General features: G+C 38.9%; 2 protein-coding genes and 1 non-coding gene across 3 annotated transcripts; all 3 read left to right on the forward strand.

Annotated features, from left to right (window-relative positions):
- Positions 1-10,076: 10,076 nt before the first annotated feature.
- OR11L1 (olfactory receptor family 11 subfamily L member 1) lies at positions 10,077-11,048 on the forward strand. The gene has a single exon (XM_075543287.1). The coding sequence runs from the start codon at positions 10,077-10,079 to the stop codon at positions 11,046-11,048; it is 972 nt and encodes a 323-aa protein (XP_075399402.1).
- Positions 11,049-14,530: 3,482 nt separating this feature from the next.
- On the forward strand, positions 14,531-14,691 carry LOC142441704 (U1 spliceosomal RNA). The gene has a single exon (XR_012783057.1). It is a non-coding gene; the product is annotated as a U1 spliceosomal RNA (small nuclear RNA).
- Positions 14,692-35,160: 20,469 nt separating this feature from the next.
- On the forward strand, positions 35,161-36,114 carry LOC142440413 (olfactory receptor 2A12-like). The gene has a single exon (XM_075542861.1). The coding sequence runs from the start codon at positions 35,161-35,163 to the stop codon at positions 36,112-36,114; it is 954 nt and encodes a 317-aa protein (XP_075398976.1).
- Positions 36,115-72,089: the final 35,975 nt, after the last annotated feature.

Here is a 72,089-nt window from a genome sequence, read left to right on the forward strand (position 1 = left end):
ACTGTTGTGGTGACAAAGGACTCTGATGTAGCTTCCTTTTACATTATTTTCTTGCTAAAGTTTTGGCTAATCATCTCAAAACACTGTCATAATAATTTTGTTATTGTTCTTTGGCCAGAAAGTCAACAAACAAAAGGTCTTGAGCATCCCCAAACCTTGTGTTATAACCTTTGCATTGAGAAACTCACTTCTGCCTTGACTGAACCATATCATCTTGTCCCTTACTAAAAGGGTTTTCATTTTTGAACTGCTGGTTTCTATAGTGCATCCTCCCCATAGCACAAACATAGCACAAATATTTCATTTTTCCTCCCAAACTTCACTATAAATTCTTCTTGCTTCAATTTTAGCAGACTTCATGTTGCTATTATAGTGTTCTTTTTAAAGTGATGTCTGCTGATTCTTCCTAGTGACTAAAACTAGATCTTGTTCAGACACACTGTAACAACTTCATTTGGGTGCAAAAAGTCTGAAATGCTTGCATATTTTTTCCATTACCTATTTCCTTTACATGAGCATTTTCAGGCCTATTTTATGTCATATGATCATTTATTTATCATATTTTGTTGCAGCTGTTTTCAGTGACTGTTCTGTCATTCTAAGTAATGATGACTCTAGATGTGCAGACTAGAACTAACTTCATTGAGTTTTGTTCATCTTTAAATAATCCAAATCCTCATTGTATCTGCTCCATATCACATCTCAGTGCTAGTGAGTTGATACCGCCCCACAGGGACCCACTGGACAGGGTTGAACTGGCGCTTTGGGTTTCTGAGTCTGTAACACTGTAGGGGAGAAGAAAGGCTCTCCCTTTTCCAGAGGAGTGGCTGGTGGTTTCAATCCTGCTCAGCACACAGTGTGAATTAACATGGTAAAAGAATACAACTCTGACACCTTTCCTAATTGAGATCTCTCAGTATTCCCTTGCTCTTTAAAAATTCCTCCTTCCTGATGCGTGTACAGGTTCTACATGAACATAATGAAGTGTCTGGAATTCCGATTCTTCTCAATGAATCATCGTTTCCTATGGTTCACACAGTTGAACTCCTTTGCACAGGCAATAGATCAGTCAGGTAGAGTCACAAGAGAGCCGCAGATGTCCCTAAAGTATTTGCATGACCCCTTTTCACCTCTCTAGTCCTTTTCTAGAATGTTGGAAACTGAAAACCTGGGTGAAAGTGTAAACAGCCTAATATCTATGGTGCTCTCTAGTGAACATCTTTTCACAAACACTAGAAGGGAAGCATTGGCATATTTACATGGATAGAATTCTTACATGATTGGAATGAAAAGAGATATATGCTACCTATAGCCTTCCTAAAACATATTGCCTTCTCTTCCAAGGGCTCTGCTTTCAAAGGATTGTCCTTAGGACAGTGTAGCTTAACAGAGACTGTTGAGAGACTTCAAAATCCACCATAAACACTGCTATAAGGAAAGTGGAGGTATTTATGGTATTTATTATATTTACAGAAAATAAACAAGATATATGTGAATGTATTACAGGCTGGATCAGTATTGAACTGCTTGGCCACAAACTTAGAAATACAAAGAAAGGGCATTTTTAAAAATCATTTTATTAGGGGCGCATACAACTCTTTTTACAATCCGTACATACATCATTTGTTTCCAGCACATTCGTACATATGTTGTCATCATCATTCTCAAAACACCTGCTTTCTACTTGAGCCTTTGGTAGCAGCTCCTATTTTTCCTCTGCTTACCCGCTCCCCCCTCCACTGAACCCTTGATAATTTATAAATCATTATTATGTTATCATATCTTACATCATCTGACGTCTTCCTCACCCAGTTCTCTGCTGTCCGTTCTCCAGGGAGGAGGCTACATGTAGACCTGGCCCTATGTTTCTTCGTTCTTGGTAAAGCAGAAGGCCAGTAGAAAGGAGAAAGACACTCAATGAGATGGATTCACACAGTGGCCGCAGCAGTTGGCTTAAACATAATATGGTGCAGTGAAATTTCCAAATATGGCCTTTCTTTGTACTTTTCACCAAATAATGGCGTGAAACTGTGCAATTAGGGCACGAGTTACATTAATCAAGGGCGTTGGTCAGTTTTTGTTATCACACTCCTGGCTATAATGGTAACCCATCCCTGTAACGGCAGTGGCTGAAACCAGAGGCACTGGAGACTATAGCATGGAGATTCTATGACATAGCAAGATGCGAATCATTGAGACTGCGGGTTGTGAAATAGGTGGACTTCCCAACCACGAAGGAGAGGCCAAAGAATTGTGTGGCTGAAAGGCTGAGGATAGGAGAGAGACTTGGTTAAAGGCAGAGATCTGTTGCCTACATCAACGATTGTGTCCTTACCGTTTACTGATGTTGACTTTTGGTAACCGAGCACGGTCTCTAATGTTGTCAGGTGCCAGTGAGTCTGTTTCAACCCATAGTGTCTAGGCAAATGTTAGGTTCTGGATTGGGATTCTTCCATTCTTCACAACGTTGAAAGAACTCACAGGGCAGACGCATTGTTGTAATACAAGCAGTGACTTTTACGAGGGAAAGGCAAGTTTCAGGTATTATAGGCTCAAAAGGTATACGCTAGTTCTGGACCGCATACAAGGTTGCATGGGAACCACGGGGGAGTTCGCCACTGAACGCAAAAAAAATCGAATGGAAAGCACACAGGAGCAGGAACATGAAAGCAGGCTTGCAAAACCAGGAAACCCAAGGGCTCAAGAGGGTGCAGCCACAAGAGGGCGCACAGGCACATGCAAGGCCCTGGTGGGAGAAATCTAACTGCCGCTTGCAGTGCATACCTGAGCAAGAGCCTGGGGAGAAAAAGGGGTTCTGCCTTCCAGTGGCTGGCTTTTATCCCCACTGACTGGGGAGGCATGGTGGAGGGTATTGACGGATCTTACTAGCTGAGTATACATACAACTATGTGATGTCATGTGCGTAGGTGGTGACTAGGCTTCGTTTCACTGTGCTTAGGTGGTCCTAGTCTGCGCATGCTCAGTTTGGATTTTTCCATAGGTGTCTAATGGGTGCCTGTCTTCCCAGCAACCCCGTGAGTGGATCCTTATACAGGCCTTTGGGAAGCCGACCCCCGCCCCCAAGTAACTATTCAGGCTATACAGAACAATATACTGCCAGGTCCTATGCCATCCTCACAGCCCTCTCCAGGCGTGAGCCCGTTGTTGCAGCCCCTGTGTCCTCTTTGTCACGGCGCCTCTGTTTTACCCAGCACAATGTCCTACTCCCGGGACCAGTCTCTCCTGACAACATGCCCAAAGTATGTACGACAACGTCTTTGCCTCCAAGGAGCACTCTAGTCATACTTCTTCCAAGACAGAGCTGTATTTCCTTTTAACAGCCAATGGTACTTCCAATATATTCTCCAGCACCACAGTGAAGATGTATCCATTCTCCTTGATTCAGTCTCCAATCTTCATGTGCACACGAAGCAATTGAAAACACCTTGGCTTGAGTCAGGCGTGCCTTAGTCCTCAAAGATATTCCCTAATAAATTCCCTTGACTCTGAGTATTGTCTGTGAGTTCTGTGTGGACATTGTAACGAATTAGCAGACCCAGCCTAGAAATAGAATACCACGAGAGACGTGAGGGACCTCTGGCTCTTAGCAATAAGGAAGCCAGAGGAGATCAGAAATAGCCCCCACCAATCCCAGTCCCACTGCTTTTTACTGCACACAGCAGCCTTGAAGATAGGGCAGGGCAGGCTGCTGTCTCATGTGGTCCACAGGATTGCTATGAGTTGGAACCCACTCAGTGATGCCTAACAAAAAATATGAAGAAGACTCAAAAAATTACTTTAAAGAGGAGTTTAAAATAAAATGTCTAAAGGAAAATTTAAATATTTTAAAACATCAGTAAATTAGTGCTTTTAGTATGATACGCATAAGTAGGTTTTATTTTTAAGTCAACATCGTAATTTTAAATAACGTAGACTAATGCATTAAAATACTTTTATAATTAAAACAAAACATTTATGACAGGATTATTGCTCCACTATGAAACTAAACTGCCAAGCGGATGATCACAGTCACGTGTCCCTTAGGATATATCTTTCCATGTAAAATCTGAAACTGTATTGCACATTGGCAATATACAGATATTAAGAAGGTGACGAGTTTGAAGGAAAGATGTCTCAGTGGGAAGGAGCACAGAACAAGTTTTCAAATTTAAGCTTTTATGCTCAGTAATAGATATTGAAGGGTTTCCTTTGACTCGATGGTTAAGCAGTCAGCTAATAAGAGAGAGAGAGAGAGGTCTGTGGTCTGGACCCACTAGGTCTGTGGGAGAAAGATGTGTCAATCTGCTTGTATTAACATTCCAACTTTGGCAACTCTATGGGGCAATTCTACTCCGTCTTACACAGTCACTGTAAATCAAAATTGACTAGAGAGCAATGGATGTTCGTTGCATAATAGAAATTTGAGAAACATCAATAAATAATAAATGATATCAATTTATTTCAGTGATTTATAACCTATGAGAGTTTCACAAATATATCCCATTCAATCTCTGTAAAATGCTCTGTAAATTATTTGTCTATTTTTATTTACACATTTATTTATTTAAAATAACTATTTTAAGCAAAAATACATAATTTAAGTAGGAAAAATGAGCTCTTCTTAATTAAAGAAATTTTTATATATTTGGAGGGTTATTATGGTGCTTTATTAGTTTGTAAGCTTTTTATTTTCAGTTCATCTTCCTTAATTCACACTAAACCTGTTAGACTAATTTAGATATTGGATTTTCTTTGTTAAATTGATTCACTCAGGATTATCATGATTATGGTTTTCTATAATTCATTAAAAATAATTTTATTAACTTTCTCATCTAGAAACACTTGTAATTAAAATACTTCTAAAGTTTCTAAACCATCTGACCTTCCGAAGAAAACAGCCATTAAAATGTATTGTGAATTTGTTGGACTTTATAAAAATGCTCTTTGCTTTAATTAGATTTTTAGTTCAATATCATTAGGATTATATATTTAGGGGAAAACATCACTTCAAAGCGAATTTGAGCGTGCTGTCCATCCTCTGCGTGTATTTCAACATTCAAGCCTCAATGGGCAACTCAATGAATCTCAGGAGAATGTTTTCATTGTTTACTAAATTGATTCGCAAATTACAAAAGAATATCTGGGGAACAGGATTCTCGGTGGGGTCAGATTCCCAAGAAACCAGAGATTATTGAAAAGCTAACTGGGCCTTAACCGAGCATCAAATACTAGTTTAAGATGTCTAATTGCCGGTCATCCAAAGGAAACATAGTCGACCTTTTGCTCAGAGGCTGGCGATGCAGATCCCGGAGCATTCAGGATTTAGAGCTCTCCGTGCTGGGCGCTGCAGGACCACCGTCCACTGTGCGCAGCCTTTTCAGGGCTCAAAGCTGTGTGAAGCCAGTCTGCTACAGTGTGTCCGAGTGCTGCCTCATCTGTGCGGGCTGAGACGCAGAAAACAGGTAAGGGATTTTCACCGCAGAAAGGTTTGGATTGTTGTAGCAGGAAATAAATTTACTGTGGGCCACAGTGTCAAATGCCGTTCCCTTGGGCTGTTTTAGTTTTGGTGGCGATTCTGGTTAGATTCTGAAATTGCAAATCTCGGGAAATTAGTCCATTTTATCAAGGTGAGTATGGCCTTTTCAAATGCTCTATCTACATAGAAAATTAAATAAGCAAATTGGCTAGATAATAAAACTTTAGCCAGTGGAAAGTAATCAAGAAAAAGATCTTGTGAACTCAAAAGGTAATTTAGTTTTCTCCAGGCAATAATTGCTTATCTTGGCAAGAACATAATCGATTATCTTTTCATGTGTTTACAAATAAAACTACAAAATTAGATTGTGTGCTTAGACTATTAGCCCTTATGCAGGTAAGCTGTATATCATAAGAGTCAGGTTTTGTTTTCAGCTTGACTTCATGAGTTTCAAATGGATGATCAGCAGCGCTGTTACTGAGAGAAATTTGGGGCATGAAATCTTCTTTCTAAAATAATCAATTTATGTGGATTAAAAAATAATCTTATGATTCTTGAGTGTTAACTCAATGATATCAGGCCAGTACTTTGCAGTAACTTGCTCTCAAACCAAGATATATGTAACCAGTTTTACTTGAATTAGCGGCAAAAACTCTAGAAATGTCAGTGGTGTCGTCAGTGAAGGAATTGTTGAGAAAATATGTGAGCAAACACTGGAAGCAATGAGGAGTGAGCATGTGGACATTCTAGGAATTAAATATATGACGTATGAAGCAAGGGAGTCAGACTCTGAACTCTAAACGGAAGTCAAGGAAAACAGTGCTGGGAGCAAGGAGGAAAGGAGAGAGAGGTGACAAAAGCATTTTGAAGACCATAGGGCTTCAGGAATTTGGCTATCTCTGTAAAACCTGAAATTGCTGTGGACTTTGAAGTGTAGAATAATACTCTATGACTTGCCTTAACATATTCACTATGGCTGCTTTATTGAGTATTTATAAACAAAGGGCAGGGTGGAAGCAGAGAGGTCCACCAGGAGACTATAGAGACACTGTGCTAGAGACAATGACACTTTGGGAGGAATCAAAATCATGTTAGTTGTCAGCACTGATCCAATACTGAATATATTTTCAGGTGAGAGCCATCAAATTTTGTCGTAAGTTAATATGTAAAGCCTGGGAGAACGAAGAGTTAAATTCAAGGTTTGTGGCCAAAACGAATGGGAGGAAGGAGTGGCTTACTGATGAGATGTGGAGGACTTCAAGAAGTCTGGCTTGTGGGTGACATTTCTGTTGCCTACTCAACATGTAGGTACACATTTTAAATAGGGAAGTTGTCTACATGAGGCTTATATTCAAGTTTGAGGAATACATTTGGGTATGTTTATCAGAAAAGAAATGGTATAATTCTGCAAACTCTAGAAAACTTATGACATTGCAAATTTTCCCCATATAAATGCAAATTAGTATTGTCAGCATAAATACAAATGATTATTGCCCTATGTACCTTGAGAAGTTTTGCATCTATTGAAAATTCACTGCAACATTTGTGAAATCCTTTTTTGTGGCTTATTGCATAAATTCTTCATTAACTGGTTGTGTTGTAACTTCTTATTGGTTTCCTTGTTAAATAGCAAATTTGACAAAATCTTAAAAATAAAGTTAAGATATTAGATAATATTATAAAGGAAATGAGGATATAGAAGTACTAAGATTCAAGGTCATTATATGGGCCAGTTATCAAATATGGAAATGTTAAATAGTAAATAAATGAAAACAAGCCAGATATGTAAGTATGTAATCACAGAAGTCAAATGACAAAAATCCATCATAGAAAAAAAAGGAGAAATAATTTGTTCAATGCTGTGCAAAGATGGAGATGATTAGTACTTTGAAGTGGATGACTGATTTTATAACATGAGGGGCAATGGTGACATTGTAGTCTTGAGGAATAAAACTTCCATTGCAGTAGATTTTAGCAAATGGGGGAAATAGAGACATCTGGGAGGTAAAATGCTTTTAAGGAAGAGAAGCATTTTAATAAGAGAAAGCAAACACATTCAGGAAGTATTTGGTGACTGAAGAGGCATGAATCCGTGTTTTGATTTTCCTCCTCTTTTTAAAGTTAAGAGAAAACCAGCAAGTGGACACATTAAATGATCCAGCAAGGGGTGAAGGCAGAGAGGGAGAGGCTTCTGTTGATTACAATAGTAATAAAACCTATGTGTTAGGCTGGGTTGACTAGAGAAAAAAATCCAGACTCATTCATTTATGTATTAAAAAGAGCTTTATATCAAGAATTATATATATAATATATATAAGAATTATATATATAATTATATGTATATAATTCTTGGTATAAAGCTCTTTTTAATATATATAAATATTAAATATATATATATCATCTCAGTCCAACTCAAGTACATAAATCCACAACTGGTTCATATGTCTGATATTAGTCCCTAAGTTCCTCTTCAGATGCACACAGCCACATGCAATGGTGCAGAATGCAGGAAGATCACAGGCTGGTGGGTGCAAAGTCATGTGGACCCAATAGTGGTGGCTCTGGCCACAATCAGGTCTTCTAGCAGGAAGGTGAAGCTAGAGAGAGAGGGGCATGTTCCTAGAACCTTTTTTTTATGAGAGACCACTCCAACAAGGAGACTCTATGAGACCTTGACCTGATTGAGAAGCTAAACTCTACCCCTGCACTTTTATATATCTTCAAGTTGACATGGAATTAAGTAATTACTACAACCTAAAGTATCTTCCAATTCTTGAAATGGTGCGGCACTTAGTGTGCGCTGCAGGGATTTGCCTAAGTGTTTGAGATAGTTCATTCATAAGGAATTTTAGAATGAGTGTGCTATTGCTAATTCTGATATAGTGGACTTAAACCATGGGTTCTATGGATAACAGAAGAAAATGCTGTGTAGTTCTTCCATTTTCAGGACCATTGATGTTTTTTTCCATTGTTATGACTATTGTGTCAATCCATTTCAGAGAGGGTTTCCCTTGTTTTCACAGAACCTCCAAGTTATCAACAGTGTGTAGTGGTTGATGGGGGAATTAGTGATCTGTAGCTTGCTGGCATTTCCATTGGAGGACTTCAGTTTTCAGTCTTTTGATGAGAGTTCAGGTAGAAAGGCACTGGTGGAAGTTAAAAAAAAAACAGTAGTATTTATGAAATAGTCATCTTTCTCCTGTGAAGTTTGGTGGTAGGTTTAAACCTTTGATTCTTTTGTTAGCTGTCCAACGTTTATCAAGCAGAGACACCAGAGCTACATAATATGATTTGAAAAGTGAATAGGAGACATGCAGAGTGATGGCTCTGTAGCATTGAGGACAGCCTCAATGTATTTATCATAAATCTTAAAATTGACAATATGATGTGTTTTGGTTTTGTGTGTGTTTCCCCTAGTTACCCCAGTTGTATCAATGCAAATGGGACATTGACTTTAAACAGAATTGAATTTGACTAATTAAGTAAATGATCAAAGGAGTGATGATATTTTAAATTTAATATATGTACAAGTGATTACAGAGGTGAACCCTGGTATTTACCAGGCCTAGAAAGAACATTAGTCAAGTGATGAGTGGGTTAACTGAGGCTTCTTTCTCTGTGTCTTCCTCTTCGCTCTTCTCTTTGTCTTCCTCTCATTGTCTAGGTTTCACACACAAGCACACACTCATGAACGAGTTGATAAATGTTTTCAAGTTTTCAGTAAGAAATATACTTTATATTCCTTTTCAGACCAAGTTCACATATGAGAAAAGTACAATCACTATTTTCTAATTCTCTTTTCCTAATCCACCTATACAATGAAAGTAAAGTGTTTGTTGCTTTTTCATTAGAAGAGCAAAGAAAAATTCCACAGAGGCTGACCAAAACTGATTTAGTTTTTGCTAATGCAGAATTCACAGAGATGTATCAGAACTTGACTACCACAAATAAGAATCATTAAGAAGTTAATCTGGTATTTGGTTTTATAAACACCTAAGGAGCCCTGCGTGTGTAGGGATTACTTATTGAGCTGCCAACCACAAGACTGGCAATTCAAAACCACCTGCTGAGCTGCTCCACCGGAGAAAAACTAGGCTTTCAACTCTCTTACAGAGCTCCAGTCTCAAGAACCCACAGAGACAATTCTACCCTGTCCCTTAGGGTTGTTGTGAATTGGCATTGACTCCATGGCAACGTGATTGGTTTGGTTTTTGAGTATATTCTGAAAGCTTAGTTGTTGTTAGTTTCTATGTTTGATTTTTAATCTGAGTTCTTTTATCTTAAGAACCTAGACTTTTTTAAAGTTTCAGATAATCTGAACTAATGGCCCTACTGAAATTTCCTTCCCTGATCTAATATCTGCATTCAATTTTAAAATGTGTTGTTATGAAAGAGAAATTAAATTAAATTAAAATATCATTGAAGTGTTATGATCTTTGTCCCATAAAAAACTATAGCTAAAAAAATAAGATTACATTTAAAGTTGAATAGAAAAGCTATTAAAATTTATCTTTGACATTCCAAATACTGAAAATAAAAAGTAATTCATATTCTAATGCATTTCATGCTATACTTTTTTCAATTTTATTTTCCAAAGGCAATGGAACCCAAGAATGTATCCGCTGTCACAGAATTTCAGCTGCTGGGATTCCAGAATCTTCTTGAATGGCAAACTTTGCTCTTTGCTATCTTTCTGATCATTTACTTCTTCACGGTCATGGGGAATGTTGTCATCATTGCCGTGGTGAGCCAGGACCAGCGACTACATCTACCTATGTATTCATTCCTGAAGCACCTCTCTTTTCTGGAGATATGGTATACCTCCACCACTGTGCCACTTCTCTTAGCCAACTTACTTTCCTGGGGCCAAGTCATCTCCTTCTCTACATGCATGACCCAACTTTATTTTTTTGTCTTCTTTGGGGCTACCGAGTGCTTCCTACTTGCCATGATGGCCTATGACCGATACCTGGCTATCTGCAGCCCACTCCACTATTCTTTCTTGATGAGTTCTGAAATCTGCACCAAGTTGATAGCTACTTCTTGGTTGACAGGGGTCGGAACAGGTTTACTTCCTTCCTTGATGATTTCCAAATTGGACTTCTGTGGACCCAACCAGATCAACCATTTCTTTTGTGACCTCCCTCCCCTTATGCAGCTGTCATGTTCCAGCATTTATGTCACCGAGTTGGTCATTTTTTTCCTGTCAATTGCTGTGTTGTGCATTTGCTTTTTTCTCACACTTGTGTCCTATGTTTTTATTGTATCTTCCATATTAAGAATTCCTTCCGCTTCTGGCAGGATGAAGACATTTTCGACATGTGGATCCCATTTGGCTGTTGTCACTATCTACTATGGGACCATGATCTCCATGTATGTCCGTCCCAATGCCCACTTGTCACCTGAAGTCAACAAGATAATTTCTGTCTTCTACACTGTTATCACTCCATTGCTTAACCCTGTTATTTATAGCTTAAGGAATAAAGATTTTAAAGAGGCTGTTAGAAAAGTGATGAGAAGAAAGTGTGGCATATATGCAGTAAGAGTCAAAGGAAGTATCTTTATTCGGTAAGAAAATGATGCTCAAAATACAAAATGATGACGTACAGGAACAGTGAGGGGCAGATTCAGAACCTTGAAATCTGGGTTTCATCTTCTGTACATATATTGTACATTAATTCACAAAAGTAAAAATGAAATAGCTTCCTCAGAGTTGCTGGCCAACAACTGGTCAGGAGATAAATTGTCTTTATCAAATTACTTGGAAGCGATTGTTTCTTTATATACCTTGTTTCATCTTTTGAAGGCAACCCGTAAAATGCCAATGGTTCAGGATTGTGTACATATAATTTCTAGATTCCACTACAAGATATGCCTTGTGTTCACATAGCCATATGTACAGAAAACAACACATCCTTTAAGTTGTTTTATGAGAGTATCCTTGTAGACTCAATCCCAGTGGCATTGGTAATATTTATATATTTGTGGATTGAATGATAAACAATGGTGTTTGAAATATGTGTTGGCCTAAGTTTTCTCCTAGTGATGATAAATAACAAAGAAAATTTTTGAAGTGCCAAACATTTACTTATAGACGTAAACTTTTTAAACATTTTGTTAATGTTGAAAAGGAAGGAAGGAAGGGAGGGAGGGAGGGAGGGAGGGAGGGAGGGAGGGAGTAAGAAAGTGACAGAGAGAGGGAGAGAAGAAGGAAGGGAGAAAGGAAAGTTCAAAGTATTATATGTCATTTATGAGTCCTGGGAGGCAGAGGGCATACATTAAAATAATGAAATCGCTGGGGTTTTTTTTTGTTGTTGTTAATTAAGCCAATACTTAACACAACTTCTACTAATCCTGTCCACTATTTTATTCATTCATTCCATAAATATTTTAAATGTCTGGCTCTGTGCCAGGTCTAGCGATATAGTCTAGGTTGCTGTATTGGTTGGGATGTATCAATAAAGAAAACCAAGAAAATCTCAACCATAATGGAACGCCATCAAGGACTGGAATATGTAATGTACTATCAATGGAATAAGTTATTATTGTCTATGTGTGATAATTGCCTTGAAAAAGAAATAAATTGAGAGCTGGCTCATGGAAAATAGAACCCACTAAAAAGATGATGCTGACTCGAGTTGATTCTGACCCATAGTAACCATATGTAGGATTTCCAAGGCTATTTATCTTTATGGGAGCAGATGGTCTCATCTGTCTTCCATGACACTTCTGATGGATTTGAACTTCTAGCTTCTTGGTTCATAGTCTAGTGCTTACCCAACAGCGCCATCAGGTTTCCTTGAGCATAGTACCTAGCTTCAGGCTTACTATTATCAAATCAATGCTGACTCATATTGGCTCTTCATGAGTTTCTGAGACTGAAACTTTACAAGAATAAAATGCCCAGTCTTTCTCCCAAGGAGCTCTGATGTTTTTGAATTGCCGATCATGTAGATTACAGCCCAATGTGTAACCACTATACCGCCAAGGTAGTACAGTGAGGTCTAATTCAACATGGTGGGGGGGGTTTTATAAAACTTTTCTGTGTTGAAATAGTGTTCAACTTTTTTTAAAAGATGAATAAAGTTAAATGAATGGTGCAGGCAGAAATCATAAGAATGTGAGAATAAAATGCTGAAGAGCAAGATGGGTGGGAAGATGTGAAACTGGGGAAAAAGAAAAGAAAAAGTAGGAACTAGTCTATGTAGATGATTAAAGACTGCTGTGGTTTGATATTATGCTTCAAAAATAAATGTTAGTGTCCTAGTCCCTATACCTATGCATTCTATCTTGTTTGGGAATAGGATGATTTCTATTGCTAATGAGTCTGCAGGGGGCAGGGCTTAAACCTAATCACATTTGAGATTAAAAAATGAGCAGATGAAGAGCAGAGAACCCACTCACAATGCACATATAAGGACGAGAGAGGTGCACTGTGAAGATCTCTGCAGGAATGCCCATGTTGTGCACAGAGAAGGATTTCCTCCACAGTTGACAAAGAGGATATTTGCTCTAAAACAGTTGTTGTTACTAGGTGAAAGTCAGTCATTTCTGAGTCATGGCAACTCCATGTACAACAGAAGGACAAGCAACCTGGTTCCGTGCTATCTTCACAGTTGTTCCGTGTTTGAGTCCCTTGTTGCAGCCACTGTGCCAATCCATCTTGTCAAGTGTTTCCCTCTTTTTCACTGAAATCTCTACATCTTGTCCTCTTCTAAGGACTGGTCTCTCTTGACAACATGTCCAAAGTATAAGAAATGAAGTCTTGCCATCATTGCCGCTATGGGGAATGCTGGTGATATTTCTAAGACAGATTTGTTTGTTCTTTTGGCTGACCATGATAGTTTCAAGATTCTTCAACAGCACATAATTCAAATGAATCCGTTCTGCAGGCCTTCTTATTCAATGTCCAGCTTTCCCATGCATATGAGGCGATGATTCTCAAAACTTTAAAGAGGTCATTTGCAGTAGATTTACCCAATGAAGCAAAGCCTTTGATCTCTTGGGTGCTGCTTTCAGTGCTGAAAACACTTGGAAGCAGCAGTCTCTAAAGCTGGTGGCCTTTGATTAGGGCTTCAATCCTCCTGAAGTGAAAGTGAATACACTCCTGTTCTTTAAACCCAAACACTTGTGATATTTCTGTTATGCTATCACATAAAAGAGTCCCTGGTGCCATAATGGATTACCCATTAGACTTCCTGCCACAGGTCAGCAGTTGGAAACCACCAACTGCTGCCCAAGAAAAAGATGAGGCTTTTTACTCCTATAAAGATTTACTGGCAAACCAGCAAAGAAGCACCAGAGAGTCAAGCATACAAACTTGTCAGGTGGCTTCTCTCTCTCTCTTTCTCTCTCTCTCTCCGATTAATACATTTTTTCTATTGAAGGAAAACTCATTCTGCATCTCTCAAAATAAGTCTTTATGCTTTTGAAGATAAGAGCCTGAAGCTCCAGTAACATAAGTATCAAAGCTTTCACTTTGCATGAAACCAACTGACTATATCACATGACCATATCTGACCTCCTCTGATTACTCAAAGGAGGAAAGTTCCACTCTACCCAACTGCTGTAAGGCAGAGGTCAGACAAGCCTTTCCTCACCATCTTCATGATTTGTTTATCTAGCACCTAACTCATCATGTACTATAATGGACTTGGCTGGGTTGTCTAGACAACCAAAACAGTGACACACATATATGCATAGGAAAGAGATTTATATCAAGAAGTAATTGTATATTAAGAAGGCATCCTCATTCAACTCAAGCCCACAAGTCTAATGCAAGCCCAGGCGTTCTTCAGACTCATATATCAATGCAGGCCAATGACATAGAAAGTTGAGGTAGGATGCAGGAAGATCACAGCTCCTCAGTGGGTGCTGAGTCATATAGATCCAAGGTCAATGGAAATATGCTGGATGTTGACAGCTCTCAGGTTCAGGTAGCATATTTGGTGCCCCTCCAACCTACACGCCAATACATTCCCAGCAAAAGGGAAGGTGGCGAGGCAGAGAAAGAGAATTACCAGTGTCTCAGACTCTTATATAAAAAGGTGAGTGATACTTACCTGGCAGGGGAGAGACTATGATCATGAATGTGGTTTTCCCAGGGCGAGGCTTATCCATTGCACTCCGGATGTGCTGACCCCTGCGATTTCCCCAAATGTGGGAAACTTGACTGCATAATTTGTGGTAGTGGGATGATATTCATGCTCTCCCACTGGTAGTAGGGTGGGGCGGGGGAAGGTTAGTGATGCCAAGGAGTTGTTATAAGGCTACTATCTAAATGATAAATTAACATAATCTCTAATCATCAAAAAACTCTTTAATCATGGATTTTGTCTGTAAGCTCTATGTAGCCATTGCAATGGTTTATTCATCTCTCAATATTAAATGATAAATGCCCTCTATGATTTTTGCTGAGTTTTCTAGATAAGCAGCGCCAGTATTATTTATATAAGTATATGTGCCCATGTACTTATTTTAAGGAAACAGCTAACACATGTACATGCTGATATATTCCAAGTTCATCTGGTTTGATATTATGCTGAAGCTTCTCCTAAGTTGCTTAACTTCAAAGGTTAATGAACTCATGATTAGCAAGTCAGATTGGAGACTTCTAGCTATAGTGGCAAATGAATCCAAGGTAAGCAGAATGCTGACGATTCCCAAGATTGACAGACAATACTGTGGGCTTCTGGATGAAGTCCAAAGAAACAGAGATCTGCAGATGAGTCCGATGCAGGATATAGACTTAGTAAAGCATAAGCAAACATTCCCACAGAATACACATATATTGGAAGCAGACTTGAGGAAACTGTTTTTCAATTGATTGGCTGTTCAAAGCAGATTTCATTATGGGTATGATTACACTATATTAGATTGCTTACTAGGGAAATTACTATATCTTAATAATTAAATAACTGAGAATACTAGCGCAAACAAGTTTACACACAAACTCAAATAAAGCAAGCCAGTCATTGTTAAATTGGCACATATACATATCTCCTTAAATTCTTCAATCTTGAGTGTACCAAATATGACACAACTAACACGGGTATAATCATGAACATGTTTAATCACTGCCATTGAGTCAATTGTAATTCAAAGTGACCCTAAAAAACAAGGTAGAATTACCACCATGTTCTATTTGCACCATTGCCTCTTGATATGTGCCCAAATTCCACAGGAGCACAGGAAGTCTTCTGGAATTCTCATTCTTCTCAATGCTATCTAAGCAGTAGAATACATTGGCAAAATCAATAAAACCCAATAAACATTATTCTGGTATTCTTTTGATTTAAACCAATATCCTTATGACATGAGCAATGATAGCACTTGTTCAAAGACCTCTTTTCAATATGGCCTAAACCCCTGGCAGCTCCCTGTGCTGCTGCAACACTTGCTGTAAGATTTTCATCAAAAGTTTTCTTGTGTGTGATATCAATAATATTGTTCTATAATTTGAGCTTTCTATGGGGTTACTTTCTTTGGATGTATACAAATATGGATCTCTACCAGGGAATTGGCCTTGCAGTTTTCTTCCCTATTTCCGGGCATAGGCAGTAAGTGTTTTCTGTGTTTCATCTGCTTGTTAAAACATTTCTGTTGGCACTGCATCAATTCCTGTATCTTTGTATTTGGCTAACGTCTTCAGTGCAGCTTGATACTTGTCAGTACCATTGGTTCTTTCGCATATGGTGCCTACTGAAATATTTGAATGAAAACCATAACTTTTTGGTATAGTGATTCTTTGTATTCTTTCCATCTTACTTACCTTATTTAATATAAATTTAATTTCATCTTGGTAATCAGGATTAATCACATCACCCAATAATATTCACTTCTTTGCCTGTTCCTCCAGAGGCCTTAGAAACACATATTGGCCAGAATTCATTGTGAACTGCTAGTGTAATGGAATCAAGATCATTTCCATTGGAATGGTGGGAGTACCCTTCCTTTGTAGTTAAGACTTCAGTCATGAAGAGCATAGGATTACATTGACCGGAAGCAAAAATTAAACAGCCAACTGCTCCTTGGGAATAAGAGATTGCTTTTTACTCCCATAAAGAGTTACTGTCTCAGAAATCCACAAGGACAGTTCTATTCTATCCTGTAAAGTTGTTATGAGTCAGAAGCAACTTGATGGCAGTGAGTTTGAGTTTGACAGTCCTTGATTCCTGAACTGGTGAATTTTGGCAGTTGGAAAATAGCATGATTTATTGGGTGTTGGTTTAGGACTTACACACCCTGTTAGAGAACATTGACCCAATCCTGCATGTTATTGCTACCTGGCTGGAGCCATAAAAATATCATTAGATGGCCATTATAATACTTTGAAGCCAGATGCTTCAGGAAAATGGGGGCATGGTAAAAATAGTGAATTCCATGATCATGGACCTATTGCTGCATCTCATTTGTTGTGGCATGACTCCCTGGACAGAAGGTGATTCTGTGTAGGATAAAGTATGGTAAGTGAGGCATTCTGTACATCTCTGGATAGTAGCTTTAGAGAAAGATTGCATGCAGGAAAAACAAATTTATATGCCGAGTAATTTTCTAGTTGAGTAAGAACAAAATGTTACCGTTTAGGTGATGGAAGGGGTCTATTGTAACCATGCTGTCACTAGGTTGCTGGCTTAGTGTTGGCAACCATGAGACACTTTCTCATGCAACTTAATTGTCCTTTTGCTTAATTGTCCTTTTTTGCTTCAGTACAAAATCATATATAAACCTTTCATTTAATAATGGAGAGCTGCTGTGCCTTTTGAAGCTTCTGACTCTCTGGATCAGACAAGAGTCAGATCATTCTGAGCAGCTCACCCTGGTTAGGCATGCTTTCTCTGTTAACAAACAGTAAGAAGTCAAAGGTTGTTTCTCAAAATGAGAGTGGTTATCTGCAGAGGTTGGTAGGTCTTGGCTCAAAATCCTAAGGTATCTGTTGGGATTCAGCAATAGAGACCTGTCAAAGATTGCATTTCTGTCACTGAAACGTCAAGTGTGGCATTAGCTTGAACTTATTGAGAGCCTTCCTTTGTTCTCAGACCCACACCAAACTAGGAGGTTTGCAAGTCATTTGATAAATAGGTTGGAGTAGCACACTCAAATGAGGCTTATGTTGCCTCCAAAATCGAAAGAGGCACACCAAGCAATGTACTTCCTTTTCAGTTGTGGCGAGGGTAGGTAAACTAAAGAAATAACTGATTCTTCATCTTAGTAGGAATATCTTGACTTATACCAGAGCACTCATATCCCACAATCCTCCTCGGGATTTCCTGAGGTGAAAGATACCTGAATCATTGTCAGGTTAATTTGCTCTCTATAACATGCAGAAGGAGCCCTGGTTGCTTAGTGATAATACATGGGCTGTGATACATGAGCTCAATAGTTTGAAACTGCTAGCCATTCCTAGGGTAAAAGCCTGGGCTTTTACTTCCTTAAACAGTCTCAAAAACTCACAGGTGCAGTTCTACCTTGCCCTATAGAGTTCCTATGAGTTACCATTGATTCAATGGCAGTGAGTTTGGTTTTTAGAGTTTTATAGTATGCAGATGTTTGCAAATAAATCTAAGATCCTTAATATTTCTTTCAGACTAGGTGTTAACAGTATAATGCCATCAATAAAATAGATAAGTGTGATATATTATGAGAAAGTCATTGAGATACTTAAAGATTATTGACCAATAAACACACATGGGGTTAATTGACGGGTGGAGAGGTAAATAACATGGTGAGCCTCGCCTTTCTAGTTCTCGGGTCTCTTGCTTTGTGATGGTCGGACCAGGGTGAAGCTGCCTTAGCCAGTTTCCTGCCTCAGCTGGTAAGGCTCACTTCCTGCAAGACATTCCTGAAGAGAAGCCACATGGACCTACCCTGATGCAGCCCTGGGGAGCAGCTGTGCGGAGGCCCCTGCCAGTGCTGAGATGATTACATGTTCACTGGTTCGGCTTTCCTCATGCAGTCTGCATTATTACATATATTTTGTGGGATGGAGGAGGACTTTCTAGATTGGTGTTGAACATATGAGCTAATGTTGGACCTATGGGCTTGGGCAGCACTGGGTTGGGATGTTTCCTTGATATGCATTTACTCTTTTTATAAAAGTCTCTCTTATACATACGGGGTTTCTGTGGATTTGTTTCACTAATGTACCCAGACTAACACAGTGATCTAGGTCTCGAGGCTGAATTGGGACATGTTGTTATTGGGTATTAATTAGTTGGTTCTGACTCATAGAGACAACAGAACTAAAACTGCTTAGTCCTGGGCCATACTCACAAATGTCCTTATGTTTGAGAACATTTTTGTAGTCACTGTGTACATCAATCTTGTCAAGATTTTTTTCCCTGTCCCTCTATTTTACCAAGTATGATGTCTTTCTCCAGGAACTGGTCTCTCCTGATAACATATCCAAAATATGTAAGACAACTCTTGCCATACTTCCCTTTAAGAAGAATTCTGGCTTTACTACTTCTGATAGAGATTGGTCTGTTTTTTATTAGTCCATGGTACTTTCAGTATTCTTCTCCAGCACAATTCAGATGCATCTCTTCATCTGTCATCTTCCTTATTCAATGTCCCGCTTTCACATGAATCTGTTGCAATGGGAATACCATAGCTTACTAGTGACATAAGACCTGATGAGCCATGCAAGGACATCAAGACTATTATTTACGAAGAAAGCAAAAGGTCTTTAAAAGACAGGAAATAAAGAAAAAATCAAAATAGTTATCAGAAGAGAAACTGAAACTTGTTCTTAATCATAGAATAATAGCTAAAGCAAGTAGAAGAAAGCATAAAGTCAAGGATTTGAGTAATAAACTTCAAACAAAGCCAAATGTCATAATGAAATGTGCAAGGACCTAGATTTAGAAAACCAAAAGGGAAGAACACATTTAGCATATCTGAAACTGAAAGAACTCAAGAAATATTGGTTTTAAAAGAGTCTAGAGGAAAATATTTAATGATGAAGGAAGCAACAAGAGGAGATGGAAAAAGTCAAAGTCCTTGTACAAGAAAGAACTAGTTAACACTGTGATAGGTAGGTTTACTGTAACAGCATGACTAATGAACACATGTGGGATTAACTAAAGGTAGAGAGATAAATGACTCGGCGAGCTTCGTCTTTCTTGTCTCTTGCTCTTTGATCATCGGACCAGTGTGTGGCTGCCTAGCTTGTTCTGTGCCTCAATTTGTAAGCTACACTACCTGTGGGACACCTAACCCATGGACTGTGTCACTGTAATTTGAGGTTCCTTCAAGAACTGCTTCACAATGCTACTTGAATGTACATCTCTTGAGCTGGGAACAGCTGGATCCCGTCAATTGGCTGACTGTTGGTGACCTGTCATGCTGTTTGCTACCTGTGGCCAGATTGCCTGAATTGCTCCATGGAGGAGTACCAAATGGCTCTCAAGACTTGAAGGAATGCCAGTGTATTAGCAGTCTCACAGAAGTGAGTTTTATTGAGCCATTTGTACTGCTTTATAGATTAATTAACTGTTTATGTTATCTATCTATCTATCTAATTTTTAGTGTCCTAGTTTTGTTTCTCTAGAGGACCCTGTCTGACATACAGACCACTATTTCAAGAGGCAGTATATGAGAAAGAACCAATGGAGCTGAAGGACAAAGTTCAATAGGCATGGAATGCATTAGCCAAAACCAAAGCTCCTGGGAAGGATAGAATAGCATGGAAATGTTTCAGAAAACTGAAAAAACACTGGAAGCACACATTTAGCTATGCTAGGAAGTTTAGAAGACAGCTACTTGGCCAATTGACTAGAAGAGATCTATATTTGTTTCCATTGTAAAGAAATATGACCAAAACCTCAAATTATAGAATAGTATAATTGATATCACATGCCAGCAAAATTTTAATAAAGTTCATAAAACAATGGTTGTCCCAGTGCATTAATATGGACTTGTCAGAGGTTTAGGATTGATTCACAGGAGGATGTGGAACAAAAGATATCATTGATAAAGGCAGAGAATATCAGACAAATGTTTACTTTTGTTTCATTCGCTATGCAAAGGCATTTGACTGAGTTAAGAACCTGAGTAGGAAGATAAGTTATGGAGATATGAGAAAAGAATAACCCTTATAGGAAGGTGAGAATGATTGCAGAATTCAAATACTGTAATGAATGTTATTAAATGGTGTATGTATAAACCAGTGTATATTTTGCAATGTATAGTCTCAAAATAATAAAATCATTAACATCGAAACCAAACAACCAAAATCCTATGAAGAATTGCAAAGGGAATTGCGATGCATCGGTCTTAACTAGATACCAACAAATTTTGGTTTCTGATTAAAAAAAAAACTCTGCCATCATGTTGATATATATATATATATGTATATATATGCATATATACACATACACACACATATATTGCAGTCCTTGTCCCAAATTGAAATATGAATATTTCCATATCGCTTCTAGATTTTCATTTTCACTTGCAATATATTTTCTCTTTTCTGCAAGCATTCGTTGTGTGATTAATTCTTAATCATTTTTTCACTATAGTAGTAAGATCCCATTCCTTTAAAGGTAGGTCAATTAGACAATAGTCATGATGTTTGCTATGTTTGAAACAGGTTACTTCTCTTCTCTGAACATATCATGTTCATCTTTGACAAACCCCTTTCTGATTTTGCTGAACTTACAGCTATTGTTCTGAAAATATTTGAGCCTGTGACTACTTTCAGGAATTTCACAATTCATTCATAATATTTCATGGGAATTTGGAAGCATAACACAAAACCAAAACAAATGACAGTGTGCCACCATCTGATTGTTTGGCACTTTTTCTATTTATGTTATTTCTTTTTTTACTGAAGTAACAAATTGAAGGGAAGCAAAATGTAATATTTCATCAAAAATATAATGAGTTTTATGAGCTGAATAAATAATTATTACAAGCATATGTCCACCATAGTTTTTATATCTCTGAATGCATAGAATGTGCTGTTGTACAGATTATCATTAATGAAGAATTAGGAATATAAAGTGTGGACCAGCATCTCAAGTTAGAGAGAACCCAGATTACAAGTGTCATTTTAACAACCAGTTCAAGAAATCAACAAAAATTAGATATCGATTCTGCCAAACCAGTGTGATCTGGCTAAATCTCACCACTGTGCCTAATTGTAAACTGACTATTCTTATGTTTGAGCCTATTATTGCAATCACTGTGTCAACCCTTTTCCTTGAAGGTCTCTCTCTTTATTACTGACCCTCTACTTCATCAAGTATGATGTAAATTTGGGGAAAGGGGCAGCTCCTTCCTGATAACATGCCAAAAACATGTGGGGCAAATACCCATTATTTTCATTTCTAAAGAGCATTTAATTGTACTTCTTCCAAGATATATTTGGTATTATGGTAACCCCTGCTATAGTCCATATTCATCCCCAACACCATAATTCAATCACATTGATTGTTTCTCTGTCTTCTTATTCATTGCCTAACCTTCACATGTATATGGAGTCAAATGAAAGTATCATGATTTGGGTCAGATATACCATAATTTTTAAAGTGACATCTTTAATGTCCAATACTTTAAAGAGATCTTTTATGGCAGATTTTCTCAAAGAATATGTCATTTACTTTTATTACTGCAGTTTGCATGAACATTGATAGGGGATCAAAGTAATAAAATGAAATACCTAATAATGCCACCCTTATTTGTTTATCAATGATGTTGTCTATTGGTCTAGTAGTGAAGATTTTGGTTTGGTTTTGATAGGGGTGTATTCCAAAGTCAAGGCTATTGTTTTTCATATAATCATCATTAGGGGCTTAATGTTTGCTTTCAGCAAACAAGTCTGTGTCATTTGTTATTGAAAATTAATGAGCTGGCAAGAGGTTCTAAGATGGTGTCCAGGTAGAATCACCCACCAGGCACTCCTTCAGTTATATCAGAAAATTAAGAGGTGTAGAAGCCAATAGTGTGAGGCAGGATGCTAGAAATAGAGTTCAAGTGTACTGGAGTCTGTGGATCAGATCTCCCTCTGCTATTTTCACACACAGAGCAATTTGAGGGCCCATTGAAATGCTCTAAGTTCACCAAAGCTGTCCACAGTCTCTGCTAATCCCTCTCCGTGTCCAGCCAGACATTGTCTGCCACCCCTTCCTGCACCCAAGATCAGAGACTCACAGTGTGCATTAACTATTCGTGTCTAAAGGTGGTCCTAATCTCAGGTTCTCAGAGAGTCTCCAAGAACTGTCCACAAGGGCTTTGTTCTCATCTCCCCAGCCAGGAAAAAAAAATAACTATATTTAGCCATCCTTTTCCCCATCTGCTCAGCTCCCCACCTGCCAACGTGGATAGCAAAAGATATTTACATACGAATCTGCTGCAACTGGAGAACCCCTAGCCTATTCACCAGTGGTAGACCGCCAGAGCACAGCGGTGGAGCTGTACAGGAGGAAGATGCAAGTGAGGGAAGAGGGAAGCTTGGGCAATTTAGATCCATAGGACCCCAAACCTACTTGGTTAATTTGATCCTCCTTCCCTGGGGGAAAACGCACCACAGCCCCAATACCAATGCAATCTCGTAGTCCATAATTTAAAAAAATGCTTCCAATATGAGGTGATATTCTTTTGTGTAACTTTAAACATTTTAGTGTAAGCAACTATAAACCTGATACATTAACATAATTTTAACATTAAAAACATGCAGATATCAGAAACCCTGAGCACTGTTTAAAGTTAAAAAACAAGCAAACAGAAAAATCCAACAGGAACTGAAAGCTGCAGCAAGGTAAAAAACTGATTCTCCCAGTTTTAGGCATGTCAAAGAGTTTGTGAAAGACTAATAATAGTGGCCAGAACCAATTGGATTCCCCTGCACCCATGGGTATAACATTACCCCTACCTGGACTGGCACCGTGGTCTGCCAACACTGGCATACTCAATTCACTCCCAAGGCCGCCCAAGAATGCTCCCTTTTAAACTATGGGAACTTCTTGCCTAATCAGCCTACAGAGTGCCATGCTTGTGGCCTGCACCCATCTGGCCAGCATCCCCAGACAGGGTCATCTAACCTGCCATGCAAACAGTGTATTAGACTAGGGTCAGAGGGAAAACTCAGAGGGACAAAAGCATAATCTGACTCCCCAAGGAAGTTAGCTACAAGCAACCTGCAAAACATTCCAACTAACTTCCAAATGAGAGCTCTCAGGGCTCTTTGACTGCCAGGAAAATAGTGCTTAGCTCCTCCAAACTGCCTCAGCAACCTCAAGAAAAAATTAAGAGAAACAAAAGGCAACGTTAGAGGGACTCCTGAATCCAATAACTTTCACAGAGGAAGAAGACATTGATCTGCCACCGAAAGAAATTTTCAGAATGTTTCTTGGATATGAGGGAAAAATACAGAAAAAAGATGAAACAATAGAGGAGGTAAAGGCCACACCCCAAAGGTAAATCCAAGAGTTAAGGGATGAGGTAAAGAATTCACAGACTAGAAGAAGCAGAGAACCTTAACGGTGACCTAAAGGATAACCAGAAGGCTTCAACAAATGGTCAAGACAGTCAAACAAGATAATCAGATAAACTGAAGAAAACCTGAGAACAATGTCTGATACTATGAAGAGAAACAACTTTAAAATAATTGGACTACACATCAAAGAAGTCAATGATAAAAAGAGTGAAGGATTTCTTAGAGGAAAGCTTCCAGTGTTAAATGAAAGTTAATCAAGGAACCCTTCAGAAAGCCTAAAGGATATCAACTAGATTGAATCCCAAGAAGAATTTTCAAAGGTATATAATAGTTAAACTACCCACTTTTGAGGAAAAAGGATAAAATCATAAGAGTAACTAGGGGAAAATGGCATTCACCAATAAAGGTACCCAAAAGTGAATGTGCATAGACCCATTAGCAGACATCATGAAGAAGAGGAATGGTGTATTGTATTCTGAAAGTTGGAAGAAAATAATGCAAACCCAAGAATACTGTACCCAGCCAAATTCTCTATCAAGGTAAGTGGAGAAGTAAGAGTCTTCCAAGACAAGGAAAAACTCAATTAATAAGTTGAAAGAAATCAAGCTTCATTAAAAAAAAATTCTTACCAATCCAGTATTGGCAGAACAACCGTTACAGAGCACAATTAAGACACCATGACAGAAAGCAACTCCATCCAGATGTACCAAAACTTATGGGGCATAGCAAAGGCAGTTATCACAGAAAGATTCATATCAATAAATGCACACCTGAGAAAGGAGGAGAGACTCCTGATTGACAGGCTGGCACAAAATGTACAACTAGAGCAGAGTCAGCAGGACAATCATACTAATAGAAAAAGAAAAGAAATTATAAAAATCAGGGCTGAGATTCAGGAGAGAGAAAATAAATACTGTGGAAAATTTAATGCTGCTAAAAGGTGGTTCTTTGAATGGATAAACAGAACCGACAGACCACTGGAAAGGAGGGAACAAATTTCAATTGCAAGAATAAGGGATGAAATAAGGGACATTACAAGAGACCATAATGAAATCAAAAGGATAATTACACAGTACTATGAAGGTTTATACTCCAATAAATTACCAACAAAAAATTTCCCCTGGACCAGATGGCTTCACTGGAGAATTCTATCAAGCATTTAGGGAAGAACTAACACCAATCCTACACAAACTCTTCCAGAACATTGAAGAAAAACAGCAAACTCCCGAACTCCTTCTATAAAGCTAGTACAACTGTGATACCAAATCCGGGCAAGGATCCCACAAGAATTGAGAACTACAGTCCAATATCCCTAATGATCACCGATGCAAAAATCCTTAACAAAATACTAGCCAACAGAATACAAAAGTATATAAAACTAGTAATTCACCGTGACCAAGTGGGATTCATACCAGGGATGCAGTGATGGTTCAACATATGAAAGACCATTCGTATTATGCATCACACTGTCATGAAAAACTATAAGAAGCACATGATAATATTGACAGATTCAGAATAAGCATTCAACAATCTCAAACACCAATTCCTGTTTAAGACACCTGAGAAGATAGGAATGGAAGAAACATTCATCAATACAAAACAAGCTATAAATGAAAAGCCAACAGCCAACGTGATAGTCATGGGGAAAAGACTAACACAATCCCACTGAAAAAGGGGACCATACAAGGATCCTCCTTTCCCCCACTCTTATGCAATATAGTGCTGAAGGTTTTAGCTAACAGCATAAGGCCAAGAAAAGTCATCAAAGGTATTTGTCTGGGGAAAAAAGAGGTGAAACTACCGTTATTTGCAGATGATATGATTTTATATATCCCAAAAGTTTCACAAGGGGAGTACTGGAAACAATAGAGAAGTTTGGCAGAGTGGCAGGATACAAGATCAACAAACAGAAGTCCACCAGACTGTTATATACACCGGATAAGACCATAGAAGAGGAGATCAAAGAGGTGGTACCCTTCACGATAGCCGAACACAAATTGAAATAGCTAGGGATATACCTGAATTAAAGAACAAAAGATATATATGGAGAAAACTACAGAACACTATTATAAGAAACCAAGGGCAACCTCAACAAAAGGAAGAATATCCTTTGCTCGTGGATTAGAAGACTCAATATAGTCAAGATCTCAGTTCTGCCAAAGGCACTATATAAGTTTACTGCAATCCTGATACAATTACCCTCATTTTTCATCAAATAATGGAAAAACTGATTACCAACTTCATATGGAGAGGGAAGAAGCCCAGAATTAGCAGAGAACCACTCAAGAAGAAACACACAGTGTGAGGGTGTGTGTTACCTGACTTTAGCACATAATATGCAGCCACAGTTGTCAAAACCACATAGTATTGGTACAATTACAGATACTCAGAGTAATAGAAAAGAACTGAAAACCGAGAAATAAAATCATCAGCATACAGACAACTGATCTTTGATAGGGCCCAAAAAATATCAAATGGGAAGCAGATGCCCTCTTTAACCAGTGGTGATGGGAAAAATGGATATTTGACTGCAGAAAAATGAAGCAAGACCTTTATCTCACTCCATGCAGAAGAATAAACTCAAGGTGGATCACAAACCTTGAAGTTAAACCCCAAACTATTAGGGCCATCAATGAGGGAATTGGGACCAACTTGAGAAATTTGTCACAGGGAATACATAGGCTATCAGAAATAGGGAAGGACACAAATACAGAGGAGGCACAAATTGACAAGTGGGATATACTGAACATAAAACACCGTGCCCATCAAAAGAATTCACAAAAAAAGTAATGAGAGCCCACCATCTGGTAAAACATCTTTAGCAACGACACTTAAGATAAAGGCCTTATTACTAAAATCTATAGTACTTTGCTGGCTTCCAAAAAGAAAACAAAACAAAACAATTGTCCACTGAGGAGATGAGGTGAACGTAGAGGGCCGGTGTCAGCACAGAATCAACAAAGACAGGGTGGGCGTGGTTATCGTAATAGACAGCAAGGTTTCTGTAGTAATCAAAGTAACCTGTCTCGTGTGGATGTATGACATTGGCAACTTAGCCATAGTGTCCCTAGGAGTGAAATACAAAGGATACCTACTAAATTATTATGTGCTCTATACAGGCAGAAGAATGCTACATCAGGTGAACAGCAGAATAGAGAGTCACGATCACTCAATCAATTTCCAAACCTGAGCCAGTTCACAGACCCACAACCTCTTGAATGAGGAGAAGGCCAGGTCCCTTTGATGGAGGACTCTGTAATGTCACTGAAGGTTTATACTGTTAGTCTTTCTTATAAACTTCGAGGGGGATCTGCAGCCTTGGGGAGTGTGACTGGTCACTGGGGTAAAAGAAATATTGAAACTTTTGGGGGGATTACTTGACACTGGCTCTGAACTGACACTAACTCCAGGAGACCTAAAAGGTTTCAAAGGCCCGCCAGTCAGTGTGGGACATATGGAGGTCATGTTATCAATGGAGTTTTAGCTCAGGAACGGCATCTTTTAGTTATTTCCCCAGTTCCAGAATGCATAATTGGAATAGTCATACTTAGTAACTGGCAGAACCCTCATATTGGATCCCTGAAATGTGGAATAAGGGCTATTATGGTAGGGAAGGCCAAGTGGACATCATTAGAACTGCCACTGCTTAGGAAAAGAGTAAACCCAAAGCAGTACCACATTCCTCAAGGGATTGCCGAGACCAGTGTCATCATCAAAGACTTGAAGGATGCAGGGGTGGTGATTCCTACCACATCCCTGTTTAACTCACCGATTTGGCCTGTAAAGAAAATAGATGGATCCTAGAGAATGACAATGGATTATCGTAACTTATCCAGGTGGTGATTCCAGTTGCAGCTGCTGTTCCAGATGTGATTTCATTGCTCAAGCAAATTAATACTTCTCCGGGTAATTGGTGTACCAAGGCCTTCTTCTCAACACCAGTCTGGAAGGACCACCAGAAGCAGTGTGCTTTCTGCTGGGAGGGACAACAATATGCTTTCACAACCCTCCCCCAGTGGTACATCAACTCTTTCGCCCTGTGCCATAGGTTAGTCCAAAGGGACCTTGATCGCCTTTGTATTCCACAAAATGTCACGCTGGTCCATTATATTGATGACAGTATTCAATTGGACCCACTAAGTAGGATATATCAGACTCCAGATTCATTTGTACAACACTTGCCTGCAAGAGGTTGGGAAATTAACCCCAAAAAGATTCAGACACTTTCACCTCAATAAAATTTCTAGGGGTGCAGTTGTGTAGGGCATGTCGAGACTTCTCTACTAAAGTGAAAAATAGCTATTGAGTCTGGCAGCCCCCAAAACTAAACAGGAGATACAGTGCCTAGTAGACCTCTTTGGATTTTGCAGGCAACATATACCTCACTTGGGTATTCTACTCGACTAGTTTGTCAAGTGACATGAAAGGCCTCCAGTTTTAGTGGGGCCGAGAACAAGAAAAGGCTCTGCAACAGGTTCAGGCTGCTGATCAAGCTGCTTTGCAACTGGGACCATATGATCTAGCTGACCCAATAGTGCTAGAAATGTCGGTTGCAGATAGAGATGCAGTGTGGAGCCTTTGGAAGACCCCTATTAGTGAATCACAGTGGAGACTGTTGGTATTTTGGAGCAGTCCTGCCATCCTCTGCAGACAACTACTCCCCCTTTGAAAAACAGCTGTTGGCCTGTTACTGGGCCTTGGTGGAGACTGACCACCTCACTCTGGGTCAGCAAGTGCTGTTGAGTCCTGAGCTGCCCATAATGAACTGGATATTGTCTGACCCACAGTAATTAAGATGGACATGCACAGCAACACTCCATCATTAAATGGAAGTGGTGTACATGAGATCAGTCTACACCTGGACCTGAAGGTACAAGTTAGTTGCACGAAGAAGTGACCCAAATGCCCACAGTCTCCACTCCTGTCACAGTACCTTCCTTCTCCCAGTCTGCACCTATGGCCTCTTGGGGAGTTCCTTAGGACATTTTAACTGAGGAACAGAAAAGTCATACTTTGTTTATGGATGGCTCTGAGCAATATGCAGGTGTCACTCACTCATAAGTGAATAGCAACAGCTCTTTAGTCCCTTTCTGGGATCTCCCTAAAGGACAGTGGTGAAGCAAAATCCTTCCAATGGCCAAAGCTTTGAGCAGTGCACCAGGCCATTCAGTTTGCCGGCAAGGAAAAATGGCCAGATGTGAGACTATACTGTGGCTAATGGCTTGACTGAATCCGGGAATTAGAAGGAACATAATTGGAAAATTGGTGAAAAGGAGGTGTGGGAAAGGGGTAGGTGGATACACCTCTCTGAATGGGCCAAGAAAGTAAAGATAATCTTGTCTCAGGTGAATGCTCACCGAAGGGTTACCTTTGAAGAGGAGGACTTTAACAATCAAGTGGATAAGATGACAGGCACTATGGAGACAAGTTTTCCTTTTCCCACTGTCACTCCTGTCATCGCCTAGTGGACACATGAACAAAGTGGACATGGTGGCAGGGATGGAGGTTATGAATTGGTACAGCAACATGGACTTCCATTCAACAAGGCAGATTGACCACGCCCACTGCTGAGTGCCCTAACTGCCAGCAGCAGAAGCCAACATTAAGTCCAAGATAAGAGACCATTCCTTGGGGAGATCAACCAGCAACTTGGTGACAGGTTGATTACATAGGACCACTTCCATCATGTAGGGGGCAGCATTTTGTTCCTACTGGAATAGACACCTACTCTGGATAAGGATTTACCTTCCATGCATGCAATGCTTCTCCTAAATCTAACATTCATGGACTTACAGAATGCCTCATCCACTGGCATGGCATCCCACATTGCTTCAGATCAAGGAACTCGCTTCACAGCAAATGAAGTGTAGCAATGGGCCCATTCCCATGGAATCATTGGTCATCTCATGTTACTCAACATCCTGAAGCAGCTGGCTTGATAGAATGATGGAATGGCCTCCTAAAGGCACAATTATGACACCAGCTAGGTGGCAACAACTTGTGGGACTGGGGCTAAGTTCTCCAGGAAGCTGTATATGTTCTAAACCAGTGGCCAATATATGGTGCTGTGTCTCTAATAGCCAGAATTCATGGGTCCAGGAATCAAGGGGTGGAGGCTGGAGTGGCACCACTCACTATTTCTCCTAGTGATCTACTTGCAGCATTTTTGCTTCCTGTCCCAGCAACCATATGTGCTTCAGGCTAGGGGTCATGGTCCCGAAGGAAGGAATTCTCCTACCCGGAAATACAGCACTGATTCCACTGAACTGGCAGCTGAGAATGTGCTCTGGCCACTTTGGGCTCCTCGTGCCTTTGGATCAACTGGTCAGGAAGGTTGTCACTGTGCTGAGTGGTGTAATTGATCATTATTCTAAGGAGAAATTGGACTGATGCTACATAATGGAGGTAAAGAAGAATATGTCTGAAATCCAGGAGATCCCATGGGCTGACTCATAGTACTACCATGCCTTGTGATTAAAGTAAATAGTAAGTTACAGCAACCCAATCCTGACAGGACATCTAATCATCCAGTCGCCTCAGGAATGAAGATCTGGGTCACCCCACCAGGCAAAAAACCACAGCCAGCAGAGGTGCTTGCCGAGGGCAAAGGTAATACAGCATGGGTAGTAAAAGAAGGTAGTTTTATCTATCAGTTATGACCTCATTGTCAATTGCAATAGTGAGGTTTGTGATTCTTAGTTTATTTTCTTTATTTGTGTTTATTGAATATCTGCACATTGTTCAAGTATGATGTATCAGATGCAATTTGACTCAGGGCATTTTCATTTATATGTGTGATAGATGTTTGATGTTAAGTATAACGATGATTTAATTCATGTCTAAAGAAATGTGCCCAGGTGCCAAGTTGGCAAGGGATGGATTGTGGTAGGTAAGTTTATTGTGCCAAACTGGCCAATGAACACATGTGGGAAAATTGCAGGGCAGAGAGATAAATGGCTAGATGAGGCTAGCCTTTTTAGTTATTGCTTTTTGATGATTGGACCAGTGTGCAGCTACCTTAGCTGGTTTTCTGCCTCAACCTGCAAGTTATACTACCTGTGGGCCATTCCACCTGTGAACTGTATCACTGTAGTTTGAGGTTCCATCAAGACCTGCTTCACCACATTACTGAATTATACATGCTTGAGGTGGTGACTGTCGGACCGTGACATCTGGCTGACTGTTGGTGACTTGGCTTGCTGTTTGCTGCCTGTGGCTGGATTGCCTGAATGCTCTACAGAGGACTCAGCTATCTGCTCCCTTGACTTGCACCCGGTAACCCTCAAGCTCAAAGGACTGCCAGTGTATTAACTGTCTCAGAGAAGTGAGTTGCACTGAGTCATTTGTATGCTCCATAGACTAATTAGCAGTTGATTTCTGATGTTATGTATCTATCTATATAAATACATATAAAATCATAAGTGTCCTGGTTTATTTTCTCTAAAGAACCCTGTCTAAGATAATGTCAACTTTGTATAATGTGAATCTTTCTCCAAAGTCTTCCTCAAAGGGATTTACAGTTATGTACTATGGTTATTGTATATTAAAGAAAGGGATGTAGTCAATATTTTAAACATTGGCTCTTATCCAACAATAATTCCAAAAGATCCATAATGTTATTTTAGGCCTATAATCAGAGTAGAGACTTATGGTTTCCATGGGTTAGTAAAATTTTTTGTTAAATATCTCACATTAGGTAAAATTTGTCTGCATACCTATACTGTGGTTATTTCCCTAGTTCTAGGTTACGTAACTTACAGAGATATATTCAGCAACTGGGGTGACGTTGAGTGAGTGGTCTCTATGAACAGAGTTATTGGTTACAGTTTTTGTTTATTCAACTGAAACATAGACATGGAAAAATGTGTAGAGTGACAAAAGAATTTCTGAGACTATAATACGGGGATATGTATCATATCTTATATACAAATATTACAGCATCAGAAATCTTAATAAGGTCAATATGATTTAGAATTGACTTAATGCCAGTGGGAATTATTTTGTCTGTTGGCTTTTCATGTAAAAAGAATCTGGAGAAAAGACAGTGAAAGGGCAGCTTATTTGTTGTCATTCCTGTTATATGAGAAATGGAATTAAAAAATATCTAAACCAGTGATGCTAGTTACAGTCTCAGAAAAACTAGGAGGCAGTGCTACTGTGTCCAATAGGACTACAGAGTCTGTCAACTTGACAGGAATACCATGGATATTTCTGTTTTGCAATCAATTCATAAGTTTTTGAAATGATATATAACTAAATACTGTATTAACAGGATTATGTATGAACAGACAACATATTTTCCAATATGATAACCGAGAGGCCTTCATTTTGTGAATTTTCTACATGCCAGGAATAAGCTATCTTTTGTAGGCTAAATTTATTTGTCCAGATTGTCTTTGTCATCCTATTTGAAAACACTACTTTATGATACTGTAACCATTGTCCATTTTAGTTTTATAAAGTCACAAGTGAACAGTCTTTTTTTATTTAAAAAAAGAAAGCTGGTAAAATATTAGTTTATTTTCGTACATTATTGAAAGATATGTTACGGACTACATAAATTTACAAACCATGAAAAAGCATACTCACTAGGGTTAGGAAGTTAACTTTCCTCACCTCATTTAAACATCAGGTAATTGTGTTTGTTCTCTATCTCCCTATCCATTCCCCTACACCCAGCACATCTGCATGAAGCTAACAAGTTTCCCTAGGGATTGGGAGCTCAGTTTTGTTAGTGTGTTGAAATTAAAAATGTGTTACCTAGTCTGAATTTTGTGCAACAAATGAGGGCGAACATGTGACCAGCAGCATCTTTTCGCAACGACTTGCCTACGCTCTGGAGCAGTAGCACATCATTGAAGAGGGTTCATTTGGGAAGCACCAGGAGTAGGAACTCAGGAATCAATAGTTTCAGAAACATCCTTTCCTAATATTTTTTATGGACTGTTGAAATCATGGGATCAACATAATTATGAACAATATGTTATGAGTGAAATTGAATGATTAAGAAATCCTCTTTGATATCTCATTTTTATTATTTTTATTCCTTCTCTTAGAAGACTCGGCTTCATCATCATCTTTGGAAATGCTTTTTATTAGTAGGCACGAAAGACTACAATCTTCAGAGGATAGTTTTCTTCTCACATTCTGGCAAACCCCTTCTAAAAATGTTTTTCTCAAAGGTACGATTATAAATTATTATTATGATTATTAGTTGTTCCTGGAAAAGGACCCTAAAATGTGGCTGATTCATAATATATATGCTCTTAACTGTTTGTACAAATCATACTATGTATCTGACTAATAAAGTGCTAAGGAATTCAAAGATATTAAGGAATGTGAGTGTTATGGAATAATGAAACACAAGCGGAAACCATGATAACATATCTATTCTGCTAGGGGATTCAGTGTTAATCTGAATAATGAGCATTTCTGAGAATCAAGACAACTCGTGAGTTATGAATGTGAATTAGACCCATCCAGCATTTTCTTAAATCTAACTCCAACACAAAATAACTATGAATACTTAGTAAACATTTGTACTCTTTGTATCAGTTAAAATTATTATAGAGTATGATAAAATGGAGCCTACTGCATAGATCTATTGTGTGAATTAAAATAATTAATACAAATAGGATGATTGTAAAGCCATCAATACATTACAACTATTAGGTTTGTTATTATCTCATTAATATTATCTTTGTTTCTTTTTATATTGAACGCTTTTGGAAAGCCTATTTTAGTATTTTTCTGATACTGTTATTTATAAGCCTGCACTTTTCTATATTTCCAGTCTAAATATTCAGAGCGATGATCTAAGACACCATAGGTGTGTAAGTGTGTGCCAGTGAAACAATATATTCTAAATATTCACAGTTCTTCACAAGAAAGCGACGGAGTTGTTACAGTAAAGAGCTAGAGAATCGAGGTCAGGCATTACTTAACAGATATCACCCCTGGTGTCATAGTTGTCTTTGCATCAAGCTGCTAATTACAAGGTCAGTGGTTTGAACCCACCAGTAGCTCTGCTTGAGTAGGATGAAGTTTTCTGCTTTGTAACAAATTTTCAGCTTCAGAAACCCAAAGGTGCCATCTACTCTATCCTATAGGGTTGCTATTAATTGAAATCAACTTGATGGAAGTTTGTTTTTTAGTTTAGAGAGAATAAAATGTGATAGGTAAACTTTTATTCCTGTCTATATTTGTCTCCTTAATTTTGAAAAATGTTTTTATGTATATGAAATTCAAGACTAGTACATTTATAGAGACAGTAACTGGACTAAGGGATTCTTAGGGGTTTAGCAAGGGAGGTCGGGGGGGGGGGGGGAGTTGGGGAGCTAATAATGATGAGTATAAAAATGAAGAAAATGTTCTGCAACTGATTGTGGTGATAATTGTGCAACTCTTCTTAGTATGAATGAACTATAGAGTTGTATGATTTGTGAATTATATGTAAATAAAGTTTTCTTAAAATGTAAATTACTGAAGATTAAAATAAGTGGATTAGCTCACTTATTCCTCATGGAAAATACCTATAATGTGTAGTTCATTGTGGTAAAATTTTATCAAACAAATATGAGCCTATGCTAAAATGTATATTACTTTTCCTCTGAAAAGAAAAAGCATGCATGAAAAATGAGCCCACATCCACCCTTATCTGAGCCATGTATGCATTGGAAACATGTAACAGAGGCAAGTATGAAGAGAGGCTACTAAAGCTATCCCAATTCTACTGCCATCTTTGGAATTTACTGGATTTAACAACCTCACTAAGGAACTCTGACTTATATAAGACTTCTTAAAGTGTTGTTTCTTGGTGTACAATCATAGATGTCTAATAGTTTTACTTAATAAAATCATGAGAATCTCTACTTTAAGGTTTTTCCAAAACCATGAAAAACAGTTAAAATTCTCTTCTTAAAAATTGCAAGTAGACATTTTAGCAAAACATTTATAACAGGAGCTTAAAATATTTTCCATTATTTGAGTGTTTTTATATATATGCATGGAAACTTTGGGAATTGTAATGTGAATGTTTTGTTGAATGTGTGAAAGTATTTTTCAAATGTTAGTACTAGTGAATAGAAAAGTATTTTAATGTAATTTAATTTAACAAATATTCTGTATTATAGTTGATGGTATTAAATAATGTGATTTCTTTATTTTGTCTTTTATATATGTCCTCTCTCTCTTTCTCTCTCTCTCTCTTTCTCCACAAAGCAGTTTTAAGCTAGCCACCAAGATGACTCAACAGAATTACAGCACCATCACAGAGATGATACTTGTGGGATTTTCCAACCATCCTCAGGCTGAGATTCCCCTCTTCTTTGTATTTTCTCTGATCTACATGATGAATCTCTTTGGCAACACAGTGATTATTATTTTGGTGATAGTAGATTCCTATCTCAAGACACCCATGTATTTTTTCCTCTGTCACTTGGCCTTTCTCAACATATTTTATACCACAGCTGTGGTTCCAAAAATGCTCTTTAACCTTCTGGCTTCTAAGAAAATCATCTCTTATGACTTCTGCCTTGGCCAAACCTACATTTCCCTGCTAATGGGAGCAGCTGAGTGCATTATTTTGGCCATCATGGCTCTGGATCGCTATGTGGCCATTTGTTACCCTCTGCGATACCTGCTCATTATGAGCTGGCCTGTGTGTGTGCAGCTAGCAGTGGGAGCCTGGACCATCAGCTTCTTTGCCTCAGTGGTTCCCCTCTACTTTACTACAGCTCCCCTTTGTGGCCCGTATGTCATTGATCACATTTTTTGTGAAGTACCTGTTTTACTTCATATGGTTTGTGAAGATACATCTCTGCAGGAGACTCTCATGGCGATAGGAGCCTCGGGCACCCTCCTGCTTCCTTTCCTTCTTATTGTCCTCTCCTACCTGCAAATCCTACTTGCAGTGATGAGAATGCACTCATCTGAGGGCAGAAGAAAAGCCTTCTCTACCTGCAGCTCCCATTTAACTGTGGTGACCATTTATTATGGGACAGGGATGTTCATGTACATGAGGCCCAAATCTGTATATTCAGCTGAGAGTGATAAGTTGATTTCATTGTTCTATTCAGTCATCAATCCTGTTTTGAACCCTCTAATCTATAGCCTGAGAAATAAGGAGGTACACGGAGCCGTGAAGAGAGTCTTAGAGAGATGGAAAGTCTTCCGAAAGCAAATTACACTACGCTAAGACATGATGAGAGAATGTGAATATCATAATAAACTATGATAGTAATGAAGATAGCTAAATTTGCTACAAATGTGTTATGCTATAGCAAAATTGCCACAAATATATGATCTTGTCTTCTTCTGACAGAACTCTACTCAGATCCACATTACTGTGACTAATTTTAATGGAATCTATATTTTCTATTGAATATTAATTTCTATTTATCAGCAGTTTAGCAGCCCTTGATGTAGTTTAAATAGAGAGCTGCTAAAAGTTTAACAGACTTAACTTGTCAGTTTTACAATAAAAAACAATGTGCCAGTCTACTTCTGTCAAATTGACAGCCTTGGAAACCCCCGGGGCAGTCCCTCTGTTTCAGAGGCTAGGATGGGTTGGAATCAATCCTACACACTAGAATCTATGTGGTTTAATCTACAGTTTAATTATTAAAATAATTAATATCTGATAAAAACAAGTTATATTGTAGTTTCACACCAATCTTTCAAATTCCTAATTGCATTAGTCCCTTTCCTGATAAAATTTAGTTCTTGCTAATCATAAGATATAGCACTCTCCTTGGAGTTCAACCTCAAGTTTAGCTGATGTTGAAATGCATGTTTCTCTAACTAAGGGGAATTTAAGAATATACAATTTAGCAAATGTAATTAAATACATAAATGAAACTTCATAAAGAAAATCCTGGTTCTCTTTATCTGAATGTTTTCCAGATATCATGTAACTATTCTGACAATGTGTTGAAGAATTTCATAATGGATTCACACAGGGCTGCCACAGTGACTGTCACAGTGGGCTTGGGCATTGGACCCGTTGTGCAGATGGTACAGGCCGGGATGCATGCGGTTGCCATGGTCTGGACCAGCTGCATGGCACCCAATAAGGACAGCAATGAAACTAGATCAAGCTCTCCCATCCTTGGTTGTTAAACACTGATGCTTTCATCAAAAGCATATATTCAAAATGACAGTGGATTTTCTCATTCCTGTGCATTTGGTCAACTAATGTCTCTTGGGCACATTTTCTATATATGTACTTAATGCCTCAATTCATCTTTCTCCTCCATAAATTTTCCTTCTAAAGTGTGATCCTTATGATCTTGTGTTAAATTCTCCTATCTTTGAGCAAGAAGAATTTTAAAATTTCACATTTCATTGAACATTTTCTGGTTTTGTGTTTGATGATTTTTACTACCATGAAATACACGTTTTGACACAATCAGGCCATATGGAAAAATCTCAAAATCCAATTCAGGAGAAAGCACATCTTGACGCATAATTTCTGTGCTGGGGACGATAATCCCATTGAAATGCAGGATCAGCAGGGAAAGCCTCCTTTTAAAAAGTCTTTTAAGCTAAGTTGAAAAGCGAGAGAGGACAGTGATGGTTCAATGGAAGAAGGCGGACCTTCTATGTCCTTGAACTCAGACTTGATAACCAATTCTACCTCATGAATAGCAGCACAGCTTAAGTATCTGCAGAGGCCTGGGTCCTGCTATGGTGCTGAACAGGGTTTATCAAAAGTTCCGGAGTAAGATGGACTAGGGAAAATGCTGGAAATTGGCTAATGAAACTCCTATCGATCACAATAACCTAGTCCCCAACTAATCATGGGATGGCACAAGAACCAGAAACATGTTATTCTAATATGTATAAAACTAACATGAATCAGCATATGACTCTAAGGTGACTAATAAAAATAAAATGAAGAAAGAAGATAATTCATCAATTGAACAAATGAAAAGGAAAAATTCAATTGGATGTGTAGAGTATGAAGGGATTAGATCCCTAAAAATTTAGAATGAAAGTAGCTTAATGATTCTTGGTTAAATTCCACTCTGCCTTCAAGATATAGCTGTATGTTTCTTTGGCTCTTACTAAGTAGGCTAGATGCTTAGCATTTTTGTATTGCACATTATCCTGATGTGGAGTGTTTTGTGCAATTTTTATTTGCTGAATTGAAAATGTTACTTATGCCTATATTGATCATTAAATTATATTTATTGATGGTCTGGTCCCACTTTAATATCTTCAAATGAAATATTATACCATATTCATAACTTTCACTTTCTTTTCTTAAAATCTTCTTCCTTTAATTTTTCAAAATAGTGTTTTGAATGAAAAAAGCATACCAGTATTAGGTTAGAGTATTTGATAGCAATAAGAAAGTCATTTTAATCTCATTTTCTGAAATATGGTTTATATTTGAAAAACATTGATCATATGCTTATTTAGAAGATTACACAATGAGTTTTTAGTACATGTATTAGTAGTAGATGTAAAGCCTCCTTTTGGCCCCCGGGACTCTGAAATTTCCAAGTGTTCTGTTTTCCTGAACCAAGGTGCTACCTACATATTAAATAATTTCATTCCATAATCTCCAGGGTTTTTTTTTAATTTCTTACTTTAAGGATATGGAAATGTGCTTTTCGTTATGTAGTTGTCAGTAAGTTGTTTCTTTGATTGTTCGTGTGTTTTTAAAGTGTGTTTTCTGGTAGTTTCTGGCTACTGTGGAACACCTGACACCATGGAACATAGGCAAACTGCTAAATAACTGAAGATTTGATAAAGATCAACTTCTCTATGTCTCATTCCTTCCACTTCTGGGAAGACTCCTGAGGTTCATTACTGAAACCTTTTAATGAGCATGTAATCCTCTGGGATCAAATACTGATAATGGAATGAACTTTAATTTGGAGACAGAAGTTTAATCTTGTCAGGTTCTATGTACTTATTGACTTAGAGACTTTTTTTAAGACTCTAGAAGGTTACTTAAAGTTATTTATCATAAGATTTAAATAATACCCAGCAGCACACCAACTCATGCCTACATATGTGGACACATATGCAAACCTCTGGGCTTAAAGGTACTGTGCTTGGTTCCAGGACCATAATTAATTAATATAGCCTATGCTGAACACAGGTCAAAGAAGAGAAGACAGGGCTAATTGAGTTCCGTAACATTAATGCCCAATAAGTCATATATTGGTTAATTCATAAGATAACTAAATCCATTATTTACAGGCCATAATTTATCATGAAAGGAGGTACCAGTGTGAATTTACAGGGACTACAGACAGAACCTAAATTTTCACATTGGGAAATTGAGATTAATAGAGTTTACAGGACCTCTGGTGGCACTTCCAAGTAAGTGTTGGATTGAAAACTGCAAATCGAACACACCTACAGCTCTGTGGGAAGTAGATGAGGCTCTCTGCTCCTGTATTGATTTACAACCCTGGACACCCTAGGGAGCACTTTGAGCCTGTCTATAGGATTCCTATGAATTGGAATAGACTAGATGGTGTTGTTTTTTTCATCTTCCTTATTCTTAAAGTGTTTTACTTCTCAGGATTCTTCTTCTCTCATCTTCAAAAGTTAAAATGCTACCATTTTAATTCCTTGTCATTGCAATCTCTTTGTGTGAGGTAATGGGTAGCTTTTATGTCAATTTGATGTATGTGGGGGGAGGTAGGGGTAAAGCCCCACCTCTCGATGAGGTCAAAGACTGAGAACACCTCCAGAGAGGTGGGTCCTTTGGATAAGAGAAACCCTGCACAGAACTGAGCTCACTCTTGATAGGCCAGACTTGAGAACATGTGGATTTTTCTTCTAAACAATATATACAATAAAGTTTAAAAATTAACTCATGTAGTGTAATTATTTAATATAGTTAAATGCCAGTTGTCAGAAACCTTGACTTCCCACTACAATTTGAAATGTCTGCATAGTTGTCAAGCACTGTCATATATTTTAAGTTGATTATAAATTAAACTAATAACAATATTGTGTTCTTTGTCATTGGTGTTAGTTCTGAAGTTTTGTTTTCTGTATTATTGTTCTGGGAACAGCTTTGATATTGGTTATTTTAGATTAGGAGCATCTAAATAAAGTACTTGGATTTATCTCTGTTTATTTATATATTTTATATCTACCACGATTTCTTATAGGTAAATAAATGCATTTTGAAATTTATTATGAGGTTTTGAGGAAATAAAATGCTGTTTTTGGTAGGAATAATTTTATATGGATATATTATGAAAACTGTTCTTATTAACATTTGACATCATGAAAGACATTATGAAGATTAGGTTTCATAATAATTTAATTTCTGTCATTGATTTATTTTCAATCAATACCCAATGGCAGGCAAGTAATTATCTTTTAAATAAGGAATTGGAATTGACTTGATGACAGTGAAGCTTTATTTTTATTATTAGTTTTATCATCCTGCTGAATCTGGAAATAGGGAGGAATTCTCAGGTCTTCTCAGAAATTCCATCCTGCACAACCACATGTGGCAGGCAGATCCAAATTAATGAATATGTTAAGTGCATAAAAGTGAGAAGAGTGAGACTGCTTTTCCTAATTCAGACACTGTCTACTATAGGTCATGCCCCAATTCAAATACAGTTTATTTCCAAATATGGGAGTCAGAAGATTCCCAGATATGGAATATGGATTCCCCCAAATTCAAACAGGGCAACCAGATTTTAAGCCTCCTGCTTAGTATTCAATACAGGGAAAGCAACTTATTCTTGTTTGATTGAAAAATGTCATCTTTTCTGACTAACTATTCCCAAGGGCTCCATCATTTGGGCATGGTCCCGATTTTTTGCTGAATTTATTAAACAGCTTCTGTTGGTCATGTGTAGCAGCATCACCATTCTTTGTAAATCAGTTCTGGCCAATTCATTCTGTTATCATTAATGTAATGTAGCATTATGCTTGTGATCTAAGACTAAGTCACTCCCAACCAAACCATGACAGTAAATTGGTGAACTCAAGGCTAAGGGACTCACAGAAGCAATCTACTATGTCCTATGAGGTCACTTTGAGTCACAATTTACTCAATGTCAGTGAATTTGTATTTTTCTTTTTGTCTGTGGATGCCAAACTGTTGAAAGTAGTTTAGGAAGCCTGCTATGGGAAAGCAAATTGTTCCTGGTTCTTTCTTAGACAAAGACTGAGGAAATTTATTTGTATTAACTAATTAGATTCCTACCAAGCCTCATTCATGTAAGGGAGATACAACTATTTCAAACAAGTTCTGTTTACAATTTCTAATTTTATCCACACTTTCACTATAGTTTCATCAACTGTTACCATATCCTCAATCTAAACTTTGGCTTCTTCAAATGTTTATTGACAGTGTTTAGGATTATAGTAATTTGAACTCCCATAGCTAGAAAGGCCCACAAAAGAGTTTTTTTTCCCACCTCCTATTTTCTTTCACCAATATTTGTGCATATGAGGAGGTAACCCCCAAAACTGAATTTTTTTCCGAAGTTTTGTATTTTTTTTAACAAAACAACCTTATCACCTTCAAAGTATTCTCCATTAAACTTAATATCTTTGAGATCCCATTCTTGGAAACATTTTTCAAACCCATTTGTTTGCATGGTTGTAATCACCTCCCTCGTTTTTTCTTCACCTCTTCTATATTATCAAATCGCTGTGCTTTCATGTCCCATTGCATAGAATGAGGTCAGGTGAGTAAGGTGATTGGGTCAAAAGAGGCATGCTGTCTTTTGCCAAAAACTTGTGCACTGATATGGCTGCATGAGCAGGTGTATTGTCGTGGTGGAAAAACCAGTCTGCCGCAAATCAGGCTTTTTTGTCTCACACCGTTACACTATCTTTACAGAATGTCTTAATAGAAAGCATGTTCAGCAGTCTAACCTAGTTGTATGAACTCCAAATGCACAATGAGTTGACATATTTGTCCATTTGGGAAGTTGACGGGCAGAATGAGGTTTGACATCAATCAATATTTCACCTATTTTAAATGAGAAAATCACTCTACTGGAAGATGGACATGAAGACCTCAGTCGTTTAGTCCATTCTTATCTTTATTAATTTAACCTTTTCTTCAAATTGCCCTAGGGAATTTCCCCTCATTAAAAGTTTCTTCCACAATGGGTGCGTAAGCAAATGTGGTGAAGAAAGCTGATAGTGCCTGGCTGTCAAAAGATATAGAGTCTGGGTTTCTATAGGCTGGAAGATTAAACAAGCAGCCATCTAACTGAGAAACACTGTAAAGCCCACATGGAAGAACGCACCAGCCTGTGAGATCACAAGGTGTTGAAGGGATCAGGCATTAGGCATCAAAACCCGCCCCCCCAAATATTATAGTATTGCGAATGAGGGGGAGTGCAGAGTGAGGACCCAGGGCCCATCTGTGGGAAATTGGACATCCTCTTGCAGAAGTGTAGCATGGAGGAGACCAGTCAGTCAGGATGCAGTGTAACAATGATGAAATATACAGTTTTCCTCTAGTTCTTGAATGCTCCCTCCCCCCCCCCCCACTATCATGATTCCTATTATACCTTAAAAATCCAGCTGGACCAGAGGATGTACACTGGTACAGATAGGAACTGGAAACACAGGGAATCCAGGACAGATGATCCCTTCAGGACCAGTGGTCAGAGTGGCGATGCCTGGAGGGTGGAGGGAAGGTAAGGGAGAAGGGGGAACAGAGGATGGACAGTGGAGATGTGGGGGAAGGGAGACATCAGACTGTGTAAGAAATGAGAAAATAATAATAATTTATAAATTACCCAGGGTTCCTGGGGGAGGGGCAAATCAGGTAAGGATGAGAAAATGAGAAGCTGGTACCAAGAGCTCAAGTGGAAAGCAAATGTTTTCAGAATAAGGGAAACAAATGTACAAAATTACTTAACACATTGGATGTATGTGTGGATTGTGATAAGAGTTGTATGAGCCCCCACAAAATGATTTTTAAAAATTCTCTTCCTATCAGCAGTATTCAAAAGTAGTCAATAGGACAGACTCCTTTAAAACCATTTAAACTTTAAGGGGCTAACAGGTATTCTCATTGTTCCATCCAAATTCCCGTAGTGTCATTTATCTCAATGCTATCTATGTCAACTCTCTTTATCCTGTTCCTTGGGAATGACTAAAAATAAAATTTCTACTATTCTAAGTTCTTTATCCATGATCTCTTCTATGTAACTATGTGTCCTTCTATGTATTAATGCTTCTTTAATCTGTGAGACCCATGTAGGAAACTGGGCCAACAGAGAACACAGCTTTTCTGGATGGGTTGTTAGTTTCACATCTGCCATGTAGAAGGGGTTCCCTTGATCACCATATGTATCATAACCAGTGTAAGGGGTAGACTCATTTACTCATTGAATTATTATTCTAATTACTACAAAGCCATTCCATCATGGCTAGCATAAACAGCACATTTGCTTATTCCTCTGGATCCACCCATTGTACTTTTTTTTTGGGGGGGGGGTTTAAACGTTTTATTAGGGGCTCATACAACTCTTATCACAATCCATACATATACATACACCAATTGTATAAAGCACATCTGTACATTCTTTGCCCTAATCATTTTCTTTTCTTTTTTTTTTCCTTTTCTTTTTTTACATTTTATTAGGGACTCATCCAACTCTTATCACAATCCATGCATATACATACATCAATTGTATAAAGCACATCCATACATTCCCTGCCCCAATCATTCTCAAAGCATTTGCTCTCCACTTAAGCCCTTTGCATCAGGTCCTCTTTTTTTCCCCCTCCCTCCCCTCTCCCCCCTCCCTCATGTGCCCTTGGTAATTTATACATTGTTATTTTGTCATATCTTGCCCTATCCGGAGTCCCCCATCCCCCCTTCTCTGCCGTCCCTCTCCCAGGGAGGAGGTCACATGTGGATCCTTGTAATCAGTTCCCCCTTTCCAACCCACTCACCCTCCACTCTCCCAGCATCGCCCCTCACACCCTTGGTCCTGAAGGTATCATCCACCCTGGATTCCCTGTGCCTCTAGCCTTCCTATTTACCAGTGTACAACCTCTGCCTTATCCAACCCTGCAAGGTAGAATTCGGATCATGGTAGTTGGGGGAAGGAAGCATCCAGGATCTGGGGGAAAGCTGTGTTCTTCATAGGTACTACCTCGCACCCTGACTGACCCATCTCCTCTCCTAAACCCCTCTATGAGGGGATCTCCCGTGGCTGACACTGTGACTCCCGTGACTCTGCACTTCCCCCTTCATTCAATATGGTATATATATATATATATATATATATATATATATATATATATATATATATACATACATACACACATATATATACACATACATATATTCTTTTTTTTTTTTTTTGCATGATTCCTTATACCTGGTCCCTTGGGCACCTCGTGATTTCACTGGCTGGTGTGCTTCTTCCATGTGGGCTTTTTTGCTTCTGAGCTAGATGGCTGCTTGTTCACCTTCAAGCCTTTAGGAACCCAGACACTATCTCTTTTCATAGCCGGGCACCATCAGCTTTCTTCACCACATTTGCTTATGCACCCATTTGTCTTCAGCGATCCTATCATGGAGGTGTGTAGCCAATGATATGATGATTTTTTGTTCTTTGATGCCTGATAACTGATCCCTTTGGGACCACTGGATCACCCAGGCTGGTGTGTTCTTCCATGTGGGCTTTGTTGCTTCTGAGCTAGATGGCCGCTTGTTTATCTTCAAGCCTTTAAGACCCCAGTCACTATGTCTTTTGATAGCCGGGCACCATCAGCTTTCTCACTTCTGTGGAACAGTAAATATACTGGAAGTCCTTCAACTCATGAGGGGTGCTGGGTCCAAGGTCAAGGAAGTAGTCCTTGGTGAGTAGACCAAGGTGAGTCTTCCCTTGGGCAATGCAGGCAGAGTCCACCCATGGGCAGCAAACAGCAGGATGGGTAAGCAAAAGTCAGCAGCTCAGCAGCTTAGCGAAGCACACCTGGATGAAATATTGAACTCAAGCAATGCAAGGCAATCGGATCCAGCAACCTCAAGTTCAAGTGATGTACATACCAGCAGTGTTATGAAACAGGGTCTCTAAGGAGCCCCAAACTCTAGCAGCATGATCAACAAGTTGGCTGTCCCACAGGTAGTGTAGCTCACGAGTTGACACAGAGAATAGCTAAAGCAGCCACTCTGATCTGATCACCAGAGAGCAAGAGAGAGAGAGAGGGGTGGGCCTTGCCAAGCCATTTATCTCTTTGCCCTCTAATCAAATTTTGACCTTATTAATTCCACATGTTCCTATTGGCCAGTTTGGCATAATAAACCTAACTAACACAGTGCCCCTAGATGTTTCTCTCCTTTTCATTGCAGCTGTTTCTGGTAGCAGACTCTAGGTGGTGTAGTGGTTATGCTTTGGGCTGCAATCCTCATGGCTGGTAGGTAGAAACTGCCAGCAGCTTCTGGGGAGAAAGATATCATCATCTCGAAAAACTACAGGGAGTCACTATGAGCCAGTATTGACTCCATTGCAGCAAGTTTGGTTTCTGGTATTATTGGTAACAGAAACTGAGGAATTAGTTTGGTCTTGTCTTTATAAATCTGTATTTTCATGTGCAACCAATTCTACAATAGTTGCATCTATCATTCCTATTTCTCATGGATACTTTTTGCCTTGGGTAACTTGTTGCAGAATATCTCCTGCTTCAATTCATAGGTATTTTTATCCCACGCAGAAATCGAAGGTTTCTCATTTTCCCATTTATTTCTTTTGTTTTCCCTAAAAACACATATTTACAGTAAGTCTTGGTTGTTCCAGTAAAACCCAGTCCTGAGCCGTAGTGGATTAATAACTTATTCAGAAAGATCAGCACAAAGCTATTGCCTACAAGGCAGAGGTTAAGGATACTCCAATGTCATTCCCCCCCCCCCCCAAAATTGTTCCAGCACACCAACTATTCCACCTTCCCCAAGGACACTCCCTCCTGTATTTTTCTCTGAGTTGTATAATTTGCTGCAGCCTCTCATAAAGCTTACAAACAATTAGGCAAATGGCCATATGGATAAGAAGGCTGGGAAATCCCAATCTGTGGGTATGGAGGAATGAGGATCCTCTCTGAAAATGAGATGATACACGGAGAACTCACAAATCTGTGGAAGGCAGCCGATAAGGTCAGACAACCAACCAATGGAACAAATCCCAAGAGCCAGAAATCATAAAAAGATGAATCAGATGTTGGATGCAAAGCAACAGAGAGGATCCCGTTGTAGTGAATCCAGACTGTGTCAACCCAAAGAAATTAAATTAGTGACTTCACTCATACTTTTATAAAGTGGCAACTCAAGATACACCATAATCCATTCCTGCTTCATTAACACAGTGGACAACTCACCCCTAAATAAGACCACAATTACAGGCACAGAGGTTAGGGTTTATAAAACATCAAAAAAATCAGAGTAATAACTAGAAGGAGCATATTACAGTAGGAAATATGCATTGCAAGCATGGTGTATTTTATTGAATGATTTTCATGTATTTAACTGATTTTATATTCCTTGGATAAATCCGAATTGGTCACAGTGTAAAACTCACTGAAAATATTGCTGGATTTAGTTCACTAGTAGCATGCTGAGGTTTTCTCATATATTTTAATAATGAATACTGGATTTTAGTTTTCATTTCTTGTGATGCTTTTAAAGAATTTGTGTTAGCTCAATTCTAGACTCAGAGAATACAAAAACAAAAAAAAAAAACATAACGTGAATTCTGACTCCAAATGACCTATGCATGGTTTTCATGGGTTATCTTTCTCACAAAATGCTGCTGGTCAGTTTGAACCTCCAATCTTTTGGTTAGCAGTCAAACGCTCTCCCAATAGTGCCACCAGACTCTGACAACCTGAATAATTTATTGAACAATGTGTTCCCATTATGATTTTAGGGTATGTTTTTAAAAAACTGCTTTGACTTATTTTTTATACATTTTCTTGTTTTGTTAGGGAAGCTACCGGTTCCTAGTAGTTTAGTTGATGGGAATTTGTTGATTATTAATTCAATTACTTTATTTATGTACCTATATAAAGCTTGAGTGCTCTAGAAAAGCAAAATCAATGAAGTGTGCCCATATTTATCAAGAGAACTTTTATTTAAAGAGCATTTCTCACACAGTGGTAAAAATGGAAGAGTTCTAGATCTGGGAAGACTGTAAGTTTGTAGGACAGAAGATAGAGAAGATCTTTCCTGACTCATGTAGCTACAGGGGTCGTTGAACTAAAGATCAGCCTAATAACAGAGTACAAGGGAAGCAGGTTTGATGAAGGTGCTTTTACAACCTACAGAATCAGAAGTCAATATGTGGATCCTAGCAAGATACATTCCTTGACAACTTCAGCCTTTTCTCCCTTTAGCATGATATTATCTACTGGTCTGGTTGTGAGGATTTTCGTGTTCTTTACATTGAGTTTTATTCCATACCAAAAGTCACAATCCTTCAGCTTCATTAGCAAATGATTCAAATTTTCTCACTCTCAGAAATCTGGTTTGGGACATTGACTATTGCATATTGTTAATAAACTGCCTGAGGCTTCAGTCCTCTTCATATTACCTAGCTTCTCTGATTATTTGCTCATCATACAGAATGCATAAGCCTGATGAGGGGATAAAACTCTTACAAATACCTTTCCTGATTTAAAACCATGGAGTATACCTTTATCACATTTTCGCAACTGCCTCTCAGTCTATATACAGGTTCTGCATGAGCACAAAGTAATCCTCTGGAATTCCTGTTTTTCCTGTTTTCCATAGTTTTTTTATGGTCCACAGGGATTGGATGCCTTGGCATAGTCAATGAAGCCTGAGTAAATATCTTTCTGGTATTCTTTGCCTTCAGCCAAGTTACATCTTTTTTTTTAATAATTTTTATTTTATTGGAGGTTCTTAAGCTCTTATCACAATCCATACATATAGCCATTGTGTCAAACACATCTGTACATATATTGCCATCATCTTTTCCAAAACATTTTCTTTCTGCTTGAGCCCTTGGCATCAGCGTTTCATTTTTTTCCTCCCTCCCCCATGATCCCTTGATAATTTCTCCTCTTTTTTTCCCATGTCTTACACCAACCACAGTCTCCCTTCACCCATTTACCTGTTGTCTTTCCCCCTGGGAGGGGGGCCATATGTCGATTATTGTGACTGATTTCCCATTACAACCCCCCTTCCCTAGTATAGCTACTCAAACATCATCTTTTTTAAAGAAGACATGAACTCATTCTTTAGCAATCAAATTTTATAATGTTCCTTTTAACCCTTTGTCTCAGGCTAGGTTCTGTAGAGAAGCAAAACCAGTGTAGATATAATAGAGGAGCCCTGGTAACATAATGGTAAAACATTGAGCTAGGATCCTCAAGGCCAGATGTTTGAACCCCCAGCTGCTCTGAGGGAGACAGATGTAGCTTTCTACTCTGGTAAACAGTTACACTCTTTTTTAAAAAATTAATTAATTATTTTTTTACATTTTATTAGGGGCTCATACAACTCTTATCACAATCCATACATATACATATACATACATCAATTGTATAAAGCACATCCGTACATTCTTTGCCCTAATCATTTTCTTTCTTTTTTTTTAATCTTTTTATTGGGGCTCATAAGGCTCTTATCACAATCTGTGCATACATCAAATGAGCAAAGCACCCTTATACATTCGTTGCACTCGTCTCTCTCATAATTCACCTTCCACTTGGGTTCCTGGAATCAGCTCGGTTTCCCTTTTTTTCCCCCATCCCCCTCCCTCCCCGATCCCACCCCTGGTCCCTTGATAGTTTATAAATAATTATTATATCTTATCTTACACTCCCCGGCGTCTCCCCTCACCCGCCTCCCCCTTGACAATCTCCCAGAGAGGAGGTTACACATAGATCTCCGAGATCGGTTCTCCCTTTCTACATGCCCTTCCCTCCTGGTGTCGCCTCTCCCACCGCTGGGGTTGAAGGGTTCGTCTGTCCTAGATTCCCTGTGCCTCCAGATCCCCACTGCACTGCTGTACATCCTCTGGTACAACCAGGTCCACAAGGCAAGGTAGGATTGGGGTCATGATGATTGGGAGGGGAGGAAGCGTTCAGGAACTAGAGGAAGGTTTTGAGTTTCATTGTTGTTACACTGAACCCTGTGTGGGCCATCTCCTCCTCACTACCCCTCTGGAAGGGGTGTTCAGCTCTCTACAGGTGGGCATTGGGTCCCCATCATGCACTCCCCCTCTTTCACGGTGATGTGATTCTCACCACCTTTGATGTTGGAGACCTGGTCTCCTCTGTCCTTCATGGTCACCTATGTTGGTGTGCTGCTTCCGTGTGGGCTCGGTTGCTTCTGGGCTAGATGGCCGCTTGTTTCCTTTCAAGCCTTTAAGTCCCCAGACGCTATATCTCTCAGTAGCCGGGCACCATCCGCCTTCTTCACCACACTTGCTTATGCACACTTTCGTCTTCAGCCATTATGTGAGGAAGGTGATCACACAATGATTGTTTTTGTTCCTTTGTATCTGCTACATGGTCCATTCAACACCTTGTGTTCGTTTAGGCCGTGTGCTTCTTCTCTGTGGGCTTTGTTGCTTCTGAGCTAGATGGCCGCTTATTTGCCTTCAAGCCTTTAAGACCCCAGACGCTATATCTTTTTTTGATAGCCGGGCACCATCAGCTTTCTTCACCACATTTGCTTACACACACGGCTGTCTTCAGTGATCATGTCGGGAAGATGGGTATCCTGCAATGGCTGCTTAGCAGGGCGAGGTGTTATTGTAGTGGGGGATTATGCATGAGGAGGCCCAATGTCCATCTGCTACCCTACTACTGAATCTATAAATATATGCATATAAATCTATTGCCCCCATAAACATAAATATATTTACATATGTACATGTCTGTATTTAGGCTTCTCTGTATGCACTTTGCCTCCTACTCCTTTCCTCTATTTCCTTTCGCTTTCCTCCCGACCCATTACCATGTTTGGCCTTCATTCTGTATTCAGTAGTTCCTCTCAGTTACCTTGCTCTTGGTCACTCCCTTCCAGTCCTCCCCTCCCCTCCCTCCTCTGGTTTAGAACCATTCGCTGTTCCCTTGTTCCTGTGTTGGGCGACACCTCCTCCCTTCCCCTACCTCCCACGCTCTCATGTCCCTCCAGGACCGTTGGTCCTGTTGTTTTCTTCTCTCATTATTTGTCCAGCCTATCTTGTCTAGGTGGACCTGCTGACATAGTAATATGTGCATACAAATGGATATGACTTTGACTGTACCCAAGTGGCCCATAAGAACATGGCTTTGACAGAAGCAACATCGACACGCTGCTAAGCAGAAAAGCCATTAACATACCAAATTTACAAGGTAAAAAACAAAACAAATTTAAAAAGACTAAGCAAAAAGATAGCAAATATTAAAAGAAAAATTGCTAGTAGCTCAAGGTCCTTTCGTTGGCCTGTAGACCATCCTTTATACTCCCTCGGGCTCCCTTTGCTCTGCTTCCTCCGCTGCTCCATTGCACGCCCCCAGTGTTTGCCTCAGTGTGGCGGGGTCAGCTCAGTCACCCATCCCCCATTGTGTCTCAGGTGCTGTCCCATGTAGGGCCATGTATTGGTGCAGGATGTCGTATCTCGTAGTGTGGTCAGCTGAATGGTCCTCTCTGTATGACGGGCCCTTCTAGCTGGTCTATCGACTTTGGCTTGGTGGACCCAGGTGTACTCCACTACGTCCTTTCTCCTTCTTTTGTTTCAGCTTCCTTCTGAATGTGGTGTGGTGGGTCAGTTCCTTTCCCACTCCAGACGATCTATTTTTGTTTTCTGTGGTATTCCCTTCGAGTGTGGGGGTCGGCCTAATTCTGGTTTGGGCCAGCTTGTCGTCCAGCCTCTTTGTGTAGACCTCTGTACTTTGCGTTGCCCTCCTTGTTTGGTGTGTCGTGTTGGGGTCCGTATGCATGTTCCACATCTGTGGGGACACAACCGATACTCTCCCCCGGGTGGGTTAGTACCCTGCCCCCCCCCCATACCATCCAGTCAGATTCTCCCCGTCCCGGTTCTCCCTCTCTCTACCCCACTACTCATTCTTTATGCTGGGCTCTCATGTACCTCCCTAGGTGTGGCCTGTCCTCCCTCCAACTATCTATGCTTCCTCCCGTTTATTGTGGGATGGATGTTTATTCTTCTATTTCTGTCATGCGGATTGTACTTACCTCAGGGGACTCATGTTGTACCTGTCCCTTTGGGTCTGGCTTACCTCGCTTAACATAATTCCTTCCAGCTCTTCCCATGAAATAGCGTGTTTCATGTGCTCATCGGTGCTTTTCAGTGCTGCATAATACTCCATTGTGTTTATGTGCCAAAGTTTGCTAATCCACTCGTCTATCGATGGAAACTTAGGCTGTTTCCAAGTCTTTGCTATTGTGAATTGTGCCGCAATAAACATTGGAGCGCATATGACTAGTCGTGTTTTATTTGCTGCTTCAACCGGGTATATGCCCAGTAGAGGGATGGCTGGGTCGTAAGGTAGATCAATTTCCATTTTCTTTAGGTATCGCCAGATTGCTTTCCACAGTGTCTGTACAAATCTGCACGACCACCAGCAGTGGAGGAGGGTTCCTACTTCACCACAGCCCCTCCAACACTTGTTGCTCTCTGATTTACTGATCTGGGCTAGCCTCAGGGGTGTTAGGTGGTATCTCATGGTTGTTTTGATTTGCATTTCTCTTATGGCAAGGGACTTCGAGCACTTCCTCATATATTTATTGGCCATATTGATCTCCTCTCTAGTGAAAGTTCTTCTCATTTCTTTTGCCCACTTCCTTAGGGGGTTAACTGTTTTCCTCTTTTTGCAGGTCATGATGGTGTTGTAGATTTTAGTAATGAGCCCTTTGTCTGACGTGTCATTACTAAAAATCTTCTCCCAGTCTGTGGGTTGCCTTGTCACCCTCTTGGCAAAGTCTTTCGAGGTGCACAGGTGTTTTATTCTTATTAGATCCCATTTGTCGATTTCCAGATCACCTGTGTGTGTCCCCTTCCCTGTTGCAGTGAGCCTATGTGCTCCCTGGGCCAGTGCTCTGAGATTCGTCCCGATTCCCTCCTTAATGGTCCTGATGGTTTGGGGTTTGACTTCTAGATCTGTGATCCACCTTGAGTGTATTCTTGTGCATGGGGTGAGGTAGACGTCTTGTTTCAACTTTCTACATGTGGATATCCATTGTTTCCAGCACCACTTATTAAAGAGGGCATCTGCTTCCCACTTGACGTTTTTGGGACCCTTGTTGAAGATCAGTTGTCTATATGCTGATGATTTTACTCCTGGGCTTTCTATTCTTTTCCACTGGTCTGAGTGTCTATCATTGTGCCAGTACCATGCTGTTTTGACCACTGTAGCTGTGTAGTAGGCATTAAAATCAGGTAGGGCGAGTCCTCCAGTTGTGTCCTTCTTCTTGAGGAGTTCTCTGCTAATTCTGGGTTTCTTCCCTCTCCATATGAAGTTGGTGGTCAGTTTTTCCAATTCTTTGAAGAAGGTTGATGGTAATTGGATTGGTATAGCATTGAACTTGTAGAGTGCTTTAGGAAGAACTGTCATCTTTACTATGTTCAGCCTACCTAACCATGAGCAGGGGAGCTTCATCCATTTGTGAAGGTCACTTTTGGTTTCCTGTAATAGGGTTTTATAATTATGCTTATAAAGGTCTTTAGTATTTTTTGTTAAATATATTCCTAGGTATTTCAGTTTGTTCTTGGCTACTGTGAAGGGTACTTCCCTCTTAATCGCCTCTTCCCTGGCCCTGTCCGATGTGTATAGAAACCCTACCGACTTCTGTTTATTGATCTTGTATCCTGCTACTCTTCCGTATTCCTCTATTGCTGTAAGTATTCCAACTGTGGAGTTTTGGGGGTCTTCAATGTATAGGATCATGTCATCTGCAAATAACGATACTTTCACCTCCTCCTCTCCCAACTGGATCCCTTTGATGTCCTTCCGCTGTCTTATGTTGTTAGCCAGAACCTCCAAAACGATATTGAATAGAAGAGGGGACAGGGGGCATCCTTGTCTTGTACCCTTTTTCAGTGGTATTGTTCTTGTCTTTTCTCCATTGACTATGATGTTGGCTGTTGGTCTTTCATAGATAGCTTGTATGAGCTTGAGGAACTTACCTTCCAATCCTATCTTCTTGAGTGTTTTGATTAGGAATGGGTGCTGGATGTTGTCAAATGCTTTTTCTGCATCTATGGATATTATCATATGGTTTTTATCCTTTTTCTTCTCGATGTGGTGTATGATATTGATGGATTTTCGGATGTTAAACCATCCCTGCATCGCTGGGATGAATCCTACTTGGTCGTGGTGAATGATATGTTTGATGTTCCTTTGTATTCTATTGGCCAATATTTTGTTAAGGATTTTTGCATCTATGTTCATTAGAGATATTGGTCTATAATTCTCTACACTTGTGGGGTCTTTTCCCTGTTTGGGTATCAAAGTAATGCTGGCTTCGTAAAAAGAGTTTGGGAGCTTGCCGTTCTTTTCTATGTTATGGAATACTTTGTGGAGGATCGGTGTCAGCTCTTCCCTGAATGTTTGGTAAAATGCTGCTGTGTAGCCATCTGGCCCTGGGGCCTTTTTCCTTGGTAGGTTTTTGATGACACTCTCTATTTCTTCCTTCGCTATGGGTTTGTTGAGGTTCTTGATCTCTGTCTCAGATAATCTAGGGATAGATTGTTTTTCTAAATATTTATCCATGTCTTCCAGGTTTCTGAATTCATTAGACTACAGACCTTCATAGTACTTTGTGATTATCCTTTTTATCTCATTGGGGTCTGTTGTTATTGCCCCCGATTCATCCCTCATCCTGGCTATTGATGATTGTTCCTTTCTATCTTTGGTAAGCTTTGCCAGGGGAGTGTCAATTTTATTAATTCGTTCATAAAACCAGCTTCTAGTTGCGTTAATCCTTTGCATTGTTCTTTTGTCTTCCCACTGGTTTAACTCCGCCCTGATTTTTATTATTTCTTTTCTCTTGCTATTGGAGGGGTAGTTCTGTTGACTCTGTTCTAGTTGTTGGAGGTTTTGTGTTAACATATCTGTCATACGCCTTTCTTCTTTTTTCATATATGCATTCAATGATATCAAGCTACCTCTGATAACTGCCTTTGCAGTGTCCCATAAGTTTGATATGTTGTATGCTCGTTCTCATTAGTTTCTAGAAACTTCCTGATATCCTCTCTGATCTGGACCTTAACCCATTCATGTCTCAGGAGATCGTTGTTTATTCTCCAATTGGTGGCCCTTGCTTTTCTGGGTGCCCTCCTATTAATCTCCAGCTTTATGGCATGGTGGTCTGAGAAAGACGTCTGGATAATATCTATGTGTTTGAATTTACTCAGGCTGGCCTTGTGTCCCAGCATGTGATCTATTCTTGAGAAAGATCCGTGTGGATTGGAGAAGAATGTGAAACCTTTTGCTTTTGGATGAAAGGCTCTATAGATGTCTATCAGGCCCTGTTGCCTAATTACATTGTTTAGCTCTCTGGCCTCTTTGCTGAGCTTCTTTCCCTGTGACCTGTCTTTCTCTGATAGTGGAGTGTTGAAGTCCCCCACTATTATTGTTGTTTCCGTGATTTCTTCTGTCATTTTTTTAATAGTTTGTTTGACGAAATTTGCTGTGCCATTATTAGGTGCGTAAGTATTCAGTAGGCTAAGTGCTTCCTGGTTTACTGAGCCTTTGAGCATTATGTAATGTCCCTCTTTGTCTCTTTTTATGTTTTGGATCTTGAGATCCATTTTGTCGGAGATTAAGATAGCCACTCCTGCCTTCTTGGAGTTACCATTTGCTTGGTAAACTTTCTGCCAGCCCTTTATTCTCAGCATATGCTTGTCTGCTCGTTTAAGGTGTGTCTCTTGCAGGCAGCAGATTGATGGGTTATGTTTTCTAATCCAATCCTCCAGCCTCTTTCTTTTAACATATGAATTGAGCCCATTTGTATTCAAAGTGATTATTACAATCTCTGGCTTCATGGTTGCCATATTCCCTTTTGTGTTTTGGGTCTTTGCCTATCTTCCTTCATATCAGTGTACTGCGTTTGAGTGGAGGGTTTCTATCCTGTCCTCTTTTCCATCTGAGACCGTGTTGTCCTGGTACGTGTTGCTGGCATGTTGGCTTCTAGATGGAGATGGGCTATATGGTGGTCTCCTGGTGGTTCTAGTTGGAGCTTGATCTTCTGGCCATAGTGAGTCAGCCAGTATGTTCTGCAGGGTCGGGTGACTTGCAGTATATTTTTTGAGTTCTTCCTTGTCCTGGAAGACCCTTATCTTACCCTATATCTTAATGGATAACTTGGCAGAGTATGGGATTCTGGGGGAGGCATTTTTATCTTTCAGTTTTTGGAAGATGTTGCTACATTCTCTCCTCCTCTTCATGGTTTCTGCTGATAAGTCTGAGCATATTCTTACCTGCGCTCCTTTGTATGTGCCTTCCTTTCTCTTGATGCTCGTAAAATTTTCTCTTTTTGCTCTAAGTTGGATAATTTTACAATTATATGTCTTGGCGTGTTCTTCTTGGTGTTTAGCTTAGCCGGCGTCCTCTCTGCTTCCTGTATGAGAGTCGGATTCTCCTTTGTTAGGTTGGGGAAATTTTCTTCCAGAAATTCCTTTGCTATCTTGACAGTTGATTTGTGTGTTATGTTGTGTTCCAGTAGACCGATTATTCGAATATTATTCCTCTTCATAGCATCTGTCATTGATCTCAGGCTGTCTTCTGTTTCTTTAATTTTCCTATCTGATTGTTTTTCTCGCTTGCTTCGTTTGGTTTGAGCGTCCTGGAGTTCACTGATACGGTTCTCAGCCTCCTCAAGCCTAGATATAGCTTCTGTGACCTTTTGTGTGGCCTCTGCTACCTCCTTTGTTAGTTTCTGCAGTTCCTTTTTGTAGATAGTATTCATCCCCTCTACTGTGGACTTCATCCCCTCTATTGTGCATTTCATCCCCTCTATCGTTGCATACTTATTTTGGTTTGCTTCTCTAAGCTCCTGTATTACTGCAAGCAGAGTTCTGAAGATTTCCTTTTGTGGCTGATCTATATCTGTTTCTTCTATGAGTGACGTTAGGTCTGTTAAAGTGCCTCGTTTCTCTGATTTTTTTGTTGGGAGTGATGTGGTCTGTTGATTTTTCCTTGATCCTTTCATAGGCCCCATGCTTCTGGGAGACAGGAGTAACCTTATTGTGTGGAGGCTCAGGCCACTGTGCCGTCTCCTGGGGTGGCTGGGGCGGCTGCGGCAGGCTTAGGGCTGGCACTGGGGACTCCACAGGGCCCCCAGTTGGTCAGAGCTGGCTGGAGCTCACTGAAGGCTCCTCAGGGACTGCAAAGCCGAGTCCCAGGCTCCACTGCAGGTGGAATGTTTGATCTGCCCGGGCTGTGAGCGGGCGCAGGGAGGCCCCTCGGACAGCTGCGCAGACAGCGGCGCGACACTGCAGGGAACAATGGTGTTCGCTCTCCGCCCTGCTCTGAGCTCAGAACCCGGCGGACCGTAGTGGCTTGGCGCGAAACCGCAGGGGGTAATGGCGCCGGCAAAGGAGGCTTGGCGCGAAACCGCAGGAGGCAATGGCGCCCTTCCTCCGCTCAGGCTCAGAGTCGTGGCCGCCGGGGTCCCTGCAGCACCCTGCGAAGGGCGCCTACTCTTGTGCCTTGCGCAGGGAGGGGCCCTTGGTGGGCAGACTCAGCAGCGCGGGGCGCGGCGCTCCGCGGAAGCTCAGGGTCCGGGACAGGCGCGGGTTGGGCTATGGCTCCCGTCGGCGGGAAGTGCTCAGCGCAGGGTCCCGGCCAGGAGTGGAGCTGGCGCTAGGCTGCCAGGGGCAGGCGGGGGCGGGCAGGGGTGGGAGGCCGGCGCACGGAGGGCAGGTGGAGAGGTCTGCGGCAGCGGTGCGGGTGGATGGTCCCCCGTGGGGGTCGCCAGACAACCCGCGGGTCTGCTCCCCTGAGCTTGGATGAATGGAGGGAGGGACGTGGGCCCGAGGGCAGATCGCTGCCCTGCGGGGAGAGGGGAACCACGGGAGAGGAAAGCTCTCTCCCAGTGGGGATCCGCGAGTGGGGAGTGGGCCGCTGGTGCAGGGGAGCGTGACCTGCTGCGCCTGTCTAGGCAGGGCAGGCAAGCGGCTCTGGGCTGGGGTCCGGTTTGGGGATGGAGCCTAGGCCGGTCGCCAGTGAGCTCACGGCAGCTTAGTGACCAGAAATGTCCCACTAGTCCGGTCCTCTTTCACCTAGACCCCTGCTCAGGACAAATACGTGGGGTGGGACTGGGGTACTGTCCCTGGGGGATATTTCACTCACCAGACTCTTACTATTCAGCTACCTGGTCGCCAATCCCGCTTTGTTTGGAGGAGCTCTCAGAGTATGCGGGTGTCCCTGTCGGCCATCTTCCCGGACTCCCAGCCAAGTTACATCTTAAATCAACAATGATAACTCTTGTTCCATGTCCTTTTCTGAATCTCCCTAATCTCTAGAAATTCCTTGTCAATGTACTGCTGCAACCAGTATTGGATGAACTTCAGCAACATTTTATTTGCATGCGATCTTAATGGTGTTGCTCTGTAAGTTGAACATCATGTTGGGTCACCTTTCTTTGAAATGGATATAAATATGAATCCTACCAATCAGTTAGCCACATAGTTAGTTGTCTTCCAGATTTCCTGGCATGGACAAGAGAGTGCTGCCAGTGCTTCATCAGCTTGTTGAAACATTTCAGTGGCTAGTCCATTAATTGCTGGAGCCTGGTTTGGGCTAATACTTTCAGTGAAGCTTGGATTTCTTCCTGCAATACCACTGGTTTTTGTTCAGATGCTACCACTTGAAATGGTTGACTGTAAACTATTATCTAAGTGATTATATATAGATTTTTTAAACGTTTTATTAGGGGCTCATACAACTCTTATCTCAATCCATACATATACATACATCAATTGTATATAGCATATCTGTACATTCTTTGCCCTAATCATTTTATTTTTTTACATTTTATTATGGGCTCATTATATTATGGTAGAATACATAATGGGGGCTTACTAGTTTTAATAGACATACAATTGGGAATTCTTGTCCAGTCAGGTTGTCATAAAAGCTGAACTATAACAATATCAGTTGAGCTTGTCTATATCTTCATGAGTTAGTTCTAGTAATTTTTGCCCTTCTTGAAGTTAATAGTGTCTTTTTTTTTCTTCTCTCTTATTTTTATGATTTACTTCAATTGAAACCATAAATATTTCCTCTCTTTAGTTAGCATTGGGTTTCATTTGTTCTTCTCTTTTTAGATTTGTGATGTGAATGATTAGTGTTATTAATTTCATTGTTTTCTAATATAATCATTCATATCAGTACACTTTTCTTTAATCATTGCATCCCCATATTTTGGTATGTGTGCTTTTTTTCAAATCATTTTGTAATTAGCTTGATGATTTATTTCTTTACTTAGAGGGTGTGTGTGAATTATCCAAATTTTTATCTGTTAAGAATCTATAACTTGTTTCACTTTGTTTTCAGAATATATATTTTATAGTTAGAGCCTTTTCTTATTTGTTGACAATTATTTTATGGCTTATGTTGGAGATAACCCAGCCACATTTGAAGGGATGTTTTATTCTTATCTTGCTGTACGGAGGGATCCATGGATATCTATAGGGTTTATTTTGTTTGTAGTAATGTTCAAGTACTCTAAATCCTTAAAGGTTTTCTGTCTAGATGTTTTTATGCATTATTAAAAGTAGAAATTAACATTTAGAAATAATATTCTTCATATGTATGTTTATCCCCATTTAATTAACATTGTTTTGCTTTATGTATTTTAGGGTTGTGGTTAATTGCACATACAGTTAAGGTTGCTATATACCACTAATGGATTGGGCCTGTTTTATTGTAAAATATCTTTATTATTATTTTAGTAATAATTTTCATTAAAGTCTATTTTTCCTTAGTGGTTTTGTCTCATAACCACTGCCAGTTTGACTAGAGAAACAAATCAAGTGACAAGAAGTAATTATATATCAAGAAATATCCCCATGCAGTCCAGATCAAATCCATAAGTCCAATACCAGTCTTTACGTCCCTCTTCAGACTCACACAGCCACATGCAGAATGCAGGGTTATCACAGATCAGTGGGTGCAAAGTCTTGTGGATCCAATGGCAGTGGACACATCTCTGGGGCTCTGGCCACCATCAGGAAGCTGAAGGTAGAGATAGAGATGGGAGTTTCACAGGGCCCTCCTTATGAGAAGGTGATTTTAAAAAAATCTGTTAAAAGTCCAATCAAATTCTAATCAAAAGATCAACCTCATTCTTTGAAGGAAGATATGTGCAAAGATCAAAAATTTATAAACCAAAAGGGAGAACATGTTCAGCATATCTTCAACTGAAACAACTGAAGAAAAATTGCAAGCCTAATACTGAATGACTCTGTAGGTATGTATGATATTTTTTATGACACCTTACAACTATTTGAATTTTTAGTCATTAATGCTCAATGTCTCACATGTGTTCTTCAGATGTTCTCTGATTTCAGGTCTGATATACTCAAGATGATTTTGTGGATCTCCTGGACTTGTTTTAATCTTCTTCAGCTTCAGTTTGAACTTGCATATGAGCAATTGATGCTCTGTTCCACAGTGAGCCCTGTCCTAAAGAGAGGTCTTGTTCAGATTGACCTAATACACTGTGTCTTTAATCTCTTGACCACTGGTTCAATAACTTCAATCTTTTCTTCTTTTTATCATGATGTTACCTAATGGTCCACTTGTGATGATTTTGATCTTCTTTACATTGAACTGTCCTCTAAACTGGAGGCTGAAATCTTTGATGTTCATCAGCAAGTGCTTCAAGTTCTCCTCACTTTCAGCAAGCAAATTTGAGTCATCTCCATATCCTGGGTTGTTAACGAGATGTTTTTCAATTCTTATAAAGAACTCTCCTTCTATAATCCTGCTTCTATCAAATAATTGACTTAGTTTACAGACAAAATAAGTGTGGTGAAGGATCCAAATATGTTGCACACCTTTCCTGATTTTAAAACACACAGGAAGTATGCCCTGATTTTAAAACATGCAGGAAGTATGCCCTGATTTTAAAACATGCAGGAAGTATGCCCTTGTTCTAGTTGCACAACTACCTCCTGATTCAAGTACAAGTTCCTCATGAACACAATGAGGTGTTCTGGACTTTCATTTTGTCTCACGGTTACCCACAGTTTGTTAAGATCCAAAAAGTCAAATGCCTTGGCATAGAAAATAAAAGATAATACGCATCTGTCTGGTATTTTCTGCTGTGACATCAGCAATGGTATCTCTTGTTCAATGTCATGACTCCATCCTGAACCTCTAGCAGTTCCTTGTCAATGTACTCCTGCAACTGTTGTTGGGTGATCTTTACAAAGATTTAATTGATATGTGGTATCAATGATATTATTTTATAATTTGAACATTCGATTGGGTCACCTTTATTTGGAATTGGTACAAAATATGGATCTTTTCCACTCAGTTGACCAAGTTGCTGTCTTAAAATTATCCTAAAATAGAATAATGATTGCTTCCATTGTTTTATCAGCTTGATGAAACATTTCAATTGACATTCCATCAATTCCTGGTGACTTGTTTTTGACTGATGCTTTCAGGGCAGCTTCAATGTCTTCCTCTGGTTCTTACTCATATTCTGCCTCCTGAAATGGTGGAATGCCAAGTAGTTCTTTTTGGTACAGTGACTCTATATATTATTTCCATTTTCTTTTGATGGTTCCTGCATCATTCAATATTTTGCCATTAGAATTTTTCAATAGTCCAAATAAAAGCTTACATTTTTTCTTCATTTTAAGATGTGCTGAACATTTTCTCCCTTTTGGTTTTCTAATTCCAGGTCATTGCAAAATCCATTATATTATTTAGTTCTATCTGCCCCACCTGCCCCTTGAAAATTTCTGTTTAGCTTAAACTTCATTACTTATTCCATTGGGTTTAGCTAATCTATGATGAAGAGGAAATTTCTGAGTCTCTTCTGACATCTATTTTGATGCTTTCTTTCTTGTTTTTCTTTTTATGAGTGACATTTTACTTTATTCATAAATGAAGTTCTTGATGTCCTCCCACAGCTCATCAGATATTCTGTCATTACTGTTCAATGTAGCAAATACATTCTTGAAATTCAGGTGAAATGTACTCACATTCATATTTTGCCTCTCATGGACTTATCTAATTTTCTTCAGCTTCAATCTGAACTTATATATGAAGGGTTGAGGATCTATTCTACCCAGTGAACCTCTGGCCTAGTGCTAGCTGCTAATATTGAGCTTCTTCATTGTTTCTTCCCATAAATGTAGTCAATTTGGTGTATGTGCTCCTACTGGAAAAGTCCACTTTTGTGTTATTGAAAACTGTATTGGCTATGATAAAAATATATTTGCAAAAAGTAGATATGCAATTATATGCATATTTTTGGTTAAAGAGAGAAGCATGAATAAATCAGGAAATGATTCATTTAGGGGTCATGAAGCTTGCGATATGCTATTAACTCTTAATGAACATTAATTAATACAAAAGACTTATAATTTATTAGTTAACAGTGACTTTTTTGAAAACTTCATGAGTACTGGATCACATAATTATAAAGAAGATTCTGAAAACCTCAAGATCCTGGGGCCAGAGGATTTAATCCTAATTTGCAATATTCCATGAAGGAGATAACTAAAATTTCCCTTTTAGAATATTACTCTTTTATTTATAAATAATCCAAACAATATCATGATTCCAGAAGTTTTATCACAATCTTTTTCTGGAGAGAGATTAACTAATGACATCCTTCATTGCCTCTAGAACCACTGAAAATCAGAATTAACCATACAACAATGGGTAAATATATATCTATCTGTTTAGCTGTTTCACTATGAATAAGACTAAGACATTATAAATAAATCTTTGAAAATCCATAGGTCCATTTCTTCTTGAGGGAATTCTACTAAAAACATCAAATATTACATGATTCCACAAGTATGCCCATCTGTCCCGGAAGGGATTTGAGCTCATGACATATTCTTTTTAAAACTGCACATCGATCGACATATATTTCTCCCACCCACAGAAATACTACCTCACAGATCCATCTGGGTAAATCTCCCTTGATTTCTCATGAGTCAAACAGAGCAGGTGGTGTGGGGATAGGCTTTGGCCCATGGCCTGGGTTTCTCTGAAGGCTATCGATTAGCCCTGAGCTCACATTGGAAAGAATATTTTTATAGAGATATTATTTTACATATTCTATAATTTGTGCCAGTAGCTCTACTGGCAGTTTGTTACATGCTGGGTTGCAGGTAGAACTGACCACTGTACTTCCTTGCTAGAAAGACAAGACTTTCTGCTCCCATAGGGATTTTCTGCCTCAGAAACTGAAAGGAGCACTTCTACTCTAACCCACAGGATTCATTTGGAGCAGAATTAACTCAATGACAGTGAGTTTTCAATACTATGCCCATTGGATAGAATTTGGGCACATTATAATTAATTTATTATATCTATGTATATCTATCTCTTTATTATTACAAAAAGTTTCCTCTAAAACTTTCACTTTATTAATGATTGCTTATTAGCATATATATTTTTAATTGTTGTTGTTTGGTGCCATAGCACAGCAGAAGGTAACACTCCCTGGTCCTGTGCCATCCTCACCATTGTTCCTATGCCCGAGGCTATTGCTGCAGCCACTGTGTCAATCCCTCTCAATCAGGGTTTTCCACTTTTGGCTCCCCCCTCTACCGTATCAAGTGTGACATCTTTCTCCATGGAAAGCCTCACCCTCCTCACTGCAAAGAAGCATACTGGCTGTACTTTGCCCAAGACAGATATATTTGTTCTTTTGGCAATTCATGGTACTTTAAGTTTTCTTCGCCAGAAACACAATGCAAGCACATCAATTCTTCTTCAGTCTTCCTTATTCATTGTCCAAGCTTCACAGGAATATGGGCAAATGAAAATGCCATGGCTTGGGTCAGGTACACCTTAGTCTTCAAAGTAGCATCTTTACTTTTCAAAACTCTATTTCCATATTTACCTTTTATTTCAAAACATAAAAGATTACCATAGTCTTATATAGAGAAAGGTGTCAATGTTGTAAAACCTGTGCATGATTTATATTTTATGTTGACTTTGAAACTTAACTAATCTTTATTACATGGAGTTAATATAATTGTCTTTCAAGTAGTTTGCAAGGTATAATTGCAGCAAAATTGTAAACTATCATAGTTTGGAAATTTAAATAATTTAGAATTTTTATATCTTAAATTAATAAGCCAAAATGTGTTAATTGACTTGAAAAACTACACAGAACAATAAAACTTAATTGAGAGTTATTTTATATAGCATTATATCTCATATCATTCAGTCATTCTAAAATAAATTTATTAATTCATATTCACATTAAACTTGCCTCTGGATATTACAATATATCCTGTCCAGTACTTTTATTTATGTAACAAATATAACTACTATCATCAACATTTCTAGAATTGTAGGTGAATTTTACATGGTAAATAAAGTCCTTCATATGTGTATGTATATGTGCTTAGAGGAAATTATTCTGCTCTAAAAATGCTAGACTCTCTAAAGTATTTTGATCTTTGGATTAGTGGATTACATGTTGGGTTTCAAACCCACCAGTTGCTCTGTAAGATAAAGCTCCAGACTTTCTGCTTCTGTAAAGTAATTCAGTCGCAGAAACCCACAGGGTCAGTTAAACTCTACCCTATAGGGATGCTATGAGTTGCAATCAACATGATGGCAGTGAGTTTACTTTTTCAAATATTATTATTATTCCTTCAAAATTTCAATAACAGTTATTTTCAAGCTCCAAACATTACTATTGGGTCAATTCTGACTCAGTAACCCATAAGGATGATTAGTAAATGTCTACTGTAGATTACTGAGATTTTAGATCTTTAAAGGGCTAGAAAATCTCATCCTTCGCTCATGGAGTGACTTCAATCTGCGGACATGGCCATTAGGAGCTCAACATGTGACTGAATACACCACCAGGTCTCCTTAGCAATGGCAAAGATAAATCTAATCAGGCGTTTCATAGAAAAGTGCCAACTGTAGTTTCACTTAAATAATTTAAATGAAAATATTTTATTTCATACAGAATGAGTGAGGTAGTTTTACCATACATTTTGCCATTAGCCTATTGTAGGGTTAAAAACAAAGATAATGGTGAAGTTATATAGAAAAAAATTGGTAAGAGTATAGTGCTTTTTTATTTGGATGCCATAGTTTTGATTATGTAATTTTCAAAATTTTGCACAATGTAAGCTCTGTTTTTTTGTCCTACCCTAATTATTCCCTATCTTTTTATCCAATTTGAAGTAGCTTTATCCCCTTTCTATGATATAGCATTAAGTGCCTGCCCTATCAGTAAAAAGTAAACTGCAGAATAGAAAATAACATTTGTGGGCAATTCTTGATTCTTTTCCTGCAAAATGAATCTTACCATATTTTTACTTGAAAGGGTAAAGGTCAACGGCTATTGTTTCCTTTTTCTGATGTTCAATACACTGGTGTCTTAGTTATCTAGTGTAATCATGAGTGAAATACCATAAGGGGATAGTTTTGATAAACTGGAATTTATTTTCTCACAGGTTAGGACTCTAGGAGTGTGAATTCCGAGTATTGATTCTTGGATAAGCCTTTCTCTGTCTGTTGGTTCAGAATGAAGGTCATCTCCGCAGCTTCTGCTTACTTCAAGATCTCCAGGTATGTTGACATCTATCTTACTCCATCTCTACTCACTTGTTTAACTTCTTTTATATCTGAAATAAGATTGATGTATGCTATACCTTACATTAATCCTGTCTCATTTTTACCTTCCACAAAACAAAATCCATTCTCCAATGGGATTGGAGTTGGGCTGCTAACTACACCAATGTGAAACCATTCTTCAGGAAAATGATGGGATTTTCTGCTCCTTTTGAAGAGTTACAATCTCGGAAATCCCCAGGGGAGTAGATCTCCTCTGTCCTCCAGGGTTGAAGGCAGTGTGTTTGGTTGAGATTTCATATTGATAGGTCCAGCTGAGGTTGGAACAGCATCTGGCCATTTTGAGTGTCTCCTTCCCATGATTCTCTTCAACCCTACACCTTCCCATGAGCGTCAAAGGCCACTCATTCATGTCAGAGGATATGTCACCTCTCCACCCCTTAAGTGCACTCCACCTCATTCAAACTCACCGATCAGGACAGTACATGATGCTCTCCCAACCCCTGTCACCAGACTCTACCAGAGGGTTTACCTATCACTGTCACCCTCATGTTGGCACGTCTCCATTCTGCTCTGCTTCTCTGATACCGTTCCCTCTGCCTTTCTATTCTCCCTCCCCTCCTGAGAAGCATGGAAGGACAATTTGCCAATAAGGCTTGTAATCCTGTATTCGCGTTTCGGCCCATTCTGTTTTCCGTCACATATAAGTTAGGATTTACAACATACGTATTTAGGAGGGAGGCATAACTGAATCTTTAATGTTGTTGTAAGGTGCCACCGAGTCAATTCTGACCATAAAAACTCTCCGCACAGCAGGAAGAAGCACTGCCTGGTCCCATGCCGTTCTCACCGTTGTTGCCATGCTTGAGTCCACTGTTGCAGCCGCTTTGTCAATCCCTATCTTTGAAGGCCATCTTCTTTTCCTTTGCCCTCTACTTTACCAAGCATGGTGACCTTCTCCGGGGACTGGTCTCTCCTGACAAGTCCAAAGTATGTAAGAGAAAAATCTTGTCGTCCTTGCCTTTGAGGAACACTGTAGCTGCAGTTCTCCAATACAGTTCAGAATAGATAATAAACTGACCTGCAAGTGATTGGACAGAAAGCCCTTCAGTCTCCTTTCACTGTTGTGATTATGTCAGTACATTCTGAGGGAGAACATTTGTGTGTCTGTTAGAGAACATGGTATTTTAGCTCCTATGGTGCTCTCTTAAAAAAAAAAAAAAACTCCAGGAAATTTTTCACATTTTAAGCCTACCAATGCTCTGTTCCTGGGGGATGTTCAGAGGTATTTCAATTATTAATTCTCTTGAACAAGAATAATAGAGAATATCAGCCATGGTTTTGAGGAAAACATTGTTTTTCACTTACTCCAATATAATGTTGTGGGTTTTCTTTGAAACTTTCTTGTAATTTGTACTTTCCACAAATTCTTCCTTTTCTTAGGGGATGAGCTGAGGATTCGGAATTACCTGCATATGACCTTTGCTTGCCTCCCAGTTCCAATCCGTTTTACTAGCTAATGTGGGCATTGCAAACTTCTTGATTTGGCACCCAGAACATAAACAAGTTGATGTGCCCCGTGATCCGACCATACTCTTCCCTGATAGGAGCGACGTCATTCCATTCCCACTCAAGCACTTTATGTTTTGACTCCCAATCTAGAGATAAAATGTGGCTATTAGAGCAAATGATGTAGGAAAAGACAACAATAATGAGAACTCATATTATGATTGACAATTTTATTTATGATTCATACAATTCTTTTTAAATCAATTTTCAAGGCATATTGTTAGATACTTAACAGGGCATTCTAATTCCTTGATATCCTAAGGTGAATACTAGTGCATGTTTTTAAACATTTAAATGTAAAAGCATACGAGTTTTCTATTCATTTGCTTTTCCTGTAGTATGCATAATCATGTTCTTGGAGGCTCTTTCCATGCTGCTTTTTTGTGATCTAGATGGAAAAACCCTGAACTTCACATCTACTCTGCAGCTATTCCTGTTTCCGTTAGTATAAAAGTAAGCTTTTTCTGTTTGAAACCTCAGACCACGTTGACTTCACTTGAAATAATCAAAAATGTAGATCATCATTCTCATGATCATTCATAAACATGGAGATGCATAGGCAAGATAACTGATAATTACCCATTTTTAATATATGATTAAATTTTTAGTGTTTAATTAGGTGAAAAAGTATAATTTCTATAGATGCATTCATATATTTATAAAGTATAAGCAAATAGTATATTTTTTCTGATAGCAGTGGCTAATCCATAATTTATGGAGAGAACTAGACAATTAAATGGCCCTTTTGCATCATTGGATTATGTTGCATTTGAAATTGTAATAAGATACAACTGTGTCATTTGAAAACTTATTAACTTAATAAATTGGGCAACAATAAGAACTGGTTTACTGAATCAAATTTCCTGACATTAACTTACTTTTTCATCTATTTATTAAGAACTTGTTTTGGATATCCAGATTAAAAATTAAAAGAAACAACTAAATTTAAAAAATTATCAGGATTCCATGAGCACAATTTAATGAGTCTCATTTTCATTGTCCTTTTACTTTGCCAAGTGTAAAGTCCTTTTGCAGGGAATGGCGTCTCCTGGTAATCTTCCAAAATATGTGAAACAAAGACTCACTCTCCTTGCTTCTAATGAGCATTCTTGATGTACTTCCAGGAAACATTTGTTTGTTTTCCTAGTAGTCCATGACACTTTCTACTGCACTCTCATTAGACTTCTGGGAGGATGATGCTTCCGTTATCACTGAAGAAAGTTTCTCATAATTAATCTTTAGGGAAATTGACTTTTATCCACATTGTGAACTCATAATTGCACTTTTTTAGCCATTTTAATTTTTTCCTGTGGTTTAAAGTAATGTAATGTTATTTTCCTGCACCATAATTCAAATGCATTGACTCTTTTGAAATCTTCATTATTTATTGTCCAAATTTCACATGCTCCAGTTGAGGTTGAAATTATCATGGCTCGGGCTCAGGCCTAGGATCTTCAGGGTGACAACCTTGCTTTATTAAATTTTTAGGAGGTATCCTGAAGTAGACTTTCCCACAGAAAAATGTCATTTAATATTTTGACTGCTTATTCCATGAGTATTGATTGTGAATCCTTGACAACTTAAATCTTTTCTTTATGTTCAACTTCCTTATTCATACAACGAAGTGTCTTGGAATTCTCATTCTGTTAAATTTTATCCATAGTTTGTTAGGATCTACATAATCAAATACTTTTGCATAGTTAATAAAACAGAAGTAAACTTATTTGTAATGCTCTTTGCTTTCAGCCAAGATCCATCTAATATCATCAATGATATCCTTCATGTTCATTCTCTTTTGAATCCAGCTTGACTATCTTGTAGTACTCTGTAGATATACTTCTGTGACTGCTGTTTAATGAGGTGCAGAAAAATTTTAATTGCATGTGATATTATTTATATTGTTCATTAATTTTAGCATTCTATTTGGTCACCTTTCATTGCAACACATAGAAATATGGATTTCTTACACTCAGTTGTCCATGAAGCTGTTTCCCAAATTTATTGGCATAGAGGACTGATTCCAGGGCCTCAGCAATCAATTGAAATATTTCAATTGACTTTCTGTCAATTCCTAGAGCCTTGTCATCAAGAATCATACATGAAGAAAGAAGTCATCAAAAGGATGGAAGAGATAATAAAAGTGGTTTTCAGAAGAGACTTTGAAACTTACTCTGGGCCATAGAGATCCAAGCAATTTTTTTAAAAAAAATTATGAAGCAAAATAGCTGAACAGAAATTTTCTAAGGCCAGAGCAGGCAAAATAAAATATAATAAAATGTACAAAAACTTGAAGTTAGAAAGACAAAAAAGAATAACATGATCAGCGTATCTGAAGATAGAAAATCTAAAGGCAATAATTAAGATTCAAGTTGAAATACTGAATGATTCTAAGGGTAAAATATTGAAGTATACTTCAAGGAGGATGAAATAAATACAGTCATGTTAGCAAAAGGGACTTGCCACTATATAAGCATTTCAAGAGTTATATGATTATGAGACAATGGTTATGAAGTAAAAAAATCCAAGTTTTATTGAAGGCATTTGTGAAAAACTAGACTTCAGGAATTGAAGGAATAACAATTGAAATTTGTTAAAAGGCTGATGACACACTGGAAAAATTTGCTTTTCTAGGCAATGAAATTCAGAAGACAGCTCCCTGGTCAACTGATGTTGACCCATACTTGTGCCCATTCCAAATAAAGGTGACTCAATAACATGAAGAAATTACTCAACAATATAATTACTATTATATGCAAGTAATATTTTGCTGAAGGTTATTAAGTAATGATTGCAGAAGTATATAAGTAGCTACAAGAAATTCAAACTGGTTCCAGAATAGGATATTTCATGAAGGACTTCATTGCTGATATATGGATTTGGACTGAAAGTAGAGAACACCAAAAAAGTTCTTACTTATATTTTATTGATAATGCAAAAGCATCAGACTGTGTGGATCATCACAAACTATGGATAACTCTTAGCAAAGTGGAAATTCCAGAACACTTCATTATTCTCATTAGTCAACTGTACGTGACTAATGACCATGTAACCCTGCAAACAGAGCAATGAGTACTGCATGGTTTAAAATTAGAAAAGTGTATTTCAGAATTTAGACTTTCATCTGACTTATCCAAGATGTGTGCTCAGGAAATTTCCTTGGAAGCTAGGCTATATGATGAACTTAACATTAGGATTGGACTATGGCTCATTAACAACCTGTGACACGCAGAGACTCAGCCTTGCTAGCTGAAAGTGAGGAATATTCAAAGCACTTGTTTCTGAATATCAGTGATTGCAGCCCTAACCATGGATTACAACTCAATGGAAAGAACATCAAAACCCTCACTCCTGGGCCAATAGACGCTATAATAAATGAAGAGATTATTAACATTGTCAAGTATTTCATTTTGCGTCAATCCAGAGTCAATGCTCACAGAAGCAATAGTCATGAACCCAAATTGTGTATTGCAATGGGCAAGTGTGTTGCACAAGGCTTTAAAAAGTTTTGGAAAGGAAAATTATCACTCACGTTGATGATTAAGTTGCATCTTACCCAAGCCATGATATTTAAAATTGCCTCATCTACATGTGAAATTTGGATTATGAATGAGGAAAACTACAGTAGAACCAATGCATTTGAACGATGATATTTGCAAAGAACATCAAAAGTACTATGGACCAGTAGAAAAAATACATTTGACTCAAAAGAAGTGTAACCACAATGCTCCTTAGAAGTGAGGATGGTGAGACTTCATTCATCTCACTTACTTTGGACACCATGCATCATAAAGCAGATGATTTAGCAAAATAAATAAATAAGGAAGACCATTAAGGAGATAGAATGAGGCATTGTCTGCAACAAGGTGCACACGCAAAACAGTGGTCCTGAGAATGGTGCAGGAAGGGGCAGTGTTCCTTATCTGCTGTACCTAAGTTCTTACAACGAAATAGTGGTGCCTGACAACAAATCCAACAGGCTGGAAATAGTAGTTGACTCTCATGGACTTGTTCTAATTTTCGTCAAATTTAGACTGAGCTTATATATGAGCAAATGATGGTGACCTTTTTCACATTGGACCAGGTTTTGCTTCATTTTGCCTGCTGATATTGTGCTTCTCCGTCCACTCTTCCACAAATATAGTCAATTTTATCTGTATGTGTTCTATCTCGTGAGGTCCATTTGCACAATCACAATTTATGTTACTGAAAAATCGATTTTTTTGATGAAGTCATTGGTCTTAAAAAATTATATACTTCCATATCCATCAATAGTTTCCTGTCTATCACTAAGGCTTTAATTCCCAATTTTTGCATTCAAAAATACAATAGTTATTAATACATCTTCATCTCATGAATGATGAATTTTGGAATGAAAAAGTTAGGAGATTTATTCAATTACTTTATCACTAGATTTAGTGAGTGGCTAGTAAATTCGGGTAATAATTGTATTTACTGAATTTCCTTGTATACTCATATATTACTCTGCCACAGAAAGCACTGAACTTCAAGACAGATAGTGAGATATTCTTATAGCTGATGAATGCAATACAATGCTTCTTAATTTTTATTCTCATCATAGTAAACAACATGATTGATTAAAAATGGCTAATAAATAAAAAAATCAAAGTCACTTCCAGTAAGTCAATGCTGACTCTTGGTGACCCCTAAGCCAGAGTAGAACTGTCCTTGTAAATTTGTGAGACTGTGACTCTAAGGGATGGGCAGCTCGCAGCCCGACATGATAATGACCACATCACTAATGTCCACAATCTTGATCTTCCTGTGTCCTGCTTTATTTTCGATGATTTCCAGTCTTTATGTTCCCATTATAAATAGATATTTACAGCTGTTCTTCTCATTTTGAGTTGTGCCACATCAGTAAATGAAGGTCCTGAAAACTTTACTCCATCCATGTCGTTATGGTCACCTTTCTTTAAGAAAGGTCACCTTTCTTTGTATTTTGAGCACCTTCCAAACTCAGGTGCTCACGATCTGGTAACATTCTGCGTATATTCATTAGAGGGTTTGTACGGCAAGTCCTTCAGAAGTAACTACTCTGTTCCTCGTTTTAGTCTGTTTTTTATTGTGGAAGCTCTGTTGAAATCTGTTCAACTTAGACGGCCCTGCTTTCCAATACTGATGATAGCGCTCCTCATTTAACGGCAACACACATCCACCAAAGAACCACACACTAACAGACGAGTGGTGAAGTTTTCCTTATAAACCTTCAGTATTTCAAGTTCAGCCTTAACATATGCTTCAGTTGTTTTAACTGGAGAACTGCTGAGACTATTTTCCCCTTGTAATTTTCTAACTTGAAGTCTTTGTACATTTTATTATATTTTACTTATTTTGTCAATTTTTTAGGTGTTCTCAAAATTCAGGTGGAATATACTCAAGGTCTTATTTGAACTCTCAGGCTCATTTTACATTTTTTTTCTAGCTTCAACCTGAATTTGCACTTAAGCAATTGATGGTCTGTCCTACAGACATCCCTTGACTTGTTTTCCCTGATAGTATTGAGCTTCTGAATGCTCTCTTTCCACAGAGGTAGTCAATTTGAATCATGTGAACTCCATTCTGCAAGCGCCACCATGTATAGTGTATGCTTATGTTGTTGAAAAAAGTGTGTTAGCAATGAAGTTATCAGTCCTGCAAAGTTCTGTCACACACAATCTCTATCTGCAAAGTCTTTATCACCAAAACAGCATCTAACAAATATTGGTTTTTCTCACTGTTGCAAATTTTTCATTCCAAATCAGGTAATTGTCAGTGCATCTTCATTGTTAAATTTTGGACTGTAAGCTTTGGTAGAATTTATCAATTAATTTTTCTAGCTTTAATAATTGATACATAAATTGAAAAATA

This window comes from Tenrec ecaudatus, chromosome 2, assembly GCF_050624435.1.
Source record: "Tenrec ecaudatus isolate mTenEca1 chromosome 2, mTenEca1.hap1, whole genome shotgun sequence".
Lineage (NCBI taxonomy): Eukaryota > Metazoa > Chordata > Mammalia > Afrosoricida > Tenrecidae > Tenrec > Tenrec ecaudatus.

Bases quoted from the DNA above. Each gene is read 5' to 3' on its own strand.
- OR11L1 (XM_075543287.1), top strand. From the start codon at position 10,077: ATGGAACCCAAGAATGTATCCGCTGTCACAGAATTTCAGCTGCTGGGA.
- LOC142440413 (XM_075542861.1), top strand. From the start codon at position 35,161: ATGACTCAACAGAATTACAGCACCATCACAGAGATGATACTTGTGGGA.